The sequence below is a fragment of the Pectinophora gossypiella genome, chromosome 16 (genome assembly GCF_024362695.1).
Source record: "Pectinophora gossypiella chromosome 16, ilPecGoss1.1, whole genome shotgun sequence".
Classification (NCBI taxonomy): Eukaryota; Metazoa; Arthropoda; class Insecta; order Lepidoptera; family Gelechiidae; genus Pectinophora; species Pectinophora gossypiella.
Genome location: NC_065419.1, coordinates 5,916,823 through 5,988,911, shown reverse-complemented (window position 1 = coordinate 5,988,911; position 72,089 = coordinate 5,916,823). Strand labels below are relative to the sequence as shown.

At 38.3% G+C, this 72,089-nt stretch overlaps 4 protein-coding genes across 4 annotated transcripts; 2 read left to right on the top strand and 2 right to left on the bottom strand.

Moving 5' to 3' along the window:
- Positions 1-12,815: 12,815 nt before the first annotated feature.
- Positions 12,816-38,015, top strand: LOC126373576 (runt-related transcription factor 1). The gene is made up of 5 exons (XM_050019748.1): positions 12,816-13,001; positions 13,841-14,057; positions 26,138-26,335; positions 36,997-37,158; positions 37,525-38,015. The coding sequence occupies exons 1-5, from the start codon at positions 12,816-12,818 to the stop codon at positions 38,013-38,015; spliced, it is 1,254 nt and encodes a 417-aa protein (XP_049875705.1).
- A 655-nt stretch (positions 38,016-38,670) lies between these two features.
- LOC126373713 (carboxypeptidase A1-like) lies at positions 38,671-54,602 on the bottom strand. Its single transcript, XM_050019947.1, has 14 exons — positions 54,477-54,602; positions 53,873-54,033; positions 53,427-53,552; positions 52,588-52,684; positions 50,485-50,631; positions 45,482-45,630; positions 44,704-44,876; positions 43,296-43,455; positions 42,146-42,302; positions 41,027-41,187; positions 40,444-40,566; positions 39,811-39,916; positions 39,529-39,675; positions 38,671-38,940 (listed from the first exon to the last, which is right to left on the bottom strand). The coding sequence occupies exons 1-14, from the start codon at positions 54,600-54,602 to the stop codon at positions 38,671-38,673; spliced, it is 2,103 nt and encodes a 700-aa protein (XP_049875904.1).
- A 6,639-nt stretch (positions 54,603-61,241) lies between these two features.
- On the top strand, positions 61,242-62,938 carry LOC126373712 (carboxypeptidase B-like). Its single transcript, XM_050019946.1, has 7 exons — positions 61,242-61,422; positions 61,499-61,632; positions 61,708-61,868; positions 61,942-62,067; positions 62,147-62,255; positions 62,435-62,581; positions 62,660-62,938. Exons 1-7 carry the CDS (start codon positions 61,242-61,244, stop codon positions 62,936-62,938), a joined length of 1,137 nt encoding a protein of 378 aa, XP_049875903.1.
- A 455-nt stretch (positions 62,939-63,393) lies between these two features.
- On the bottom strand, positions 63,394-68,095 carry LOC126373711 (carboxypeptidase B-like). Its single transcript, XM_050019945.1, has 8 exons — positions 67,960-68,095; positions 67,185-67,268; positions 66,894-67,027; positions 66,160-66,320; positions 65,268-65,393; positions 64,356-64,461; positions 63,964-64,110; positions 63,394-63,639 (listed from the first exon to the last, which is right to left on the bottom strand). The coding sequence occupies exons 1-8, from the start codon at positions 68,093-68,095 to the stop codon at positions 63,394-63,396; spliced, it is 1,140 nt and encodes a 379-aa protein (XP_049875902.1).
- Between the last annotated feature and the right edge of the window lie 3,994 nt (positions 68,096-72,089).

Here is a 72,089-nt window from a genome sequence, read left to right as displayed (position 1 = left end):
TAGAATTTATCCTTTTTTAGACATTTGGTTATGAAAATTCTACATAATCCTACTAAACCTACCATATTATATAACAACCCCCCCCTCTCCCCAGAGAGAATAATATTATGTCTAACAAACCACGGAGGCTTGACAAGAGTAGGTAAAAATGGATTTCGTTTGATAAAATATTTTTTGTGTTTTAATTCTCAGGTAGAGTTAGCATGTTAGTAAAGTGTCAATTTTGTTTTCTAGTTTTTAGTGCAACGGTATATTGAATAATTAGTCAACAATCTATCAGAATAATTAGTAATCGTTTATAAAAACTTTTATTAATGATGCAAATGATGTTACTTGGGTAACAATAATCTACACACGCTATGTCAAGTTACAAATTTGTGTTTTACCTAATTATAATGTTTGTAATAAAAGCTCACGACGACGGAATAGACGTGAGTGCAACCCTTGCCTCGCCGCCATATGCCGCCGCGCAGCTCGCCCTTAAATTACACAACTTCGCGTGCTTCCCGCTCATAATAGAGAGATATGCCTTTAATATCTGCCGGAAACTGCGAGCCGCCTTGTTTGCTTTTTGCCCCCGTTCTTATATTAGAAATTGTGTTCTGACGCTACAAACAACGCTACGCGGCCGAGCCAATAACGTTACGAAACGACCCATAAAAAGTGACCCACGCAAAAATTGGATGCAATTTCAATCACAATCGGGCGCCGTGACGCACCTGGTGACTGTCGCGGGAGAACACGTGCCCGGCTAAGTATCTACTTAACGTAAGTGACCCCACTTTACGGGACCAAGTGCCGTCGCAGAGCCGGAGACACTCCAATAGCCAGCAATTTCCCGAGCGCGCCGCCATCTGCGACCGACGCGCCGAAATATAACCGTTCCCCGAAAAAACATTTGCCAAAGAAAGGGATATTAGTCTCCGCGGAGCAATAATCGAAGCCAATCGGCCCACCGAACGCCCCGACACGACACTATTTTTTATTTATACCATTACGCATAAGGTAATATCGTAAAATATATTTTTATGGACACGTGTAGACACCTTCTGATTTTACAAATTGCCATTTTGATTTGTGAACTTTGGGTTGGTGCTCGTAAAATTGATTTTTTTTTTAGTTTGAAATCACAACCATTTGACAAAATTGGCGTTTTTAAAATTGAATTTCGTTGTTCCATAAATAAAATAGGTACTTACTAAGTATTTTTAATACTTGAAAGTATACGTACTTACAGAGTCGATGAAACTATACTTAGAAGAAATCACCGGTGGTACCCAACTACAAAGCGAGCACACTAATTAGAAACCTCCACGCACAAAAGGCCCATTTCGTGCCGTAAAACATGTTAAACACCGTACAAATATGCCGACGAACGCAAACACCTCTGAAATTGGTTGTCAGAAAACATAATGTCGGGGGGAAAGGGCATGGCAACCCTTTCCCTATTCTTGACATTTTAAATTGTTTATTTGCGAACAAGTGTCAAGTTATTTATTCAGCGACGGTGTTCATGTTTGAATTGTTGTTTGCTGACAGGTCGATGGGTAATGTTTGGTATCGATTATGGAACATTAGGCATGTGTAATGGCGGGAGAAAAAGCCTAAGACTCGAAATATAATTTTTAAATAGTTTCTTTTTATTTTATTTTTTTTAGATTTCGTTTTCTTTTTAAAAGATTTAAACAACAACTATCCACTCGATCTTTGAAGGGGTTGGTGAAGTGAACGAATTGACAGGTATCGTGATTCCGAAGATCTAGTTAATCGGTAAGTACCTAAGTATCCAAGTATTTATCTATCAAAAGTTACAATGTGTCGATTCGAAAGACACAAACATAGCCCTTCCGTATTATTCTATAGAATTAACCTCGTATATCTACAAGGAAAAGAGGCGTTCAGTAGAACAATAGACCTTCTGAACCCGCAAAATGAGTGTCGACTCTAGTGCGTGGTTACCTAATATTATTAGTGTTACAGTTGCGAGTGAAGGCGGGCTCGGGTTGCCGCGGTTGGTGGGTAACCTTTGGGTAACCTGCAAATTGTCAGGCGTCGACCGCGGGGTCGCGCGACCGAGCGACCGCGCGATTAGCCCTCAGCCGGTTTTGTTTTGATACGCCCGCTGCGGCCGGCGTGGCCGCCGGTTTGAGGTCGACCCAGCTATCATGTGCGAGTTTATTGATGTTTCGGATAGTTAGTGTTTAGTTTAATTTTAAGGTGTATGTGTTCTTGATGGGCTCTATCAGGATAAGTAAATAACCAACGACTAGTCCATTGCTCACCAATCTATCATGTTACATAGATAGTGATTCTTTATGAGATTTAAATGATCCGGCATTAAATTCTGGGATACTTACTAATGATTCACGCTGCATTTACGCTGCCGTTTAGGCGTAGCTGGAATCGCAGCTGTTATGTAGCGCCGTAGACGGATACAAATTCTTAAAAAAATACTATTAAGTATTTCTTATTTATTTGTTATTCATAGTAATTAGTTATATCATATTAATCATAATGACCATACTAGATTATTGTGATTTATGATATTCATTATTTTTTTCTCTATTGTAATAGAAAAGCTTAAAATGTCGGATGAGGAAATGTCTAACCCTCTATGCGTCGTGCGCTCCTGGAAACTTCTCGACAAAACTGTCAAAGTTGGCGGGAAATATTTTTCCTACAGCGCACGCGCGTACGAGCGGCGTGGCTGTACTGGGTGTCTCTTTCTCGCCGAACGAGGTCTGCGGGTCGCGGCTAACCTTCGGCGCGAGGTTTGCGGCGGGAAAAATGTGTGTTTCGGTGTGCCGATAGCGGGGCGCCGCGACCCACAGCCACGCCCAGCCCGCGCCGCACCGCCGCCCGCTAACGCGTCTTGAGCCACTTAGTCGCTAAGACGACGCGCACACTGCTACTCAACGCGATAAGGGAAATGGGTCACGAGTTTCCCGGGCGCCGGGAGGTACAGCTCTTTTGTAATGCCGCTGATGTTCGGATGGTTGTATAGGGAGGTTTGCTTACATGATTGTGTTTTTATTTATTTTATAGAAGTTGATTATTAAGTAGATTTAAAAAAAGATTCAGAGAAATACAATATTTAATAGTATGATGTTGTCAATTTCTAAACGTATTTAGCTAAAAAGTCACTTTGTATGTAAGCGTTTTATTTATTACAAGTATTTATGGAAATCTTACTTATTAAATAGTTTTAAAATGGACAAAGGTAAGTTTTGTTTCATCAATAGGTCTGGTAATAGGCAATACATTTAAGTACTTAAACGTTTACTTGGAAAAAAATAATAAAGAATAATGTCTTCATTAGATCTTAAGATTGATAACGTCTGTGAACGCTGTCTTACCTTCCGGCCAGATATGGAGCCGCGAGCTGTCAAAATGGAGTGGGAAAAAAGGCGGGAATGCGGCGTCGCTTTATGTGAAGCTCGTCATTGCGGGAGAGGGAGAGGGAGCGATACGGCGGCTCGGGGGAGAGTGGGACGTCGAACACAACGTGGTTTATAAGAAAACCCAAGACGTTGGGCGTGTTTGGCGGGTGGGCGTGTGGGTTGCGGCGTGGTAGTGGTGTGCGCGCATGTGTGCGTGCATACGGATAGGTGTGTGGTTACGAGGCGCCGTTGTGTGCGTGCCTCAGCTCAAGCGTGCTCATCCTTTTGTCAACGATACGAGCATGTATCGGCTTCGGGCTTTAGTTATTAAAGTGCGCAGTTAAATTTTACGAGGATATAAAATTTCCATTGTCGGCTGGCTCGAGAGCGCAGTAAACTCCTTTATGTGGCGACGCTCTGGCACGCGCTTCTTGTTCTTATGATCGTGCATATGATTTGAGACCTTTGTACTGCGTTTTCAATTATCTTACTCAAATATATTTTTTAAATTATGCAATTAATTACTTCGTCGTAAAGATAAAAACAAAAGGGTTGACATGACTACTCATAATTATTCGCATGTAGCGGACGTAGCATGTGCTACGGCGTAGCAGACTTAGGGTAAACAAACATTCCGTATATTTTATACTTTTTTTAGAAAGTTTTGGCACAGATTTGGCACCATGAATGACATTGTGGCTAAGTTTACTAGAATTTAAAAATGTACATCTTATTCACGCTGTAGGATAATTAATATAACGTAAATATTATGTATCAGATACTTACTTATTTTAGAATAAGATTTTCATTTGCTAGATAAATAAATGCTAGACTTTTATACAGGAGTACCAACATCATTAAGTTGGTATCGAATAGTGATGTAACGTAATGATAATTGGTACTGGCTAATATTACTTTGTGACTTTAGTATTAATAACGAAATAACGTTCCCGAATTTACTCATCAAATAGTACCTACTTCAATGTGAGAGGCTCTAAGAATTAACAATCAGCAACAAAAGTACATTTTTTCTCCAAGTACATTGTCCAAAGACAGTTGGGAAGTCTTTCACGGCGCCTCGAGCCGCACATATGGCAACTAGGGTTACCTAACTATCTGTTTTAATACTTATCACACAGACAGGCGCGCGTGTCGCGTTGCGTCGCGCTGCTGTGTGAGTGCAACTTCTTTCGCCGCCCCTGTGTGCGGGCGGATTTCTTTCGAGACGTAATAAGGGGACCGTTTCTTTCCCGCTAAGGTTTTAATGTCGACCACGTTTCGGCGGCGGACGCGCGCGCCTCCCGCGGTTTCTTGACAAACTTTTTTCTTTTATATTTTTTTTAATCGGTGCGTGCAACGTGATCTTGTGTTCGTGGATTTTTTCTGAAGAAAAAGATCTCGGAAGTTTTGTATTCTTTTGAGGTAGGACATTTTTTTACTTTTAAACTTTTTTTGGTTATTATATTTTAATTTAGTCTAAGCATTATTTGTTTTTATAAAGGCTGATTATGATATATGATTAATAGAACGTCGGTGAAGCAAGCGGGTGAAATTAATTAGTTGGAAGTTGTTCTAGTCCGCAACGCGGGGATGTGGGCGGTCTGTTGTTTCCCGAAAACCGCAGCTCGTTAGGGCGCGTACACACCGCCCGACGAGAGATAGCCCGCGTCGCGATAACGTCGGCTAAACGACGCGTGAACACATAACTTTAATTGGATTAATTTAAGTTTTGTATGACTTGGCTTATTCCATCTAAATAGCATGTGATGATAGTTTTGCAACAAGACGACTTTATGTTTGACTAATGGTCGAAAAGCTGTTAAATTTTCGGGAACTTGCTACGAGAGAAGCTCGCTTTTTCCTTCTTCGCATTAGAATTGAAAATACCTTCAAGAATAATATTTTTTGAAATGAATTATCCCGATTAACTTTTACAAATACATTGTAAAATATAATTATGATCTTGTAAAATGTTATTTTTAAATTAATTTAAAAAATATAAACGGAAAACCACTTAGAAACTATATTATGAAGAAAAATCTTTCCGATAGGTATAAAACCGAAAAGCCGTAAAATAATGGCTTACCCACCTGTACGTGGAACTTGGAAGGGAACTTGTTAAAAAGTGTTCGCGAACTGCCATTAGTGGTGTGACGAGTTACCGGCTTTGTCTGTAATTGTTCGATTCGAGGATTCACGCGAATGGTGTTGGAGACCATTTATAATGATACATGTTGGGATACACATTCTAAATGGTGCGGCTTTTTTATATTTTTTAAATTTAAATTTGCCGCGAGAATTTACTATCTTTAAAGCGTGTTGCCTATATTTATAGGTATCTATGTAACAACGATATACGGTGTAAGCATCGAATATTGTTTCTAATTAATTTTATTAATTTTAATGTATAAGACTTATTATGTGTCCATGCTTCTTGTGCAGTGATTAATTTTATATGTTTCTTTGACTTTTTTCATATTTTTATTGAACCTTTTCTTACTACAACGCTTCGTACCATATTATTATTATAATAAATTTTATAAATTATTAGGAAGTGGACTAAAGATCCAACGTTAAGCAAAAAATTTTATTCAATTAATACTTAAGGATTTGTAAGAGGTTTGATTTTTGTTTGATATTTAGAAGACTGAAGACTGTAGTTTATAACCACATCTTTTTGTCCTATTTTGTTTTTAATAAGCGTTGTGATTGTAAGCCTGACTTTGACACTTCCTATTTTTAACATATATCCCAAAATGTTCGCTCTTCACCCCATTATAGAGCGTAAAGGTTTTAGACAGCGGCCTATTTGATTTTTAATTTGTGTACAGAAGTGACAAATCGAAGTCGCAGAAGGGGAACTGTGACGAGTACAGTCCCCAAATCTCTTCAACTTAGCGACGCAGGTCTATGGCGCATTGTTCCCGCTCATCTCGCGTCGCGTTCCAATTTAGAACAACGTTTTGAATTTCACACGAGCCCCTCGGATAATTGCGTCACTTACAGAAAATAAAAAAGAAACATAAGAATTGGCGCGCTTCAGCCTCACATTGCCGAAGTAAGGTGTGTTAAAAAAGTTGGGAAAGCAAATAATACAAGTCGAAAAATAGAAGGTCAAATTAGTATGACAGTTCAAAATATTTTAGTAAGTAAATAAGAATAGTTACGTGCAAACCTTTAAATACAATTTAGAAAACAATAAACGAATGGCATTTACTTATTTATTTATTAAGAAAAATTGCGATAAGTATTGGACATAATAATTGAATAATCAGAAGCTTTATCTTGATGTTGAATATAAACTAGGTAATATATAATGAAAAACTACTAAATACTAATTGAATGTGTTTCTTTATAAATCTTATAAGGACTGTGCATTACTAAAACATGGCTTAAAAACCTAATATCAAAATAAATAATTTAATCGATCTTAAAACATTTTCGGGTCGGATGTTCGAGGCATTTGAAAATTGGAACGCGCAAATTCCTGAAGGGGAGTGTTCACTTTAATGTTCTCTTATTAATTATTTAGACGGTGCCGTACGTGTTATTAGCTGATTTACGTACCATAATTAGTATGTATTATTCAACATCAAATCTTGAAACAAAGTCATGGAAAATTCACAAGGAAAACTATACGCGATACAGAAAGGTTTGGTGAATAAATACTTAATAGTTACACTGTGTATTCTATTCTATCGAATAAATACGTAAATGTGCTCTAATTGGCAACACGTACACCTACGTAGGTAATTTCGCCGATACATTATTCTCGGTTTTTTTTTAAATTTTTATTTACGAATACGGACTTGATAGATCATTCGATTCCATCAACGAAAATGCATTGAAAATAATGCAACTGAAATGGGGTAAAATGCAAATGCACATTCAAAAATAATAATAATAGTGTAAGTAAGTAGTGGCTACATGAACCATGTCTTTTTTGGTTTTTCACTACATACTTACATCAGTAAGTAGGTATTAACCGGGACCAACGGCTTAACGTGCCTTCCGAAACACGGATCATCTTATTTTCGGATAATCTGGTGATCAGCCAGTAATGTTCTAACCAAACTAGGGACCACAAAGTAATTTTTGTGATATTTCCCCACCGGGGATCGAACCCGGGACCTCCGGATCGTGAGCCCAACGTTCAGCCACTGGACCACAGAGGTCGGTAGAAGAAGATAATAGTGTTACACCACATTTATATAAAATTGTCTTAAGCGGCCTGTACGTGTTAACTTCGGCACCACGCACGCCTTCTAAAAGTCCGGAACTCCATAAGCCCGAGATATGGAAACGACGTACCTACAAATAATAATAATACTTTTTTTTTCTGAAAAGCCAAAATTATATAATATTACAAAAGATAGGTACTTCTTTAGATTTACAATAAATAATAGGTAAGTACTTAAGTATTTTATTGCAATTTCTCATTTTAAAATCGATCATAAGAAATAAATATCAGTTGTATGCTACCTAAACCTAACTTATCTATATTTTTTAAGGCGATGCCATGTGACCGACGATGTACTGGGGCCTCCCCAATAGTGTGAGAATTGTACAAAATCGTAGAAACTTTTTTGGCGAATATTGTCTGGAAATAACTAAAAATATCAAATAGGCCACTTAAACCAAAAACGTAAATATTTGTCAGTTCAAATTCCTCCCGACGGCGCCGGCGGCGGGTTTAATAAATGTCGCGGCGCATTCCTCTGGATTCTTATTTAACTGCTTGATTGCACCCATGGTTGTTTATTGTCACCAATATTGCGAGCTGGGACCCTCGCGCTTGGCTGCAGTCTTATATTTGCAGTTTTATCTTGATTTTCGAGCACACAGCTACCAACGAGGAAAGTAGAAGAAAATAGTGACGTTTCCATGTATTGTGATCACTTTGTGATCTCTAGTTTGGTTAGGACATTACAGGCTGATCACCTGATTGTCCGAAAGTAAGATGATCCGTGCTTCGGAGGGCACGTTAAGCCGATGGGTCCGGATACTACTTACTGATGTAAGTGAGTAATCGTTACACACACACAAACACACATACACACACTGTCTCTTCTTTTTTTCCCTTTGGCATCCTCTTTATTTTTTACTAGGTATGTAATTATGTGGATAGCTGTAATTGGTAAATGAAATCATACATCGTACAATTAGATATAAGACTGTTGTTGTCCCAAATAAAATAAGATAAATAAATAAATGAGCCATGTCAGGGGACTTTGACGGCTCAATAATAACCCTGACACCAGGGTTGCTGAGGTTGATAATCCACCTCACAACCCACACGATAGGAGAGAAGAATGAATTGTGTTTGTTTAGATCACAGTTTCTTTTAATAGACAACCTCGCTAATTATAATACACTGTGTCTATTTTGTTATGACGTAACTTTGGTTGATTTGCAACATATAACATAGAATTAACATACATATGTATAAAGTATAGAATTGAAAATAATTAAGAAAAACTTCTCAGTATTCGGTACAGTATCAGTAACACTCTGTATAACTATTAGTAGTAAGTACCTACCTTTTTTTCTCAAATAAACTCCTCTAAAAATCGTTGTAAGTATTTTGTTTTTCGTACATTATTGCTCGAAAATTTCATTTCTCAGCCAAAGCAAAATCAAGTCCATATTCGCTTCTGTAAATTCGAATTCATCATTAGCAGGTAACCAAATCTGTTCCATTCAAAGCATTTGCTGACGTTGGCTGACTTCGGAATCAGTGTCCGCCTTAGGCCCACTATTTGAATATCTGAGCCACGTCGGTGGACACTGCGGATATTACATTTGCTAAACCATTTGTACCCGTACCCAGGGCTGGTTTTAGGCGTAAACATAGCTGGATGGCACTGGTAACAATAATCACTTGAAAATTTTGGTTTACACACGTTCGTGCGGTGAAAATTATTTATCTTTATTTTTTTGAAACAATTGTTGCGCTTCTCTGATGTTCTTTTAGACAAGAATTCTATATATCACCTTATTTATTTCATAAAATATGTTTTTTTTTTATATTTTTAGTTGCGCAAACTCGAAGTTAGTTGCTATAAAGTCAAATAAAGTTAAGTAAGCAGCTGCGTAGATTTAAAAATTGAATTTCGACAAATTTATTTTTTTCGATCATGACTCATTACACACGGCAGTTTATATTTCATGTTCTTTATCTGATTAATAATTTATTAACATAAAATAAATAATGGTTAAGTTTTTTTTAGCACCTGTATCTTTTTAATTCCTTAGAGACAGCAGAGTTAATTTTATTCTACTAAGAGAAAGTGCTAAGTATGCTTTAAAAATAATTTGTAATTTTATTCTACACGCTTTGCTGCTAACCACCTCAGTTTGTCCCTGGTGGAAGGACGATCATTATCCTCTGACCGTCTCCAGAGGCGTCCTCAGGAATCCGTCCCTCCGTATTGATTCCATTCGCATTCGCTCCTCTTTAAAATTGGGCCGATAATACATGTTATTGGCGTCGCAAGGGTCGCCGTTTTGTTCGCAACATGTGTGATGGGAATATTTGATGGGTTGTAACAGTTTGTAGGTAAATAAAAGCTAGTGATACTTTTCCAGTAGGATTATAACTAAAATATAACCAAATTATAACTAAAATAAAACTAAATTAGAAATAATTACGATTTGCATCTCTCTGAGAACATAACATAACAGCATCACGCTCTTATCGCCGAAGGTCTTGGCAGATGTGTATGTGTAGTAATTTCTGCTACTTGCCAGCTGTTTAAGTCTCCTGTAATATGGGCTAATCTATTGCCATATTGCTATTAACAATTACACAAATCGTGAAAACCACGTGATATCAGTTATTTATCATCCAAAAATTAATTCAAACTCAAGTTTTTTTTAAATGAATCATTGAAATAAAATGCTTCACAATATTACAATCTAGCCTACAAGCTAATAAGCAATCTCTATACTATAAATAAAATATTATTTCCTAAGAGTTCTCAAAGTTGAATTCAGTGGTTTAGAGCCTGAGCGTACGCGTTCTCAGAACAGAGCTTCATGGATTTTATTACAGATTTATTCTCAGAGAACACTAAAGAATATTTCGTACCCATCGTTGATATGAGTTGCTAGTTGAAAAAAATCAGCTGAACAGGCCACCGCGCAACATAGAACAAAATAATTACCCTCCTATTCATTACGAAGAATTTAAAGATATAAAGCACCATTCACATTCGGCTGCCTCCGAAGCATTTAAAAGATAACAAACCAACAAAAGGGAGAAAACAAAATAATTAGAACGTTGAAAAAAACATTCAAAACAAAGAACATTTCCGTGTCCATGCGCGCGTGAAGTTTTTATTAAAAATATAGCTTGGTCCATTACGGGGCCATTGGGCGGCGTATATCTTTACCCCATTCGGTCTTTTGCGGAAGGGTGTTGTAACGAGCAGTACCCTGACCGTACCCACTTGCCCTACGACCCCGCATGGCTGTATGTTTTATTATTTACGACCTCCCTTTATGCATGTTTTTGCGCTAAGATTTTATTACTTTACTATTCATGAGGTGAATTCTGCAATCTCAGTCGCGCGTATGGTTTATGTTTAGGGGTCCTTGAGCTGTAGGTAACAGTACGATTGAAAGATGGTACTTATATAAATAAAATGAGCACTTTTTGGGCAATTTGCCTCGGTGTGATGCTTTGGAAGAGTTTTTCTATTTGTAGATAACTGTATGTTGTTTTGTGATTAATAAATAATTTATAAGTAGGTTTTAAAGCTATAAATGATAAAATAAATAAATAAATATTTATTTAATTAAAGTAGTAATATTACATTAGGGTTATGTATATGTTAAATCTTCTTAATAATATATCGTCGGTGTTGCAACTTATTTCAACTATTTATAATGAATTGTATTAAGTAGGTACTTACTTAGTAGTTGCTTAAAAGGAACAAACTATTATTTATAAATAGTAAATGCAGTTATTTTCCTAACACTACTACAACATAGGATCTTGATGGCAAGCATTATTGAACATTTATTTACAATACAACATTCCCCAACACATCGAACTCAGAATCACAAACAACTAAGTAATTCCTAATTCAAATAGGAGTGATTGTCAATTGTCAACAACGTGTGTAAGCCTTTACGAGGAGAATGAAAGCTTTGGCAGTAAAAGACATGTAACTCTCCCGGACTCACCCGGGCTCACTCGGCTCACCCCTTCCGGAAATCGGAATTAGGTTTACATCCCAATCCGTATCGAGTAACGGCCTATTTGTACGCCTGAGGGGACAGCCCTAACTTCTAAGTATTATTGCTAATACGTCTCATGAGTTAGAGGGAACTAAGACGTTTTAGGCTGGGTAGTTTACTCATATTGTCTGTTCCGAAAGAAAATTGAAAAAGATCTCATTTTCATGAAAACACAGTCACCCTACATGACAATTGTTATCTGTATTGAAATATTTGACGAAAAAATAGTGTCTTTTTGTTTGTGATGTAGTGTTTCGCTCGGATGACTCTTGTGCTTTCATTCAGAGTTCTTTGATGTGCACACGGGCTGTCAATAAGTGACGAGATCTTTTGAACGAACTTCAAAGTTACAAATCAATATAGTCAATAGTGTAACTACTTACGTAGGCTGTACATTGTCTAAGTGGCTGTTTTTGTATCTCTTTGTGTTAAAAGATATTTTAACATAGGGAGTAGCAAATAATCAGGATTTTTATTTATTATCTGCCTATCAGTTTATTTTTACTTTTATTCTAGTTTTTATTCCATTCACAATTTATTAAGTAGTATGTTGATACTTTTACTATAATTTCTTTCTTTCTAATGTTTACAAAAAATAACATTGGGATATGCCCTTGCTAATTGTCGATAGCAACAAGTTTAGGCAGTGCATGATTCACCGTTCGCACTGTTTTAAGTTGTTCTATTTCGTGTGATCTGTATAATTATTAGCGAACTGATTGTCATACTCAATTTCGATTTTGTACTTCAGTCATAACCAATGTACGCTAATTTCGACTAATTATACTTACTTAATGTGTCTGATCTCCAGGAGAGAGGCATCATAGACTGAAATACAAGTATTTCCATACTTAGTCAGCTAAGGTACCTACTCAATTATATTTATGTCAACTACTACCTCTATATCCTTAATTTATGGAAACATTATACCGACAGAAAATAAATTTTCTGTCGATAAATATTAATAATTATGTTTATTAATTAGCGTTTTCTTTGCAGATACCACCAAGGAAGATGTCTGCGCCACCAAAAGCGAGATACCGCCAACGAAGCCCACAGCATCACACGAAACGAACTGTGAAAGTTATGTGACGGATATGATATTGTTCGAACAGTGTTACAAGTGAATAGATATCATGTTTAGACTAGGACAGTAACAGTATAGTAAAGTAGTAGAAGTAGGTTTGAACGATGCATCTATCGAGCGAGGTGACTTCAACAACTAGTGGGTTGGGGCATGAGGCGCCGTCGTCGAGTTACGGAGCTGGTGGTCTACCGAGCCAGCCCTTGACCGCCGAACTGCTGGCTGAACGCACGCTTGAAGGTTTATTGGCTGACCACCCTGGAGAGCTTGTCAAGACTGGCAGTCCTCATGTTGTAAGTACCAACCATCAGATCTGATGACCGTTACCACGACAAAACAAAAGCGATTCAATTCTCTTCTTCTAATCATTAAGTCTGACCAATATATACCTCAAGTTGTAATAATGTATTTGTGCGTCTGATTGTTAAAATTGCGTTCTGTGCAGTAAAGTGTATTTGATTTGATGTTTATAATTATCTAGAATGAGCTAGAATCATTGAGCTAAGTACATTGAGGGTATAGATCTTTAATTTATGCAACAGATATCGTGTAAAGTAATATTACAGTTTTATTAAATGTTTTTCAAGTAGTTAAAGGAGAACACAGTGTTTTCATATAAATTGTGGTTGTTACTCAAAATAATGTGATATTGGAAAATAAGCTTTCACATTTTCGTTAATTAAATTACGTCAATTTAATGTGTGTTAAGTGCGTCTAACAGGATACGCTGATATTCGTAACAAAATGAATGATAGGGAAATTCGGAAAATTCAGATCAGCTAGGTATACAAGTACTAGTAGGTATTTTATTAGTCACTAATTATTTCTTTTCCGTTTTAGCTCTGTATGAGATACTATAGAGATACTTAGTGATTTCTAAAAAATCCTTTTACAACGATAAGAATATCAAAAGATAAAAACCAGAGCAGAATTTTTCAATCATTTTCGCTCTCACGAAATTATTTATTCCTAAGCAGAATACGATCTAATCTCGCACTAATTAGTACAAATTAAAAAAACTAATTTATTTAGACTAGTTTTTTGTTTCTACGTCATTTCGCAAGGTTCGATTGGTTGAGGAGAAGGAATAACTAGAAACTAGCAATGCATGACCACCATCCCAATATTACAGGTATGCACAGTCCTGCCCCCACACTGGCGATCAAACAAGACTCTCCCGGTGGCGTTCAAGGTGGTGGCGCTGGGTGACGTGGGTGACGGCACGCTGGTGACCGTCCGCGCTGGTAACGACGAGAACTGTTCCGCGGAGCTCAGGAACTGTACGGCGGTTATGAAGAACCAGGTCGCCAAGTTTAATGACCTGAGATTTGTTGGGCGAAGTGGCCGAGGTAAGTTTTACTTACTGCGGTGATACCGCTCATCATGTATCATGTTAGTCTAATAGAGACTGAGTGAGATGTGGGTACTTACTTCATCTTGCGATATAGTCGAGAGCTTATATTGTCTGTTATGTTTATCTATTGGGGAGATCTTAAGCTTGTTCAGACATAAAGCGATAGCGATGTGCATTCGCGTTTTACGGTCACTGTGTAGACCCCACACAGCAGGGCATGTAACAAAAGTAACACAACACAGAAAGCTTTTTTTTGACGTTACTTATTGTAGATTTGTCGTAAGAACGCGTAACCGCTATCTACCTGAGAGGACCCTTAGAAGTCTAGAAGTCTAATCAACATCGTAATTTAATAACGTTGTTTTTTTAATAAACAAGCATTTGAAGTCTGCGCATTTGCGCATATAAAAGTTAGTGCGCAATGCACACACATGTCAAATAGCAATTGCTTTGTTAGATGAATTGCTTCGATGTGGCCTATTTTAACCCCCCAGGTGTCAACTTACGTGTGTGAAGTTCAACCGTTAAAACAGACTTCAAATGCTTGTCTTTGAAAAAACAATTATTCAATTACGACATTGAATAGACTTCTAGTAATTAAACGATATAAGATTATTGATGCCCCGTCTATGTAAAAGCTGCGATTTGGTAATTTTGTATCAATAGGTAATACAAAATCGAAGTTCACATGGAGCAATCAATCCAAGTTATCCTTTATCCGGATGAAGTTAGTAATCTGATCGTCGATATCATAAGCCTCTTACAGGCTTACGTTGTAGATCTTGCAAAGCATAGAACCAGATCGATTACCCCCATTGACTTAATATTAATATGCAGCAAAGAAGACCTCCTGAAATATTCAGTGGGGGTTGTTGAGTGCTGTAGGGAGAATATTTTTACAACCCCACGTATACAGTCATGAGCAATATAATGTACCCACTTTAGGACTCTGTCGCACTAACATATTTGACATTTAGTGAGACTTACAGTTCAATTTGTCAAAAAAGTTAATGTGACATGGTACCAAAGTGTATATATACATGCATACATATTAATGCTCGTGACCGTACATTATCGTAAACATTCATATTTTCTTTGTATACAGGGTGTTAGTGACATCGCAACGAAAACTTCGAGGCATGATTGGGACCATGATTCTGAGTTGATATCAAGTGGAATTTTCCGTCACAAAAGTATGGAACGGAAATTTATTTAAAAAAACACAAAAATTTTCATTAATTTTCCGACTGAAAATTCCACTTGATATTAACTCAGAATCATGGTCTGAATCATCCCCCTCAGTATTCGTTACGATGTCACTAACACACTGTAAGTATATTTATGTTTACAAAAAGAATGGAATTTTAGGAGATGATGATTTGTCTGGAATTTCTATACTTTAGATTACTTATGAAGTTTCGGTATAAACTAATCCATTGTTTTAAGTTTACGCGGTTAAGAACCCGTTATTATGTGCTTTAATTATGTTAAACTAATCCATATTCTTAGTACCTGTCTCTAGCTTGAAATAAATAATAATAAACTGTATAGTTTCAATTTTACAGTCCATAAAATCTAAATCTAAAAAATATAAATCTTGAAATACAGTCAGTGCATCAATATAATATTTACTTGAGTATCCAGATGTATTAATACTCTATACTGACCACGTCGGCGTGGTCGACGTTTTCCCTCATTCAGCGCTTAACGCCATCGACCCACTAGAGTCGATTAATTCTTTCAAATATAATGCTCTCAGACGCCGCCCTGAGCTGAGATTCTCGCCCGTTGGGCACCCTCGGGCCTGTTGTCTTAAATTTTATACCGAGTGAGAGCCCTCAGCGCTCCCCATTTGTCCGGCCAAGTAGTTTATGCCATCTGCGGCAAATCTATGATAAGTCACGTCAAAAAAAAAAAGATCCCGATGCGTCGTTCTTATAGATTGCCTTTAGAGCCAGTGGTGACTTATGTTAGGGCATTGACCGTAGGTGCGGAGTTTGCAAATAATGTCGCTTACTTGCCACCTCAAGACGATTATGCACTTGTGGTGATGCGATCACCGACCCATTGATCTAGTCATCGATATAATGCCACACGTTCATCATGTTAAGTGTATATGCTTCATTAATCTAGTTCTCTAAATAAAAATCTTTGAAAAAAACAGAAATAAAAAGTAAAAAGATGAAGTACCTATCTACCTACCCACTTATATATGGCTTCCCAAGGCCGAGTTTTTAAACGATGGGGTTTGGATTTTAAAAGAATATTTTATCTACGACTATAATCCTACTTAATAATTAACATAATCTTAGGTCTTTTTGGTTTCGAGAGGTCTCTTGTAGAGAACAAAGAGATGACTTTTGTTAGGATGTAATAAAATATAGATAGATACATAGATAAAATACTTTATTGAGCACAAGGGACACAAAATATAGAGATAAGGACAACATAAACAGAAAAGCACAACAGGCGGCTTAATAAAATATATATAAGTATATAAAAAAATATTCAAAAATATTCTTTTTGACAATAAAAAACTAAATTACTAAATTCCGTGCGCTGTGGTGGCTTCAAGACCATGAAATAAGTGGTATAAAACTTGCCAATACAAGTGTCAATTACATTATTGATCCTACGCAAAAACCGTGCGGTCAAACAGCGGTCAAATGTCGGCACTTGTAGCTCTTCGCAATTACGGCTCGTAACCGATCCTACCAACCCTTACACGGGGTATACCTCGTACTATATATAAAATTGCTTATATCTCGGGATTATTTCGCAAAACTACACCGATCGATCCAAATGAGCAACGAAACGAACAAAGTTAAAGTTTGGGGTCGCAAACACGAAGGAACAGCGAACTGTAAACTTGCCTCGCATCTCATATTCAAATAGTGCAGGGGAGCTAACGAAGGGGGGAGGGGGGATGCTGGGGCAGGCGCGGACCTAGAAGTGAATTTTGGGGGTTCCCTGATCAGAGGATTGGCTCTCTAACATGGCGGACTTACTAGATGGGCGATAGGTTCTTAAATTATCACGATGTGGTTGAACATAATCTGTTTATTTATAAAATTTTTATTATTATAAAATTTCAATATCAAATCTGGTTGCAAATTTGCGTCCTGATGACGTATATATGCGTTCTGGTGACGAACATGGTCAACCAACCCCGAAAACGTGAAAGAAATTTCGGTTGGTGTCTTCTTGAGTTCTTCTGGTCCGTCATTTTCTGTCAGTTAGCGGATAAAATTGTGTGACGAGATTTTTTTCATTTTGCGATCTTATGGGTCTTTTTGGATTTTCCATACTTACTTGAGTTCTAAGTACCTATAAAAAAGCAGGAAAGTGTGCCCTTTGTTATGTTAGCAGTGATTGGTGGGTTGGTGGTTCCTGGATCCGTTCCCATAGTGGAGGAGGGGTAGAGGGGATCGGGTAAACTTGTAAGAAATATCAAGAACTAGACCCGCTCTGTGACGAGGGCGGCATGTCAACGTGACAACTTGTAAGATAACTGAGAACAAGGGAGCGCAACTGGGTCATATTTGAGCTGAATATTTATAGCGAGCGGATCAAATGTCACATTATAATGTAAAGTGCTGTAATCTGATGTTAGCTTTGTTTTCATATTAAAGGCTTGGTTAGTGATAATTCTGTTACTTATTCTATTCTTTATTTAAATATTTTATGATGGAAAATCAAGTATCTACAAGGATTTCCTTGTGATTCAATATTAGGTGTAGTGGTTGAAATTTGCGTCTAAATGTATGTTTTATTTTTGTAAAGTGAAAATAAGAATCAGATTGTTTAACAGATTACGGTTGAAATACAAACTCCAGGGTCCGTCAGTCTTCTGACTTTAATTGACACGCGCAGTACGTATAAAGACCCACTTTTGCGCCGTAAACGGACTGCAAAAAAGAAACCTCATTAACTTTTCCTTAAACAAACAAAAGCTTTTGGCCATCGCGTACCTACACGGAAAAACCAATATAGCCGGCAGCGGCGGAAGTGGGAAAGAAGTTAAGAGGTGTCTATTTGTCACGTTCCATCCTGAATAACGCTCTGCTTTCCAATTAAGGGTAAGCGCTCTCTTTGTTTATCTTAAATTGCGAGAAAATCTCACTCAAATTATCGAGTAAAAAGACAAAGGGGAGATCGGTGCCCCGCGGAACACAACTTTTGTTTCGTTCAGAAAAAGTTGCGTAGCTGATGCGGAGGGAGCGGGCGCGGAGAATTTTTAATAAGCGAAAAATTTAATGAGGGCGAACACTTTTTGCGTCGGTCCGTCGTGTCAGACACGTCAGGGAATGGATAGCCTTCATTTAATTTTCCCAGACTGGGTTTAATAATTATGGTATTCATTGATTACCAGTCTTCTTAAATTTCGATAAAGCTGATTTATTATGAAGCAACGATTGTTTAGTTTACTACTAATCAGTTTTACCAAAGAAATTTTTACCAAAAAGAAAAGCCAAATATCTCGAAGGTTTCTTTTCAAAATAATCCCTAATTTAAAGGTAAGCTGTCTCGTTAGGCGGCCTTATTACCCGGGGTGCAGTAAGAGGCCAATTTGCCGCGCCAATAGTCAAGGCGCGACATCTGCTAATCGATTGATTGACCCCACCTTGGCGGGATAAAAATACGGGGTCGATTGTCCCCGGCCCCCCCATGCGTAGGCAGTTTAAGCGTCTCTTGCTCTCTAAAGTGTTTGAAAAAATTAAACGTTTTATGTAAGAAAAGTTGTGATAAACGAATTTTGAAGAACGTATAAAAGTATATTTTCAGCTGGAGTATAACTAACTGGTAGTAACTGGTAGTGTAATGGTGACCTGAGGCTCATCCTGATAAATATAACAGGCGTGTGTTGTGTCTGTCTTTACAAAAAAAAGTACAGATAATGAAGAAGATTTTTGTCGAACACCTTGCGAATATTTTTGATTTCTCCCATCTATTCTGTAAGACTAGCTTTTAACATAAAACAGCCGTAGGTCAGATTTTTCATTTCAAGAAATGGACAAAGCGTTTGTGTCTAATAATAGCCATAGATAGCTACCGTCCTAGATAGAAGACAAAACACTCAAAAGCTAGAAGAAACAATGCCACACTTAACATCTGTAGTAGGTAGCCAAACACTGTCGGTAAGGCGAGACAATAGCTCCCTCCCTTTGGGGGATATTATTTTTGTATAACCCGTGGCAAGACCTCGGCCTCACCTTTCGTTATTAACTCGAGAGCCCCTTTGATGCACTCCCGTCGGCTTCCAACTAATGATTTTAAATTCGCCCTTCTATTCGAAAACCTCGCAAATATGTTAGACAGCGAATATACACATTTGAATTTAGGATGAGGAATTATGGTAATGTTTTATGTTATAGAAGGATGGAAAGATTAACTTTTGTGTCTACACGTGTAATGGTTTTAATATGGTCTTTATTACCATTTCGTTTCAGACATTTAGAATAATGGCCTTTGTGTACTTAATGGTTTTTACTAATTAGTCTAATATACATTTCTTAAGTAAAAAACAGCCTAGCAGGTGCCAAAAGTTGAAAGTTAACATTAATTTTCTTAACTGCAAAGTTTCCGAAGTCCCATAAACAAAAGGCTAACTAGCGCCGTCGCCGCAGCTCAACGGAGGCATCCATTTGAATTTTTATTAATTTAGCCGAGATGCAAGCGGGCGCAAAGAATTCATAAGCGAAATTGAGATGAGTGAGCGAGACGTTGTCATGGTTATCACTTTAATGAAAGAGGGGGATGGATGATTTTCTTTACAGGTTTGCTCGTCTTTTTCAAGTTGTTCTCTTTTCCGTTTTTAATTATTGAACCACTCATTCCTAATTATTGTTATTAGCGCGGGGGAGAGTGGTGAAAATTGAGGGTCTCGCCGGCGATATTGACCGCTCGGCTGAGGTGCGTCTCCGGGGAGGATTTTAATTGTGCCGCATTTGACTTCTCTTGTTCTTTGAGATGCTTCAATAAACTCGGATTTTACGGTGTCGCATTCAGTCGGTTTTATTAGAGAAGGTTCAATGGTAGAAATTGTGTAGGTAAACAGTTTATTTATATCCGCTCCCCACATGTGTATGCACGAGTGTAAGTATGCTGGGAGTCAATCCGCTAATGTCCCTAATGCGTATCGGTCCGCATTAGGCATTTTATATCCAAATTGCCGCTCTCTAAGCTGAAAAGCCTCAGTAAGCTATGAAACCGAGATCAAAGGAGCTGGCAGCCATTACGATTGTGGCTCATTTTTTATTTAGCCGGGGTCGGGCGGGGAACTCTTATCTTAACGCTCCCGCCTACTTTATGACGTTATAAAGCTGATTTTTAATCTGACGTCCCGGAAAATTGCCCCCAACAATTTCTTTTCGTTCGGTTCTCATTATAAGGAATCTTATTCCTATTTTCACAATTTATCTTTTAAGTTTGATACTTTTTCGGTGGGTATTAAAACAATGGTTCTTGAATAGATTGTACAGCTATAATGAATATCCTTTAAGTTTAATCTATACATATATATAGATGAATTGTTGGTCGTTAGTCTCGCTAAAACTCGAGAACGGTTGAACCGATTTGGGTAATTTTAGTCTTGAAAAAGTAAGGTTTTAAATTGCAAGTAAGGATACGAAGTTCACCAGGTCATCTATAACTAGTGTTGGGTTCTTACCCGGAAAATTCCCGCGTTTTGGGAATTTTCCCAATTCTAAGGGAAAAAACCCGAAAAAAATTTCATTTCAAGGGAAAATATTTTTTATGGTATACATTTTTATCAAAAGTATGGATTTCCAACAAAGACGATTAATAATATAATGTATGCCTACTTATGCCCATTTTTTTTAAGTTATAGACTAACTAATAAGAATAACTCTTCATTCCGATGTTGCGTGTATCAATGAACAGATGGCGCTAGGTGTCTTAAACATTTCATGCAAGAAGTTATGTAGGTACAAACTCATGCCATCCTTTGTTTACAATACATAATACATAAGATAAAGTTTTACCATAGAATACTGAGCGGGATGATTCAGACCATCTACTACATCTAGACTAGCATCCTGTATAATAGAATAGAATAGAATAGAATAGATTTGTTTACAATACATAATACATAAGATAAAGTTTTACCATAGAATACTGAGCGGGATGATTCAGACCATCTACTACATCTAGACTAGCATCCTGTATAATAATATGTACTTATTTATTTAGCCTGGAGTTCCGTTTTTACTTGCGTAACGTAAACGTAACTTACAGTAGTTAACATGCCTACTTCATTCAACCTACATTCAGTTAGCTTACTGTATTGAGTAACTATATTGAAACCTATATGAAGGAGATTTGTAATTAATTAGCATTCAGTCACCGCTGTATTTACTATTCAGTTGTAAATCGTCCAAATAATAAATTCTTCTTCTTCTGTCGTGTGGGTTGTGAGGTGGAATACCAACCTCATGAACCCTGGTGTCAGGGTTACTATTGAGCCGCCAAAGGCCCAGAAATGGCTCATGTAACGACTACTTACTTACATCAGTAAGGAGTAACCGGAACCAACGGCGTAACGTGCCTTCCGAAGCACGGATCATCTTACTTTCGGACAATCAGGTGATCAGCCTGTAATGTCCTAACCAAACTAGGGACCACAAAGTAATTTTTGTAATATGTCCCCACCGGGAATCGAACCCAGGAGCTCCGGATCGTGAGCTCAACGCTCTATCACTAGACCATGGAGGTCGACCAAATAATAAATAAGTAAGTACTTTACTTTTTACAAAACTATCTCTAAATTTAATACCTACCTCTTGAATTTTTTTTTATGAACAATCAGTGGCCCCCTACAGGGTATCAGCAGTTTATGAAGAGTGTAGCACATGGTGCAATATGTTTCCCCCAACAGGGACTGAGGGGAACAGAACCAGCCGAAAGCCTTTTTATGAATAACTAAATGATTTATGAACTTACGCTCTGAATGCCTTCATTTTTGCGATATAAGTATTGTTTGTTCCTTGATACGTTCGTGTATGTCTCCTATAGACAGGTACTGTGATGGTGTGTGAGATCTCTTCTTTTTTATTTTTGCGCGTTGTTTTAAAAGTTAACCTTTGAATGACGTCTGGAGAAAGAGTAGTAAAGTCGATAACTGCTTGTGCCTCATTTTCATTTTTAGATTTTATTTTCTTGTGGGTTGTGAGGTGGAATACCAGCCTCATCAACCCTGGTGTCAGGGTTATGATTCAGCCGCCAAAGGTTACTCAATTGCCATGTAACGATTACTCAATTACATCAGTAAATAGTAACCGGGACCAACGGCTTAACGTGCCTTCCGAAGCACGGATATTTTCTCTATTTTTACTATCTCTACTCTATTTTTAGATAATGATCCGTGACAGTACTTAAGTATATACGTAGAACTCTTGTAATTAGGGAAGAAAAATAGAAATCTTTTATCTTTTTTACGATTTCTAAACGCGTTTGTCCACTCTACTTACTATAGGTACGAAATCACATCAAAATAATTACCATTATGTTAAAAAGTAACAGAATTTCAATTTCAATTTCTTTTTTTGATTTATTTCGCATAGGATTTATACGTACCTGGCGAGGAGTGGGCGTGTTACTATATACTATACACTTCTGCCTACCCCTTCAGGTATACAAGCGTGATGCTATGTAATTTATCAGAACTATGAAAATAGATTATCAAATATCTCGCAGTTCTAGTGACATACAAGTACCAAAAGAAAGAAACCGTTTCGCCCCGACATGACGATAACTTACCGCCCATCCGTAGTTCCCCGACGCATTTGTACGTAAAGGAGTAGTGTGTCGGGCCGCGGCAGTCAAAGTGCTTATTTTTTCGCGAACATTGGCTCCGGAAAACAATTTCTTGGTCTCTCTCTTAAGTTCGCGCCGGGTTTATGCGGGTTTTATGAAAATAAGCGGGAGGCCGCTCATTTCGGGTCGGGGGTGTGGGGGGGTGTTTATGTCGTTTTCATGGTCCTCCGGCCACCGCCGGCTTTTGGCCTCACGCCAGACGTTGGCAATGTTAGCCTCTTTTGTTTTGCTCCGACGGTACGCAATTCTTATTCAGAAATGAATGGAAATAGAACTCATCAGGCCAAATGAGATACGCGGATTTCATTCGGCCGCGATGAATTCGTGTCGCACGTATTGGCAGTCGTTGACCTAATTCGGATTCACCGTTCAACTGTAATCATTGGTTTGCGGAATATAATTTTGTTACAGAAATATCCTACGCGTCCAATTACTAGTTGGGAATTTCATGTAAATTGACAAAATTAAAACACATAATATAGGGTTGTTACCGCGTTAAAATTAGGTATCTATGACTCTCCGATCTTTCAATACTGTTGCAAGTATGTTTTCCTAACCTCGAGCAATGTATAAATTGACAAGTCTAAGTATTTACTACAACAGTCACCATGGTATATAAGCAAATCATTTCACCACATAGAGCAACACGGCTCTCCGTTTCACCACGATTGTAGATAAGTCAAAGTATAAAGAAGAAGGAGCAAAGAAAAATAGGTACCTATCTACTTAGTAATTTAAATCTTGTATGCTTTGTATGCTTTGTTTGATGTCAACTTAATTCTGTCGGGTAAGTTGCCAATATAAAAAAGACGCTTGATTAAATTTCTGAATAAAATTTTAAGCCTGTCGATTACCCGTCCCTTTCCTTTTTGGCCGATAAGAAAATGACAGGTAAAACTTAAAAGTAAAATTATACGGTGTGTATTGGAATCGGCACCATTATTGCACTCTCCCAAAAAAAAAATCAAACCCTACGAGTCTAAAACCTCCTTCTTTTCTGAAGTCGGTAAAAGACGATCAACAAAACTGACGTGTGTTCAAGGTGAAACCGATCGCGATGTCGATTGACAAGAACGGCCACAATTCGACCGCGGAATTAGCATCGGTGTGTCGATATAGCGTGATTGTTCAAACGGTACACACGTCGACTGTTTGTGGGCTGCGGTGTGGTACGTTACGATGCCATTTCGACTCGCTGACTCTAGCGCTAACATACGCGTAATCCTGTAATTGTTTGCTGTATATTTTTACAGCAATTTTAGAGTTTAGAATTATTTTTCGTGCCGTGGTAGCCCAGTTGATAGAACGCGCCTCTCACTTTGTGGTCGCAGGTTTAAATCCAGCACAGACCTAAACCAATGATTGTTGAACTTGTTTTCGAATTCATGTTTGGATCATAAATGATTATCATGTGTCCAGCGGTGAAGGAAAACATCGTGAGGAAACCTACATTCCCGAGAAATGTATTTTCGAAGGTATGTGACCTAATCTGTATTGGGCTGGTTTTCTCTTCGCGAGTTGGAAGGTCAGACACGCAGTTGCTTCTGTAAAAACTGGATCTGTCGAATCTTGAAGTTAGATAAGCGGAGATGATCTTCCCGTAAATTCTAAGCAAACCTCGCATAATTCATGACGCCAATAAAACCATGTACTTAACTAAACTACTCGTAAATGTCATTGCGGTTTAAATGGCCTAGTAAGTGTGACTAGCCAGTCTAACTAGGTAATTGTGTTCAACTTGACCTCACCTCGCCTAGCCAAAATGACAGTTGCTACCGAAACGCGACCGCGCCGCCACGCAATACAGTTCGTATTAGTAATCTACCTTTATGAACTAGAGCTTTCATAAACATAAGCTCACGAGTATATCCCAATAAGGTTAGTAACGATCCCAAGGAAAGGGTAACGACCTCCGTGGTCTAGTGGTTGAGCCTTGTGCTCACGATCCGGAGGTCTCGAGTTCTAATCCCGGTGGGTAAATGTCACAAAAATCACTTTCTGATCCCTAGTTTGGTTGGGAGATTACTGGCTGATCACCAGATTGTCCGAAAGTAAGATGATCCGTGCTTCGGAAGACACGTTAAGCCGTTGGTCATGAATTCAACACATGAATTCTTTCTAACTTACTCATGTTTAACTATAAGTACTTAAATATATATAGGTAATTACTTATTCAGTATATAATTTAACAGCTTAATGTAAGATGATTTTATAGAAGTGGGTTTCTTCACGTGTTTTCCTTCGCCGCTAACTCACAACAATAAACCGACACAAAAAACATAGGATCACCTCTACAGCCCACCAGTTTGGTGATTGATGTGAAGCCAACAGGTCAAAAATCTCTAAGTGAAGTAAGCATCACATGTTGTACGTGAAATGAACCCTTCTTTTTAAATAAAGCTGCATTCCCACCGGTCGTGGTGGCACGCGGCCGCGTCACAAATCAGCCCCGACCTCGAGGCATTCCCGCATTCCTCGGTAGATGACGTTACGTGCTCAGGATGGCGGCGGAGACAGTTCGATATCTGAGTATTGCAGCTCTTCTGTGCGATATGAAAAGATTCGTGTTTAGTCGAATGTCTTAAAATTATCACCGTCTTTCTTTACCGCCTACTCTTATTAAAATAAAAATCATTTTACTATTATTTTAGTTGCCCAGTGATCGCTCTTCTTCTTATCGTGTGGGTTGTTAGGTGGAATACCAGCCTCATCAACCCTGGTATCAGGGTTATGATTCAGCCGCCAAAGGCCCCTGACATGGCTCATGTAACGATTACTCACTTACAACTGTAAATAGTAACAGGGACCAACGGCTTAACGTGCCTTCCGAAGCACGGATCATCTTACTTTCGGACAATCAGTTGATCAGGCTGTAATGTCCTAACCAAACTACGGATCAAAAAAGTGATTTTTTGTGATATGCCCTCACCGGGATTCGAACCCGGGGCCTCCGGATCACCCAACGCTCAACCACTGGACCACAGAGGCCGTGATCGCTTCCACTCAACAACGCCAATATACATAAACTCACGCCCGAAATTCCCTATGGGGTGGCTAGAGCCACAAGTAATCAAGATGACTTGCAGCCACTTTTGAAATAGTCTTGAAAATATCAGACATTCATTTAGTATTTACGATATCACTAAAAAAAATGTTATCTTCTCTCGTGTGGGTTGTGAATTCAATGTTCTGGTGTTTGTATTTTGTTATTAATAAACATCTCCTATTCTCATTGCGCAGGTAAATCGTTCACGCTGACAATAATGCTGGCGACGTCGCCGCCGCAGGTGGCTACTTACCAGAAGGCCATAAAAGTGACGGTGGACGGACCACGAGAGCCAAGGTCCAAGACGCGTCACCACGGCTTCCACCCCTTCCACTTCGGACCGCGGTTCGCGCCGGACCCGCTGATGGGGTCGCTACCTTTTAAATTGTCAGGTGAGTGGCTTGTACAGTCATGAGTAATATCATGTACCCACTTAAGAACCCTGTCGCACTATCATATTTGACATTTAATGAGACTTACGGTTTAATTTGTCAAAAAAGTTAATGTGACATGGTTGCAAAGTGTGTACATATTAGTACCTAGGTGTAGATTCTACTGCATACTTATTACCTACTTAATTGATCTAAAAGAATACTAAGGAGAAACTAACTGAACCGGATTATAGGTAGTTAATTGACAACTAAATACTTACCCATCACGTTGTAAGTACCTACCACTGGCGAATAAATTATTGTGAATTATGAATAATAATTATGTTATTGTTGTTTAAATTCGCCGTATTATAATCAGGCAAAGATCTATAGACCATGCAGCCTTGACTTTAGTAATTTGATATTCGAAATACATTATGACAAGAAAAAGAAACTGACTAGGTACATCAGTTTCCTACAAAGAACTCCGGAGGTTTCTAAGTACTAATAATGTAAAAAAGTCATGAATCAGTGAAAGAAATTCCAGCGGAGATCATAATTATACAATACACAAAATTTTACCAGTGATGTCCATTATTGGAGATAACATCGTACCTCCTTTTAATCTCGTTGTGTCTATGTTTAAGTTCTACGAAGTCGAAATATATTTTGTTGGTTACGACAATTCTAACAATAAATTACTACCCTACCTACACTGGTGATGTATGCAACATCACTAGCATGCACTTACAGCTTATTCATTTAGTATTCATGCCTATAAGAACGAAGTGGACGATTCCACGCAGAACTCTAAAATTATGTCTTAATAATAATAAGAAGGAATAATGAAGCGTTCCGTAGCTAAGTTAGTCAAAGGCTGGTTGTAGTCGGACGTTTCTATCCGGGATATTAAATTGTCAAGGCGCCCGGACGCGCCCGGCCTCGCCCGAACCGTCGTCACTCCGACTCGCCTCAAAAGGGGATTTAATTTGGCCAACAACTTTTGCGAAACAATTAATTATCAATTTGGGGCCCTCTTTAGACACCTGTAAAGAAACTGTTGATGGTCGCAACTTTGGATAGATATTTATGTTTGTATTTAGTTCTATTTTTATCATTAATTGGACGCAGGAATTCAGAGTTATTTAGATCAACAAACAACCAAAAACACTCGCGTAGAAACGATTGGCGCTGATAGACTTTCTACTTCTTTTTTTTTTGTTATGCGCAGCTACACTGAACATTTTCACAACATCTCTAACATTCACAAAGTTATAATATAACTTTTAAGTATGTAGCAGGTACATCATAAGGTGTATACGTACTTAGAAGGTGTTGAATTCTATTACGAAGCGGAGATAGCTCCCCTCGACGGCGTCGCGCCCGCGCCGCGCGTTGCTAAGCGCCGCGCTGTGCCACCGAGCGACAGACGTTTGCACCTAATAAACACGATCCACTGCTTTCAATCGTTTACTTACTGTGCCTTTTGGAAATGGTAATAATCTATGAAGATACGTTAAGTCATTGAAATGAACTGAGACACCAAAGAGGCAGTGGTCACTTATTACCACAGACTTATACCTAATCTAGCACAATAAAGTGTTACAAATAGTATCTTTGTACTGAATTCAATTTCAAGTAAAGTAAAATACTCGTAGCAGAAAACGTTACAACCCTAACAGCCAACTAAAAGAATCGGATTGCTTTTTTAAAATAATTAAGTACTTAGTTACTTTTTTGTTTCTATAGTAAGTATTTGTTGTTTCTATTCCTCCATATACAATCAATGTTTATTTAAGAATTTTGAATTTCGAACGTTATCCACCAGCAAAACGCCGATCAAAAGGTTGCTCATAATGTGTTGTGTTGAACAAGGTTTCCGTTGTCATCTCGGGCGTTAGTGCCAAGTGCCAGCAAACCTTGTTAGGGCGCGTCAAAGGGCTCTAACACAATTACACACCTCGACTCCTGTGCCATACAGCTCCCTGCAGGGGCCAAACTTCCGATAATTCAGTTAAACTTGCCACTTCGACAAGGTTTTCTGGTGGGTTTTAGTTTTTTTGTTAGTATTATGTCGTGTGGTTGTAGGTTGATAGATTTCAACGGTCACGAGCCGAACGGTTGAGTCTGTAAGAACTTGTAAGAAAAAACTTCCTAAAACCCTTTTTTCTTGCAATTATTAGGGTCGAACTTACCTCCTGAATTTTAGAGAATTTCAGACAATCAAACATTATAATTTTCTGCAAGAGGAAGCATAGATTTGAGATCTTCATGTGTTGAAAAACGATTTCTAAAAAAATTGTGGCTTAGTGTGCGCTCTCTTCTCGCTCAGTTTTTATAAGACATGATCCAAATGTAATCTAGCCTACAAAATTCCACTTCTGGGCAGAGTCTCTTTCCTTTTTTTTGCGGTCCTGTGCTTACTCCGGACAGTCACTCCGGCAAACGTATGTCACGCTATCAATTTCAAGGTTATTGTCTGCATTTTTCCTTCTACATTTGGCTAATTACTGCTACCAGTTTACCCCGATACCGACCCCGCCGGCGTGGTCGACGATTTCCCTCATTCAGCGCTTATCGCTATCGACCCACTAGGGTCGATTAATTCTTTCAATTCCTCTCAGACGACGCCCTGAGCCGCGGTTCGCGCCCAACTGGGCACCCTTAGGCCTGTTGTCTTAAACGTTGTACCGGGTGAGAGCCTTCAGCGCTCCCCATTTGTCCGGCCAAGTAGTTAATGCCATCTGCGGCAAATCTACAATAAGTCACGTCAAAAAAAAAAAAACTGCTTCCAGTAAAGCAATTCCCTCCACTACGTTTACTGTACGTATCTATACGGTGCCGAAGCCTCCAGTCACACAGGAGGTGCCAAGACGTGAATTAATGCATGCTAATTCAGTTTGGCTTTTAAGCCGGACTTGTTATTGAGTTTCTCTGTAACTTGAGCCCTTAATTGTGATCCGAGATGAGACACTTTTCAAACAACCTAAGCCGTATTGTTACGTTCTAGAAAATAATACTTCTTTGTAGAAAATTGTGTCATTAGGTGATAGTTACGTGGACATGTACTGATAGGATTTTGATGAGAGTGAAAGAATCTAAAGTGGTGGGTTAGTATCGTTAGCATTTGGAATTTAGTGCGTTATGCCTTCACACGTCGCAAAAGTATACAATTGAAAATAATTTAAAAATAACACAAAATAATCTTGAATTTTGCGACGGAAAATTCCACTTGATATCAACTGAGAATCATGGTCTGAATCATCCCAACTTTTCGTTACGATGTCACTAACACCCTGTATAGGAATACAATATATAGTCTCATTCTTTGGTATAATTACTTTGTTATGTTATAGGAATTACATAAAATCAGTAACTTTATTTTGCTTTGTACTGTACAGCTTTAATTACTTGTTCATTTGCTTGATCACTTTAAGGAATAATCCAAATTATTTCTTCTTAACTGGCCTTCAGCACAACACCGCTATTATTAATTCCCAAATAGGAATATCTTCTTTCCCGGCGCCTTGTACCGCGATAGAGCTTAGTGAAACAATTTAACTCGTTCAATATGTAAATTCCACAAGTCGCGAGTGCTCTCAGAGGAGCGAGGAGTGACGACTGCCCTCTTAGCTGTGAGGCAATAACCCTTGTGAAATCATGATAAATTATCCACACTCACGAACCAGCGCAGCGCTCATACACAACTTTCTGGAAGGAAAATTTAACATATGGATACGGTATCTTATGTAAGACAAATTAGGCAATCTTGTAGAAGTGTTCGATAATATGTACCTTAAATTCATTATATAACTTGACCTGTATGTACCTACATAAAAAAAGATAGTCGCGGACTGTAAATCGTTGATTACCATACGATTTTCCATCTACACACTGAAGATTTTCAGGTAGAACAAACGTTTTTCTTTTAACTAACAGCTCTATATTTCTCCTGCTTTTTAATGACTGGCCATTTTGTAGTTAGTAAGTAAGATTATACCTATTAAGTAATTGAACGGTTTATGTGTTTGCCCCTAATAGTAGAAAAAAGGTACCTTCAGTTAATTTATTACTCTAAGTATATTAAAATGAACTGTCTAGCTTAAAAAGTACAAATGAAGTAATCTGACTCCCTGCAAGATTAAAATTATTAGAGGCGAGCGCATAGTCGGGAGTGGAACCCGCGGCGAGACTGTCTACTTTTTGCACATCCTTGCGCCTCGCGTCGCCGTGTGAGCGCCACTTAAAGTCGCAGCCTTCGCATTATTAATGAGGGAGCCTTAGAGAAAATTAAATATAGCATTAGGCCCGGAAGCCCGGGATTGTGGGGGCGAGGGAGGGGAACATAACCCTTCCACCCGCGCGACAATGCGGGTGCATAATTACGCATTTGTAAATTTTAAATGTCCCACCCACCTCATACAGCCTTTTGTATGGCGTGATTCGCGCTTTCACTCTGCTGTTAAACGGTTCCAAATGAAATCGTATGATGATGACGCTGGCGATTAACTGCAAAATGCGACGAGCAATTTCCATAACCCCGTGCCATAGAAAATTTCGACAATGTGTTTTAATTAGGCGGTAGCTGTAGCTATTTATGATAATTTAGCCCAATCTGTTTACTGATCGACATCTACTTGTCGATACATTTCGCAGTCATTAGCAACCCTTTGTCCTATAATAAATAGAAAACATCTCAAGTAACCTTCGGCCGTCAACTCCCTCGTCGCAGCTACTTTCCTACACCGAAAGGTTAATTAAGCAAAACAAAAAGGGGTTAAACAAAATCAATAGACGCAAATTCATTAAGCGCTAAGCAGATTGAAATCCAACATGGCGCGGCAAGATGGCGCGGGCGGCGGCGGCGGCGGGTTAAGGCGCGTTGACAAAGCGGCGTCGTTAGTTCGCGAGCCCTCTTATTAACCTTATGATGTACGGAGGGCATCAGTCTTGCTCCCGCCTGTGACGTCACACCCCGCACTATCTACCGTGCCTAACCCACCGATGATAAGTTACACTAGTCAACTTTCGATGGAACTCGTATAATTTGCTAAGTTTCTTATCGCACCCATCCAATTAATATTATGCCTGCGCAAGAAGTTTCTTCGTTTCGTAGCGGTAAACACTGAAATGAATACTCTGATACGTAACGCGAGATTACGGATATTAATTTCAGTTGTTTGTTGTCTACAAATAATTATTAAACGTTTAATTACAATTTCACACTTTCAAGGTAAACAATACACTATAGCCAAAGTTTATGATTGTATCTTGAACGAGTTTTAGCTGCTCGTGTAACTGATTGCTTTTATAAGTTATATTTATGAAACCTTTAATATATTATGTTGATAAACTCCTGCTTCGAATCTCTAACACTAAAAATCTTAAAAAAACTTGCTTAATTTTCGTTTTACAAATATAATTACGCTACCAACTTGTCTCTTACTTTGAAATACAGTACAGGTACACATGATTTACATAATGCACGTGCGACTGAAAATGTATTCTCATATACCGCCATAAATCATAAACATAACAAAGCATTACGCCACACTCCCCGAAGGGGTAGGCAGAGGTATATTTAAGTGCCATTTGTAGTAAAGGGCAAGCCTATTGCCATCGTAAAATCAATATTTAATCTTAAGAAGAGCGATGGGCCATTGAGAATATATATTAGTACATCAACCAACTTACCCAGACAATGCCTATTTCTATCAGACCGCTTTCAAAAAAGATACCTAAAACAAAAGAAAAAAGGGAAACCGTTCAAGCGTTCTCGGAGTGATGTTCGAAGAAATGTAAAATAATTACAGCAAAGTGCTTTCGCAACCCTTTCTCTAATCACCACGAGGGTCTCGGGGAGTCGTTAAAAAATTCCGCCCTAATCCCGGGACATCGGAATCACACTAAAATCGCGAATACTTTTATCCGGGTAATCCCGGTCGTCTTCACGGATTAGCGCTGTAGCGGCTGGAAAAATGCAAGAGGCAATCTAGCAAATGGCATTAAAATGTTTGGGTTCAACGGTTCAACCCTCTCCCGGCGCGATTTCTCAAAGTCCGGGAAAAAACCCTTCTCCGGCGCAATGTAGCGCACGGCACGTCTTCGGATGCGGCCGCTCCGCACTACTCTACTGCTACACAACCGTTTTGATACTTTTTAATTTTAAAGATATCACTAGAAATGTTGTTATGTAGTAAGACACTGCGCTTTGGAAGGCACGTTTAAGCCGTTGGTCCTGAGTGCTACTTACTCGATGTAAGTACGTAGGTAGTCGTTACATGAGCCATGTAAGGGCCTTTGGCGGCTGAATAATAACCTTGACACCAGGATTGTTGAGGTTGGTCATACTCCTTACAACCCATACGATAGAAGAACACTATAAATGTTAAATGTGAAATACGGGCATGGAGCTCCACTCCACCACGCTGCTGCACTGCGGGTTGGTGGAGATGTTTTTGTGGCTAATAGCCGGGAACGGTCTAGCGTGCCTTCTGAAGCACGGGATTAATTTACTTTTTCGGACAGTCAGGTAATTCAAGGCTGCAATGTTAGTGCCAAACAAAATATAGGCTCACAAAATGATTTCAACAATGTCCCTATCGGGAATTGAGGCGAATGCTCTAACCGCTAGACTACGGAGACTGTGTGAAAACATTTAAAAACCTACGTATCAACGCATCAAAACTGCTCAAGCATACTATAGAGCGATTACACACAGTGCACACAACACAAAGAATTCCAACATTTTTAACGAATGCAAATCGTCCGACTTGCCCTTCCTTTACAACGGGGAAAGAATGAAACAATGCCTAACCATTATTCATGTCATAGATAAACATTTTCTGTTCACGCCATTTAATATCCAAGTAACTCTGATTCCGAATTGACCTAGGGAGTTATTATGAGGCGTTTGTGTTGGTGTATTTACTAAAAAATATGACTCGTTGAAATGTGTCTTTTCTTATATTGTTTCTTACATTTTTCTTAGAAATAAGAAGGTCTTATGAAATAAGTATAAGTAAATACTATATCCAGAGAATTGAAATTATGATAGTAAATAGTTTACCTAGTAATATTTCACATATATCGTTCCATCTCTATCAATTATATTATATTAATTTTAATTTCTTACAATTTTAACATAGAAATATTCCACATGATATCAACTTAGAATCGTGGTCTGAATCATCCTTCAAAGTTTTAATTACGATGTCACTAACACCCGGTATAGTTCGCGCCAAGAAATAAGTCTACAGATTTTAATGGAACTAATTGACAAGTCATAATAATTCTATGCAAAATATGCGACACTAGCGCCGCGGCTTGGGGACTTCTTTGGTGACGCGAATCATATTTTAAACCTGGTATTAACTTTAGTCATCGTTTCGGAATAAGACGGTAAATGCTTTAGATCAGTTTAAAGGCCTCCATGGTCCATTGGTTGACTGTTGGGCTCACGATCGGGAGGTACCAGGTTCGAATCCCGCTGGGGACATGTCACAAAAATCACTTTCAGTGTCTATCAATCACTGCAGGCTGATCACCCGATTCTCCAAAAGTAAGGTGATGAGTTGAGCTGTTGGTTCCGATTACTATTTACTTAGTAAGTATGTAATCGTTACATGAGCCATGTTAGGGGCCTATGACGATAGTAACCCGGATACCAAGTTGATGAGGTCGGTTATAGACCTCTAAACACACGAGAGAAGAGTTTTAGACGGCGTTCAGAATTTATCGCAAAAAACGCAATTTATCGACCAACATTCAGCTAGATATCGAATACCCTATACCGCTTCCATCCAGTTTCTTTGCCAATCCACCGCCTTCCCCTACCCGGCACAAAACAAAAGCCAAGCGGCGATCTTACGTTCCTCTCTTGTTTTTTTTCTCTTCCATGGAATATTATGTAGTCCTTCTTTGAATCCCGCCTCTGGCCACTCTGCACTTATTAAAATGCTATAAAAAATTCTGCATGGATAGCACTTTATTAAAAAGTTTTTTTTTATGAACTACTTGCACTGCAATGGAGTAGAGTTTGTTCCTAAGACGCTATTTTATATCGTGATTTTAGATTGAGAGGTTATCTCATATACCTAAATATGGTAAACGTCTCGTAACTGATCTAGTGCCTTTTTACTTCTTACTTTACTTACTTTTTACTTTAGCACGCTGCACCTATCGGCCAGGGGTAGTAGGCTCATGAAATGTTAGTAAAGGTAGAGATGCAATGTAAAATTAGCCTATATTTTCTGGAAGACCTGATAGCCCCCAGTACCTGCTTACCCTGGTGGGAAATAGGCGTGAATTTATGTATACGAATCTCCAGATATTCTTTTCTAATCAGAATTGGATTTTCTTCACGACAGAATTTCATCACTTTACTTGCCCTTTTTATTCGTTCTTTGTTATTTTGTTTTTCATTTAAGCACCAAAAAAAATTACGACAAAAACCGTGAACGTAAAAATCACGTGGCGATTGGCCGTAAAGTTTACGGCGAAACTTTCGGAGACAATAAAGTTCGTTAACTCGCGCAGATTCAATATCTCAAATCGTTATCGTAAAAGCTCGCTCAGATAAAGCCCGGCTTATCCTAAAAAGCTGCTTGTCTAATTGTACTGACTCATAAAGCACTACACCTATAAAGGCTAAGCGGTCGGATTCAAAATAATGTGTTTTACATTTTCGTAGCGACGGTATCTGCGACATAAAACGGCCTGTAATTTATTCTATTGCTGAAAGGGTTGGGTTGGCTCGGGGTGGGAATTACCCAAGGTGGGTGCTAAAGGGTTAAGCCGAATATACGGGGTCGCGCCGGCAAACTTCGTTAATTTATGCGCTTAAAAATGTCAAGTGGAAATTATGACGCCGAAACACATTTCCTATTTTATAAATGCCTTTATGATGATAACGCCGCGTTATTGGAAACGCTGTTTATATTCAATTCGAGCTTTTGTAAATAATAATTAAAATTCCAGTTACATACATAACGGATATTAATTAACGCATGTACAAGCAAATAAACGTGAATATCCTGTCAACCAAACAACCGCACAATATTTGTGTTCATTTTGAACTGAATCAAAAAGATTAAACCTCTTATTACTTAACAATCTATGACTAAATCACTTAATGCTCCGAGCCTCTGACGTTCAAACAAATCGTCTTGAGGATTTGCGAAAGCGGTTTTGATTCCGAGATTCGCGTTTCCAAAGTGGATGTCAAATCGCGCACCTCACCCGCGTGTCGTGGTGGAGATAACGCCGGGAATGAGGGGCTCATTATTTAAATATCTTGATGAATGCGCTAAGCTTCGCTTTAGTGTAGTGGAGCGTTCACAATGACTCAGAAAGCATTCGTTTTTATTAAAGCGGAAGCGATAACGGACGCGGTGTCAGATTATGATAAATATATACGTGCATTAGCCACTGACATACTATAAACAAATAGACTCACAATCGCCCCCGCGGACCTTTGACACTACCCGATGGCACCACCGGTAGTGTTAAGGGTATTATTCCGTGCCCATGGCACCACCGGTAGTGTCAAGGGTATTATTCCGCGTGCCCATGGCACCACCACCGGTAGTGTCAAGGGTATTACCGGTGGTACCATCGGGTAGTGTCAAGGGTCCGCGGGGACAATCGCTAAGGTTTTTTTAAATACGTATATATTAAGTTATGTAGATAGTATAAGTCCCTCAAATGAAGATGTTATGCTTGTTAAAATAAAGAGTAATATCGATTGTACGGTCTCGTCATTACGTCCATTGCGACTAAATTAGATCTTAACACACCGTCGTTTAGTGACAAGATGCGCCGCGAACACTTTTTACAGATATTCGTTTTTATTATTTGTTAGGTTAGGACCAATAGACAAGTGTACTTTTTAAATAGATATTTACCTACAATAAAATACTAGGCGTATTGAAATACGACCTTGAAACAAAAAAGAATATAAAAAAGTCGAAAAAAGGTCGAACAAATTATAGATTTAAATAAATAAATATAACGGTGGAATTTTTAAACAGCTGTTTTCACATGAAATTACAATGTGCCATACATTCATGTTCATGACATAGGGTAGGTTATAGCCTGTTTATGTAAATTTCTATGTAAATAATATTAAGTTACGAAAAACATACGTGGAATAAGTAGAGGTGAATAAGCTTATGGTTTACAATTAGCTGAGAAAAGTACCCTCAGCGCTCCCCATTTGTGCTCTTAATGCTCCCCAGTTGTTGCCCTCAGCGCTCCCCATTTGTCCGGCCAAGTAGTTAATGCCATCTGCGGCAAATCTACAATAAGTCACGTCAAATATAAAGCTGAGAAAAGGTAAAAATTGTACGCTATCGCGTTCGCTTCTATCTTGAAGCGTGCACATCGTCTTAGTAAAGCATTTACGATAACTCTTACTGCCATTGTTTTGTTGATTGAATTGTTATAATTATAGAGCTGTATACATTTGTTTGGGTCTTTGTTTATATTCGTGTATGTGAAATTGACTAAAGTTTTTTATATTGGGTTTAATATCTGTTGTGAGGGGTTGAATCGGCATTACAATGAAATTGTCATTCAAATTCGTGGTTGTGCAATGAGGATGTGCATTGCTGAGCATACGCCTCCGCCTACGTCAAGGGTTACAAAAAGACCATAATATTAATCCTTCCTATTTGTTCCAGGTATAGCTCACCAGCTAGCAGGCCTCCCGGGCGGGGAGTGGGGCGCGCTTGGCCGGCACTATCCCCCACCCCTGTTGCCCACTCCCGCGCACTTTACCCCCCACGTCCTGCCGCCGCATGCGCAGGCGCCGCACGTGGCGCCTGTTGTTAGTCATGATAGTGGTAAGTATTTGGATGTGTACCTATGTAGATATAAAACATACTTTCGTTATTTTACCTACATAGTAGATCAAGTATGTAGAAATAGAAACTTAGGCCAAGGAATGTGCAGCCATCGAGTTGTACGATAACCAACTACGCATTGGCTACGCGTGTTGAGTGATAGCGTTGGAACATTTATCTGTATTTGACAGTATATTTCTGCAGGGTAAGGTGATATAGATACGCAGTAGGTAGACAACGGACTAACAGACGTTAGCTGAGATCAGTTCTTTTCAAACTTCTGTTCCAGGCAAAGACTGGTAGATGCTTAATCTTTTAAAGAATATTAAGAGGACAACTTACAACTAAGAAACCTCTTTTTTCTAGACGTAACATCAGACAACCCGACGACAATGCATGCTCACAGCACGACAAGCCCGGCAAACTCGCGTCCAGGCTCGCCACAGGACGACGACATCTCAGTGACAGCGTCCAGCAGCCCGCCGCCCGACGACCGCCCAGGAGCCTTCACCTCCGTCACCAGGACGCGCAAGCCCTTACAACCCCTGCCACCACCAACGACGCTCTTCCACAGCGCTCTAGCCGCTCAACTCTTCCTCAATTCTCCACTCCTGCCAACACCACCCGCCTGGTTATACTCCCAACTATACGGAGGATATGACTGGTGGTTAAGACCGCCACCCCCCCAGGAAGACTCCAATTCCAGTCCAGATAGAGAAGAAGAAGGCTCGACTGCCTCAGGGACTGGGAAGAAACGCCCAGCGTCGCCGGAGTGGAACGACCAGGGCATCAGGACTCGCAGTAAGTCTTTGATAACTTCTGAGAGACGGCCCGTAGATGTGTGGCGTCCATACTAAGTGGTCAATACAGGAATAATTCGTGTTCTGTTCGGCTAGTGAACCGTCCGGTGTGTGAATATGACGTTGATATGGACAACTTGGTAGTACTCGTCTTAAGTTGGATACGAATTCAATAGCATAGTGATTTATTGTCAATAGGTGTTTTTACGTTAGATAAATGAATGTGAATTTCAAATCGTAATGTTTAAAGAATTGTTGACTGTATTATAAGATAATGCAAAGTCTGTAAATAAAGTTATCGAATTTTTAAACGTGTGTTGTCTTTAATTTTGAAAATACCTTTACTCATAACAGCAAAAAACCAAATAGGAAAGACTAAATAAACAACGATATACGTATATGGGTTATTAAACGTATATTATATACGAATAAAGTGCGAATACACGTCAGGTTTTTCAATTATTATTATTAAATGTTCCTATGGCACGAATGCCTTTCCATAGTAGAAACGCGTGCTTAGATCCGGGACCCTAAAATAACCTGCCGTGTATTGCCGCACTAAAAGAAATATTTTCATGATTACATAAAAATCACAAATAAATATTATAAACTTGTAAATTACATTACAAATAAGTGATTTGTTTTTTTTTTTGTTTTATTTTACATGTAAGTTTAGTTATTTAATTGCTTATGTTTTACTTTGAATTTTGTTTCATCGTCGGGTTGGGGTACTGGTGCCTTTATCGCGTCTGTCGACGAAGTCCATAAGTCTCGTGACTCCGTTCCAGACTTCTCTTGCTGTGTAGATGATTTCCTCCTTAGGGAGGAGGAACCTGTGTTTCTTGCTCCTGAGTTCCACCATATAGGAAAATGGTATGTTGGCGGATCCATAGCTCCAATCGACGCTGGTGCCAGCTGCGTAGTACATCAGGTCCTTTGTGCTGCCCACCTTGTAAGTGTGTCCATGAGTTTCGTAAATACCCTGGAAAGAGAACCATGTTTTCAGAAATCGAGGTGTCATTACACTGTTTGTTACTTACATTCATCGCAATAACTTTACCTTCGTGGCTGAAAGTATGAATTAATAAAAAGGGGATCACTTGAGTATAGCCTTATAGATAAATTAAATGATTATAAGAATAAAATAGAAGAAAGTATCTCCTTCGTCTAGAAGAATCATCATATTATTATAATCTTGATAACCCTTGTTTTTTTATAAACTATTATAATAATAGAGAAATGGGAGAACAGCTATCACAATGAGCCTATCGCCTTTGCCCACCTTAGAATAAGTTTACCCTGTAAATGTTTTGTGAATTTGTGTGCAATAAAGTGTTTTTATTATTATTATTATTATTAATGAGTTATGTCAGGTTCTTTTGACGGCTCTATACCAACCCTGACACCAGAGTAGATTAGATCTGTCATTGACTTCACAACCCACACGAGAAAGGTTACTCGAGAGAAGAAGCTATCAACATTATCGCCCTAGCGTTATCCTCCAGAAAATTTTGACAGACCGATATGTCAAGTTTTAAAGATATATCGGGCGTAATTAGTAAAAAAATACCTTAGCCATGGCTGTGCCACCTTCGAGCAGCTCAACATAATCAGGACAGGGTTCGCTGGTGTAGCCCCATGGAAAGATGATGACTTCACCGTAGCTGTGAAACGACAGGAACACCTTGAATGTGGTGTCTGCGTTTATGATCGTATTCTGTAGAGTAAAGAAGAAAGGAAATTATTTAGTCACTTTTATTGATTCACGCACTTTATACACTACACTATTTTAAACGGGTCGATACGAGATTCAGTTTTAAATATGGCAAAAACAATTGCCTTAATTCCTTACCCTCACTGCAGTGGTCTCTGGCTCCGAGAATGGCTCCGGCCCTCTGTAGAAGATGTTTCCAGGGTCTTCCGAGGATCCCTCTTCGCCGTTCTCACCCCAACCATAGCTGCAAAATTAATTCTTTAATAAATATTCAAGAAATTAAATTTGTTCAAATACTTATACATATAGTTGTCGACCACCCTCACACCGCGCGCGACGCGATTCGTTCAATATCGAAAAATTGTGATAACAATCAAGATTCATGAAACATGTCTACTTATAGAATTTGTATGAATAATGAATCCTACACAACTTTTGGTTACATGTGGTCCAATAATGGCAATCTTGATGGATATGAGGATATCGCAGATCAATCCGACATCAAATCGCACTGTGGAGAAGGTCGCTTTATGAGTGCTGTTAGCGGCAGTTATATTTGGAATTTTTTTGACGTAACTTATTGTAGATTTTCTGCGGATGGCATTAACTACTTGGCCGGACAAATGGGGAGCGCTGAGGGCTCTCACCCGGTGCAAAATATAAGACAACAGGCCTGAGGGTGCCAGTTGGGCGTGAACCTCGGCTCAGGGCGTGGTTGCGCGACCGAAACGATATTGCAACTTGGCTAAACCTTCAATTAATTTACATTACCTAAAGTTCCTATTGAGATCGACTCCGACGCATTCGCCGTAATGCGCCCTGTTCTTGCGCCACATTCTATCGTGCGTATGAGTGTACTCGTAGCCGTCTGGGTTCAGCACTGGAAGGATGTACCTGAAACAAACAATGCATATACATTCATGCTCGTAATCCCTAATGGGTTGGACAGTGCTACAAAAATCAGTAGACAACACCAGTCCTTGTCAGCCAAGCTGCTCATGGAAGGTGCGGACCAACACACAACTCTTCTGCCACGAGTTATGTACTTGATTCGCACGGATTATACCTTCTTACGCACGAAGAAGCCAACTCAACAGTCTTTGTTAGTTGTGCAGTCAGACTGCTGAAAGGTGCGGTCCAGCCTATCAATAAGGAAAGTGACTTCCAGCAGCAGTACTGATCTACCCTCAAGAGTGATTGACACCGTCAATCTACATGCCAAAGTGGTCACACCCATTCAGCCTCTTTCTTATACCACATATACGAAGTATGTCACCTCGCTGTTATACATGTCTTCTGACGCAAGATGTAGTAGTTATTCGCACGGATCATGCCTTCTTCGGCACAAACTCACCAGTCCTTATTAGTGATGCAGTCAGGCTGCTCGTGGAACGTGCGGACCAGCCTGTCAATCAGGAAGGTAACCACGGCAGTGCTGACCCACTCGCGAGGGTGTATGGCGCCGTCAATCCACACGCCAGCGTTGCCGCAGTTACCGTTCGATATTTTCATCATCTGTGGATCAATGGTAAATTATGTTGCAGAAGTACTTACCCCACCAGTTGCGATAAATATTTTGTTAAGGCATCTTTTGAATATTGAGAGTTATGGAGGACAGAAGAGGTAAGATGATGGACACTTAATAAGACACGACGAATTTATTAAAAAACATCATACAAGGAAAGCTACAAGGAAAAAGAGGAAGGGGAAGACCAAGAAGAGCTTACATGGAACAGATCAAAGAGAAGGTGAACGACGTGTCATATAAGGAAGTGAAGGAATTGGCTTTTGATTGACAAGAATGGAGAATGCTACACTGACAAGAGCGTGGTTCTTAAATTAGTGATGAACTATTGAATATTTTATTTCATCTCGTATACAATAGTCGACCGACAAAAGACCTCTGTGGCCCAATGGTTGAGCATTGGGCTCATGATCCGAAGTTCCCCGGATTTTGAGCTATTAGTAGGACATTATCGGCTGATCACCCGGTTGTCCGAAAGTAAGCTGAACCATGCTACGGGCGTGCTTAGCTGTTGGTCCCGCTTATTTTTTACAGCTGGTGTGCCTTTGGCGGCTCGATAATAACCCATTGGTCATCCACCTCACAACCCAAATGGTTGAAGAAAATATACAATAGTTAGGAACTATCAAAGTAAGTGCGCAATGCAAACAAATGTCAAATAGCAATATTGCATTTTTAAAAGAATTGCTTCGATGTGGCCTTTTTAACTCACCTGGGGAGTTAGTGCGCAATGTCAACAAAATAAATGTGGAATAGCAAAATTGGTTTCATCACTTCGACACTCATAACATAAAAAATAAATGCTTTTTTAGATGAATTGCTTTTTAACTCCCCAAAAGGGAACGGCAGTAAAGAATTATGGATTTGAATCATTATTGACCGAGCATTTGGTTAATACAGATTGAGGTGAAACAGAATAATGTAGCAAAATAAAAATACATTACTTACAATTAATCTCCGGCCCTCGATTGACCTGCCGATGGTGTAGAGAGTGCACAGGTACGGGAACTCTTTGGCGATATTGTCCATAAACTTGTACACCGTGTCCAGCCTGTGGTAGTTGGACCAGTCCATAGTCGTGCAGTTTTCTGGAATCATGGTCACTCTACTTCACAAGCTCTCCGAGTAATTACACTTTCTTCAGTTAGTGAGGTCAGTCATCGACACTTAATTCACGACAGAAGAATTTCACTTTTTACACTCGGTTTTTTAATTCAATTTATTTGTGGTCAAACACTTTGAACCACGGACTAAGCAGTCACGCGCGAAATAAAGTTAGAAAAGTAAATTGCCAGTTAGTTTTTTTTTAAACTAGACCAGAGAGTGATCGATGAAAGTCGATTGACAAAAGACAGAAATTAATTGTGTTTGTGACTTTATATTCGTAGTCTGATAATTAAAACAGCGATTAGTATAAATGAATTGTAAAAATAAAATTAATTAACCAACATGTTATCAGAAAAGATTCTCGATAACTCATTAAGTCATACTAAGTAAGTACTTACATAATATTACTTAATAATTCAAAGGGGTAATCAATTAAGTAATGGTGTTTTCATATTTTGCATGAAATTAACTAAGTATTCGTTATAAAATATTTACAAGTTATGTTTTAGTGATTGCTAATGATAGTCACATATCACTGGCCTGAGAGCCACAGAGTAGAAAATATTTCGCTCGGGAAGCATGCCATCTATCATGTAACTATATTTTTTAAGAATGTCTATTTCGTCAGCCCTATGCCGAGGTATTTCTTGCAGTTACTTTTCTTAGTCTATACAGGTTGTGAGAAGCTGCAGTAGTTTTAGGCGGATGAGACGTTCTTTATGTAAAAAATTGACGACCCTAAGTTAACTATGTTATTTCCTGAATAGAGATATCTTTAATATATGAATAGTCAAAAAGACAGCTCCGAATCGCACTCGGTGGGAAAACGCTCATTACGCTGGCGGCGTTTCCGCGCTGGATTGCCAGCGAAATGTGCTGCACTAGGTACGAATCGGCGCGGTACGAACGTAACCGCCTTCCCAATTCCCTAACGAAGTTTATGGTTTATTTATGAATTTACTCACTACACGTGTGTTTCCGGTGTTTGGACACCCCGGCGCCGGCCTCGAGGTCCAGCATGGCTTCCACGTCGCTGACTGCCACAGAGTAGGGAATCTCTCGCTCGTGGAGCATGCCAGCTATCTGCGCGGCCCGGTTGCCCTCCACGAGCACTTCCATCGTGCTAGGGTCCTCGCGCCATATGTTCACAGCTGCAACACAACCGTAATCATAACATAAACAGCCTACATACGCCTTACTCCTGGCACATACCTCATGAATCTACCGGAAGGGAAATGCGGATTGGTGGACATCCAAGGATAAGTTTTTTTTAGTATGTTTGGAAGACTCGGGACAAGTAGTGAATGCCATAGGAACGTGGCAAGTCAACAATAAGTCACATAAAAAATGCCTGGGAGAAATCTTCTTTGGAAGAAAACTTTTCACCCGGTAAAAAATTGATAATAATGGAGCCCATACGAGACCATCGTTTCAAAGCACAATCTAAGAGGTATAAATGTGTTCTACAGAACCAAGGCGTTCATTGCATATAATAGGAGCCTGTTACCAATAATCAGGCACAAATACTGGAATTAACGTAATATCGGGTATCTATGATTCAAACATGACTTCAAACTCATAAATTAGAATTAAGCGGTTTAGAGCTCGATTCGGGATTTGAATCTGTGACTTTAAGTTACGCGTTCTCCCAACAGAACTATCATAATTTCTCATTGCGATATGCGTTAATATATTTTTAAAAAACATATATCAAGGGTTGTGGAAACTTAAATTTTGTTGGAACACTGCACTACATTAACTACTGCCCTCGCAGCACGGCCATCGTGTCGCGCGGCGCGTATTAAATAGAGGGCTTCGACTAATAGCCGTGCGATGTCTATCTACGTAGTTTTTCAAGATTACATGACTTTTGATCCCACTGAATTTACGAAAAAAAAAAAAGAATATAAAAACAACACGTACAGCTACATCGCTTTATCGCTCGCGCTAACTGTATCGCAAACAACAAGATTCCGCCAAAAACATCGTCAGGCGTTGTCAATCGCTGGTCTTCCTTGGGACCTGGGGTCCTAAATCTAACCATGTTGTAGTAGTAAAAGTGTATTAGTTTCCAGTGTCTCATTAAGTACCCCCTTTCTCCCCCTGAGGCCCTATTTACAAGTACACACCTCCCACTGTGTCCAGAGATTTTACGAAATATCTTTGACCTTCCCTAATAAGTCTTACTTCCCATACTTGTGTTTTTGGGTTAGGCGGTGCCACTTTGACGGATTTAATGTAAAATTTTACAAAATTAATAATAAATAATGTTTTTGGTAATATTTTGGTTTGTCACCAGAAATTTTGAGGTTCAGGTTTGGCAGTTTTTTGACAGATATTTTTTCTAAAAGCGTTTTGACTTAAAGCGTCACAAAAAATATTTTAATATGAAATCTGACTTTTAAAGTAAATAGTTCGTATATTGATGTCGTACCTTATTTTCGCCTTTCGTCGTTTGCAGTCTCCAGAGCTCTGTTCGAGGGGATATTTGTCCACAAAGTCCATCAAAGCAATGACACAGTTCAGTATTTCATTGCCAGTGTCCTCGATTTCATCTTGCGGTAACTTGAATCTATAATATTCACAAAATTTAATACACCTTGCTTAGAAATAGTAATGAAGTAGCTTTTTGTCGTGATTTATTGAATATTTGCATCGGGAAGCATTCGCTAATTTAGACAAAAATACCGAGCTAATTGTTCTTGCTAGTCTTTTCTTCTGTCGTGTGGCTTGTGAGGTGCATTCAACCTCTTCAACCCTGGTGTTAGGGTTATTAGTGAGACGCCTCTACACATCAGCATTTGTACAAAGTAACCAACGGCTTAACGTGTCTTCTGAGCGACTGATCATCTTACTTCCGGACAATCAGTCCTAACCAAACTAGGGTTCACAAAGTAATTCTTGTAATATGTCTCCGCCGGGATTCGAACCCGGGATCCGGATTATGAGCCCAACGCTCAATGACTGGACCACACAGGCCGCCACTTATAGCGAATGGGGTGTAACTTAAGCCGTGTGTACACATGAGCAGAATAAGAATGGCCGGCTATTTACGAATACGAAGCACTTTTTGATGTAACTTACCGTTTTACCGAGGTTTTACCTCAGCATTCAATACTCGACAGGAAATATTAATACAGGTAGTAAACTCTAGTTTAGTAAACTCTAGTTACCTACCTATGTTTCTTGCTCCTCAGTTCGATGAGGTAGCAGTAAGGGATGCCGACCTCTCCGTAGCACCAGTCGTTGCTGGTGCCTGACGCGCGGTACATCACGTCCTTAGATATGCCCACCTTATATGTGTTGCCGTTCGTCTGGTATATTGCCTGAGGACGGGGGTAAATAATAAGGTGAGGTTCCGCAGGTTATCATTTTTAACTGATTTATTACATATTATTGGGTCCGCAGATGTTATGCTGCCAGATCGCAGCTCTATTAACTGGGTCTAATCAATCGTAAATCGTGAATATACGGAAAATCGTGAAAATCGGTCAATCTGTCTGGCTTAAGATGTCACAGACAAAATTGTACTTTTGTGAAGTGTGGGTTTTCGTTATTTAGAAGACGTTTATTATGACGAAACAAATGTACTAAAAAACCATTGTAATATTTAAATTTATGATGATGATGAAGGGTGCTATTAATAAACTAATCTCAGTTTTGAGACTGCCCTCAAGATCATCTCAATGTGACAGTTTTCATATAAAAACAGAGACTTGAGCATGATCTTGAGGGCAGTCTCAGCTGAGATTCGTTTATTAATACCACCCTAAATGTTGCATAAATAGATTTTTTTTTTTTTAAATCTTTTTATTATTACAGAGGGTTTTATCAGGGACTGATAATGCCACCCCCGATGAAAGACTCAGTACAAATGAGTGTGTGTACATAAACAACAAGTTATCTTCTTCTTAAAGCACAGTTAACCATTTTATATAAAGCTTTTGCTTTTTCAGAAGTAGGATAGGCCAAAACGCTGTTAGCCCAACCCACCTCGTTAATTCCTATACCAAATTTGCTAATATAATTGTATCTCTCGGACTCGTTTCGCACACACTCCTTCATCACGTGTTCAACATCTTCTATGACGCCACACTCTGAGCACAGTGGTGAAGCCACTTTACCCATTAAATGTCCAAACTTATTCAAAGGAATGTGTCCTGAGCGAAGCCTGTGAGATGTTACAATGTCTCTTCTACTCATATTGGTCCCCCCAAACCACGGATATTTGGAGACGTTGGGCTGTATTGTTTTGAACCAGATGCCTTTTGATAACGACCTCAAGTCAAAATATTCATTCCATATTTTTGCGCATTGTGCTTTAGCAAGCGGTAGAAGATCCGAAAAATAAGGCATGACTTGGTATGAAACCCCGTGAGTACGTGCTTCATTCGCGAGTTTATCAACTTTTTCGTTTCCTAGTAGACCACAATGAGAAGGTATCCATTGCAAAACAATATTTATGCCTCTTTTCCTACATTCCCAGATGGATCCAAGGACAGCGTAGGCTATCGGTGTTCCTCGACCATTCGAGGTACACCGAGCCACATGTTGTAACGCGCTTCTCGAATCAGTTAAGATAACAAATTGGTTACCGTCGAGCGACATTATATATGATAGTGCCTCTGCGATAGCAATCAGTTCCGCATACATAATTGATACATCGGCGCTTACATTGAACTTCAAACCGCTACCCGCCTGTGGATCAAAAAAGGCTGCCCCAGTTCCGTCTCCGTCCTTAGATCCATCCGTAAAAATCTTATAGTAATTATTGTACCTTAACTGTAACATATTCTCACAAATGACTTTTAACTGTGTAGTGCTATAATTTTGTTTACGTTCTTTGATTCCCTCAATAACCGGTTTAATGTTGCTACTTACATCCATCTTGCTAACCCACACATCGAAAGTATACATCTCTAATTGTTTACATGAGTGCATCGGCTTATCCTTTAAGAATTTATGAATAATGACCAAACGTGGTAGTTTCTTATTTCTCCAGTATATATTGTTATTGTTACATATATTTTCCAATTTATCTACATGTAATGTAATTTCTTTATCCCTCCATGAATTTATTTTAAGCCAATACTTACAACCAAGGAAATATCTTCGTATGTGTAAAGGCTGAATGTGTAAATCACACTCCATGACGTGTATGGCTGTAGATCTTATGTAGCCACCTATAAGGCGCAAGCACTGGTTTTGAACCCGGTCCAATTTGGAAAGATGTGACTTACAGCAATTATCGAATAAAAAGCATGCATAATCTAACCTACTACGTATAATAGAAATATACAATCGTCGCAGATGCGAAGGATGAATGCCCCAATCCGGTCCCACCAATACTTTTAAAATGTTTAAGTATTTATTGGTTTTATCTTTTAACTCGTTAATATGTTTGGTCCACCTTAATGATCTATCTAACCACACGCCTAGGTATTTGAAGCAATCTACACTCTGTAAAGTATAACCATTGATATTTAAAGTTATGTTTATATTTTTAAAACCGGTTTTGAATACACATATCTTACTTTTCGATGGCGAGATCTCTAATCCTAACTTCAAAAGAATGGCACAAGTTGTATCCAGTGCTTTTTGTAGATTTACAGTGGTGTCCTTAAGATTTAGACATTTAGAGAATAATACAAAATCGTCCGCGTATTGCGACACAGAAACTTGACCCTGAATCCTGCATATTTGCGACGTCACTATGTTAAAAAGAAGCGGCGATAAGGGGTCACCTTGTGCCAAACCGCGACCTGTATTTCGACACGTTAACGTTTTGCCATCAACCTGTATCTTGAGATGTCTTTCTTTAAGATAGTTCCATAAGTATAAACACAACGTCCCACCCACACCCAGATCATCCATGATGCCCACCAAACTTGAAACGTCTACATTGTTGTATGCGTTATCTATATCTATGAAACACGCTATGGTTGGGAGTTTTTCAGCAAAACCAATCTGTATTTGAGTCACTAAACTAGAGAGATTATCTAAAGTGGAATGACATTTCCTGAACCCGGTTGTATGCTGTGATAATATGTTATTTTTTTCAATGAACCATTCTAGTCTAATTTTTATAATGTTGTGAAAAACTTTACAAAGACATGAGATCATAGAAATAGGCCTTAGGGATGACTGTGAACGTGGGTCTCGTCCTGGTTTAGGTATTGGCACGACAGCAATGTTCCTCCACTGTTTAGGTACAAACCCTGTACAGAGAAATCTATTATATAATAGCACAAGTACTCTTTTCGCACTACGCGGAAGATGATAGATCATGGAGTATGATATCTTATCTAAGCCAGGTGACGTATCCTTAGATTTTATACAGGTGTTTAACTCGTGTATAGTAATTAGTTTATCTAGCTTGTGATTGGAGCTGTGAAAATTTGGAACATTAGGTACGACAAAATCAGGAGTAATACTTTGTAATAATTCTTCAGCTCTGTTCGGCTCGATGTGAGTTTTGGTTCTCTTGTAGCCTTTATACCACTGCATTTTACGCCACATTTCGTTCTGCGAGCACATTTCATCTAATGAGGAGCAGAAATAACGCCATGATGCTCCTACCGCTTTACGTATTGCATTTTGAGCAGAACTAATCTTTTGTTTTAGGATATGCAGGTTATTAGGGATCGGGTTTCTTCTAAACTTTGCTAAAGCTAACCTACGTTCAGCTACACATTTGGATAACTCGGCATTCCAGTAAGATCTTGGCGTAAACTTGCTACTGGGATCCCCGCAAATCCTAATGTTTGGAATGTATAAATCGGCGGCTATATTAATAAAATCTTCAAACACGTCGTACGCTGACTGGAGATCACATGGCCAAATATAATATCTAAACAAGTTGTCTAATAAATTCTCATAAGCATTCCAGTCTGCTAGTTTATAGTTTCTGCTGTAAAACTTCTCCTGACTTTGTCGGGTATTGGACGATAATTTGACCATTAAGTGATCACTATTCAGGTTCTCATTTAAAACCGTCCAACTAAAAAGTAAAGCTATATCTGACGAAGCCAATGATATATCAGGGGCTGACTTTTGCACTATACCATTTACTAACTTAATTCGAGTGTATGTACCGTCGTTTAATGTTACATATGGACAATCCAATAAGGCATCAAACACCTGATTGCCTCTTGAATTTGCCAAATTAGACCAATTCGAGTGGTGCGCGTTAAAATCACCTAAGATTAAAGTTCCAGTTTTCGTGAGTGAAAAGATCTGTTCCCAGTCACTTTGCGTCGTCCGCACGTCAGGAGGGCAATAAAGAGAAGTTATGTATTCTAATTGGTCGCAGTTGTATAGTTGTATAGATGACAACGTACTTTGAATAATATTATTAAAATCAAACTGTTATTACATTTCGATTATTGACAAAGCCAAGTTAAAATTTTAAGTTATATCTTTAACCTGTTAACCTGTTAAAGATTCTACCTGTTTAAACGAAACCCTAAAAGTTCGTGATTTATCATTATCAGAAAGCGATAACAGAACGTTGAGAAAGAAGTCAATGGTTAAAATTCTTTGAATAATTAGCGATGATTCATATTATTGTAACGCTTTTAAAATATGATATGACGTAAAAGTTAAGGAAATTTTATGATTTCTCGAGTAAGTATAACATAGAAATGACGCATTTATATTTTAAACACCTATTTACTAAGGGTTTAACGTATAAAGACATGTATAAGTACATATTTATTTTTATAAATAATTTCTAATACGACTTCGATTCAACTGTATTATATAGCGAGGATTTCAACCAATAACCATACGAGTTTTCTCCGAGTAGATAACTTTCGCTGTGTCTATTATTTATGTATAACATATTTTTCTTTTATTAAGTATTACTTACATACATAAACTCACGCCCATTTCTCACCGGGGTAAGCAGAGACTACGGAATTAGGTCACGTCCAATAATTAAAGCAAGTATGTATGTATGGTGGTAAATATGGTTTTATCATTTTTTTCGCCGCAGATGGAATTAACTACTTGGCCGGACAACTGGGGAGCGCTGAGGGCTCTCACCCGGTACAAAATTTAAGGCAACAAGCTTGAGGGCGCGAACTTCGGCTCAGGGCGTCTGAGAGGAATAATATTTGAAAGAATTAATCGACCCTAGTGGGTCGATAGCGATAAGGGCTGATTGAGGGAAGACATACCCTGGACATAGCAGCAGCGCCATTGAGCAGTCGTATGTAATCTGGACACAGGTCCTCACTGCAGGCGAAGGGGAATATTATCACTTCCCCAAAGGCGTGCAGCGTTATGTACACCTTGAACGGTAGCCTGGCGTCTAACAGGACCGTCTGAGAAGAAAATAAGATTATTAACGGCCTCCGTGGTCCAGTGGTTGACCCGTTAGTTTCACAATCCGGAGACCCTGGGTTCGAATCCCGGTGGGGACATGTCACAAAAATCACTTTGTGATCCCTAGTTTGGTTAGGACATTACAGGCTGAGTAAGTAGTAACCGGGACCAACGGCTTAACGTGCCTTCCGAAGCACGGATCATCTTACTTTTGGACAATCAGTTGATCAGCCTGTAATGTCCTAACCAAACTAGGGATCACAAAGTGATGTTTGTCATATTTCCCCACCGGGATTCGAACCCGGGACCTCCGGATCGTGAGCCCGACGCTCAACAACCGGACCACGGAGGGCGCGATTTTTGTAGTAGTAACTACTGCTTCTCACAACTTGTACAACCGAGGCAAAATAGCGGAGAAAAATCGGCACAGGGCACAGGGCCCTAACGTTCTTAAATAACACAACAGCATGCAATCATGACGTCATCACATCAAACTACGCACGTACACTGCAAGCATTGCCGCCTTAATTAAAGCTGTAAATAGCAAATTAATTAATGTAACAGAATGATATAAAATCGTTGCAGCGAAGTTGATTTACGACTAAATCCTGTTTGCTGTGTAATCTCTGTGAGGACCTGCAATGACACGATCGCCGCATCAACGGCATATTACAGCCAAATGGAGCTCCATTTTATTGACATACAGTGAAAGCCTATGGGCGTAGGATAAGGAATAATACTACGTATAGAATGGCAACTCTCCGCTCCCCACCGGGCTAGGTTTACCTCAACCCCTCCGCCTCTCGGCCTTACTTTAGACTTCAATCGTATGAGCATCAGATGTCACACACAGAGATGCGCACGATAACGTCAATGTGTATTTGGTATAGTAATAAGCCTTTCCTCTCTACCTACGCGTCACTTACTGCTTACGCTTGTTTTGCGTTTAGTGGTGTAGGTACGTTTCTTTTTTGACGTAACATATTGTAGGTTTGCCGCAGATGGCATTAACTACTTGGTTGGACAGATGGGGAGCGTTGAGAGTCTGAGGGTTCCCAAAGGGATGCATGCGATATATTTTGTTTAGAAAAGTCATTGTCAGTTTTGTCTGTTGAACGTCAGCTCCTTCAATTTATTTATTTTTGACGTGACTTATTGTAGATTTTCCGGACAAATGGGGAGCGCTGAAGTCTCTCACCCGGGCTCCTTCAATCGTAAGTAAACCGAACTTAAGAGTAGACACATAAATAAATAGATACGTATCGTCGCCTGATAGATAAAACTAGGTAAGGACCTTTTTGAAAACTCACATGCGGAGGGTGATTTTTGTTAACGAAACCTCGCAATAGACAAGCTAGTTTCATACATAAGTACATACACTCACACCTATTTCCCACCGGCGTAAGCAGAGACTACGGTATTCTTCGATCTCCATTTGCTTCAATCCTGACACTCTTCTCTTGCTTCCTCCACATTCATTAATCGTTTCATATACGCACGCTGGTTCAGAGTAGATCTTCCTGAACCTTATCTAAGGACATCTCCAATTTGGTCAATGTACGTCTTTCTAAGTTTTCCTGTGCCAGCGCTACCACCAACCTTCGCTTTATATACTGCTTTCGTAATCTTATAATCCTTCATTAACTCTATGTGTCCAAACTAACTTAACATTCCCTTCTCAATCTTAAAGTCACTATATCGTCTTTTACACCACATCTCTCTTTATCACATTGTTTCTCACTCTATAACTCAATATAACACCGCATCTAGCTAGTTTCAATCCATGTAAAAATATATTGTCTCGATTACCAGGAATGGAATTAAGTACCTTATTAAAAGAAATCAAGGTTTTGTTGAAGAAAATTACCTACATCAGAATGTATTTTTCAAAACTGTGCTTACGGCGACTGTATAGAGGTCAAATATTCGTAGTTGCTTAGATGTGGTATTCTTACTTTAAGTGCAGCGGATTCTGGTTCAGAGAACGGTTCAGTTCCTCGATAGAAGCTGTGATGCGGATCATTGGATGACCCTCTGCCGCCCCAACCGAGACTGAAAAGAAAATCAATTATAAACCTACAAATAAGTCTATACATATATCTATCTACTCAGCCTGTATCCACCCATTGCTGGGTATAAGCCTCCTCTCTTTCACGCCATCATTTTCGGTCCTGTGCAAGTCTCTATTGCTACAAATAAGTATTTAATGAAAAATAATACCATTAGGGTGGACAGAGCTTTTGGGCACTTTTGAAACGTAGTCCTCGGATTGATAAACTGTATGAATAGAGGATCACCATGCAATGGTACATCATGTCGGAAGTAACAAAATATCTATTTCGGTTTTTACGACATGCCCGGAAAAGTAAGAAGCTAAATGCGTTCAATGTTTTATATGTATTAAGTAGCTCCTAGTCCAGTATAAAAGTTTTTTATCATGTGATTTATTGTAGATTTGCCGCATATGTCATTAAGTACTTGACTGAAATACAGAAGATTCATAAATGTACAATAAGTACATGTTGTTAAGTATTATCAGCAGTAAGTGCATCATACCCTAAAATCGAGCAGAAATTATCACCAAGAAATTATCTGATTAACACCTGATGGAACAATAAGATTTCAGCACTAACACGGCTTGACGGCTTGAAAAGACGGCGATATGGGTTACCACAATCACGTTGGTCTAACAGAAAGCTCGGTGAGGCGTGGGTACTTAGTTCATCTTGCAATAGATGTACCTCTGACTACCCTGAATTGGGATACAGTAGAAGTAAAATAAAAGATATAGAACCTGAAGTTCCTGTTGAGGTCGACTCCGCAACACTTGCCGTCAACCCAGGCGCGGTTCTTGCGCCACATCCGGTTGTTGGTATGCGAGTATTCGTATCCGTCTGGGTTCACCACTGGTACGAAATACCTGGACAGGTGGTGGTGAAGGAATAAATTTTATTAGTTTAGTAATATTGTTAGTATACATACGGACAGACGGATAACAGACTGATCCTTCTAATTTTCGGAACCCTTAAAGCAATATTTCAATTTTTTTTCAGTGTTTAATAATCAGTAAGTTTTTGACCATTGAAACCAATCAGGTTGCCAAAATATTACTCGCCACCGTTTTCATAAGGTTGATTATTACTAAACCCGCAAAAGGTCGAGACCCTCCTCTCTCGGAAGTATATCTGAATTCTGCATCCCAGGGATAAGGATTAAAAGAAAAATAAAGTAGCTACTTACCAGTCTTTATTAGTGCAGCTGGGCGGTAGTTTGTCAAAGTTCCTCGCGATGTAGTTGGCAACATAAGTGTTGACAGCGGGTCCGATCCACTCTCGCGCATGAATGCCCGCGTCCATCCACACCGCGGCGTTGTTCGCGTTGCCGTTGGAGATCTTCAGCAGCTGAAGCATATTTTATACAGGTTTTGAAGTGATTCTAAGACATACGAAAAATCTTCAGTGTAATTTCCAGAGAATGTTTAAGATTGGAAGTGTAGAAGACTAAATTTAAAAAGTGAAACCACGCCATAGGCCGGAATAAATGGCGCAATAAAACTATTGGAAGTGCAATATTTAAATGATAGGCATTAGAAAATGGCTTTCTGGGCTTATTTTTAACGTAACATAAACAGCCTATTTACAATAGGCCTCCCATCAATCAACTGTCGACTGTATAATGCTTACTCCACCACGCTGCTGCACTATGGACTTATTTTTATAGAAGTAAATTTTCAATATAGTATTTTTTTCCATAGTCTCTGTTTAGCTTTGTGAGAAATAGGCATGAGTTTATGTGTGTACGTAGTATTTTAAAACGGTTTACGTATAGCGAGTATTAATCAAACCTTTATCGGTCTGTTTTCAATAGATTGGCCGATGATCCCGACTGTGCACAGGGAAGGGAGGGTGTGCTCCAGATCATCCATGAAGTCATGGATCACACTGAGGCGGTGGTAACTCTGCCAGTCCATCCTCGGGCACCTTTTGTCTGAAACAAACGGGCACCTTTACGTAGACGTGTATCCTTTCTAATACCTGTGATAGCGCCAGTCTTTGACATTACAACCCCCATCATCATACCGAAGAATATGGAGCCAGATGCCACGACCATTGATCATTGATCTTGTTCAAGTCTCCGAGTACATAATCAACCTGAGGTCAACTTACCGAGCTCACTAGTCCTGTCTCCTAAACATGGTGATTTGAATGGGTACAATCTTGACCAAACATCCTTGGTCTTGTCATATTTCTCTGGAATCATTTGTGGTATTTTATTTTCTAATTCACTTTCTTTGGTTTTCATAAAGCTCCGATATGATTCTTGTTTGGTTGTGCTTGATGATTTCCTTGATTGAAGTCTGCTTGAAGTTTTCGAGGGCATAGACGATGATTGCCTATAAGGAGACGCCAATGTCCCTGATGAAATAAATCTTGGCGACGCTACTGGAGACACCGGCCTCATTGGAGTAACCATTGGTGATGTCGATTTTTCATTGACTGATGGTAATGGAGATGCAGCGCCAAGTAAAGGTCTAATGGGTCTCGATACTTTTATCGTCTGCTGTTGGCCAGATTCCCTTACGCGTTCTGAAGTAACGTAGTTCTGCGGTGAAGTAGGTGATCTATTTTGTACTAAAGGTCGCAAGGGTAACTCCACAGGAGAACGTTTTCTTGGTTCAAAATTGGATACTGATTGTTTTATAGGTTCGGAGATATTTCTTCTAGGCAGGTACTCCGGTGCTTGAACAGCGCCGATGTTCTCTGGCTCATACTCGTGGATGCAGCCTTGATCACATATGTACCCTTGTGGCTTTTCGTTGAGAATGTAGTATTTAATGTTGTGCGAGTGAGGTGACTTATCGTTATCCCGAGGGTGCGCGGGAACTATGTGCTGATGTGTTTTCATCGGACTTTCAATAACCATCGCATACACACTGTGTAATTTAATATCGCTATAAACTCACAAAATAATATAAATATTTAATAAATAGCTTTTAATCCAGCCTAATGGATCATTAACGAAATGGTTTGGTCATACTCGATTTTGTTGCTGTTTAAACTCCACTTTGTGAGCATTAAAATCGCTAATGTATTGATGAAATGTTAAAAGTAGCTTTTAATAATAACAGCGTTCTTAAACATAAAATATAATTTTCGATTTTTTTTTGTTATTTATTGTTGATTAGAATATATTTTTCATATTTTTTTTGATTTTATTATACAGAAATGTTATACAAAAACTTATGAGTGTCAACCACTTGTCAACACTTGGCATATTACTCTATTTAGTGTGGTATCAATTTAAATGAGTTTGCATTTGGTTCGTATAATGTATTATATGATCTGTGGTATAATCAAACTTTTTTCCAGATTTCTTTACAAAGGAGATCATCGGATTTCGGCCCAGAAGTCAAAGTGCCGGCCAAAAAATAATTTTGCTATATTCCGTTAGATCTTATCCGTCTGAGTATTTATTACTATGGCACCAAAGCTGTAGGGTCAATATCTTCGGTTTTATTCAAATTAAAAGAACTGTATTTTTCATACATTTCTGGTGAAAATGTGAAGTGCCGGCCAAGTAACAATAATGGTATATGTCCTAAGAACTTATCCGTCTGAGCATTTATTACTATGGCACCAAAGCTGTAGCATCAATATTTTCGGTTTAATTCGAATTAAAAAAAAACTTGTATTTTTCATACATTTTGGTGAAAATGTGAAGTGCCGACCAAGAAACAATATTGGTATATCCCGTTAAAACTTATCCATTTGACCATTTATTATTATGGCACCAAACGTCTATGACCATTATTTTGGCTTTTATTGGACTTTACGTTTTAGTTTCTATGTGAAAAGTGCCGGTCAGCAAAAAACACGTGTCAAAACTATCGAGAAGATACCTGTAAACATTATTCACTATGACAATAAACGTGTATGACCATTAGTTTGGCTGTTGTAGGATTTTTAAAATCACGATTTTTGATTTATTTTGTTATAAAATAAAATATGACAGGCGCGTTATTTAAAGGATCGTCAGAATGTTTATTACTATGACATTAAACGTCTATGACCACTATTTTGAACTCAATTAGATTTCTCAAAAATCTGGAGTTTTCATAGATACCTACATTTTGGCGAAAAAAGTTTTATCTGGAGACAATGCAGGTAAAGGCGTAATATTGTCGTCGTCTTTGGACACATTTTTATAAATCAAAGATAGGTTTTAGTTTGACCACTATCTCACCAGATGGTGATACACGCTTTAGAAGCGTATTTTTTTTAAGAAAAGTGAGGTACTATGCTATATCGGCCGAGTAGCACCAGGACATTGTGATCGGCATACATGCAAAGTAAAACTGCCCGACTCCTGTCTTCCCTAACAGCTACTTCAGACGTCATGCCAAAATACGAGTTTCGTCACTAGATGGCAAGCTTATCTTTGGATGAATTAATACCATAATTCAACCTAAACTTAGGCCGTAACGTTGAGTCGAATGCAAAAACTACAGCCAACGTCGTATCTAAATTCAGATAGTATTAATATAGAAGTTCACCTAACACACAAAACAAAAACACAAAGTATTTATCTGACTAATAACTAGTCATTGGGAAAGCTCTGCTTGTTGTCATTGTTAAAATGTATATAATTTGTTTTTTTTTAAAGTCCAATAAAGGCCTAAGCCGACATTTGGTAATATAGTAAAAAATACGTTTCAAGTCGTTTACCAAAAGATTTGACTTATTTTGTTTCACTGGCTGACATTTTCCAATTTGAACCAAAACGGAAAGAGAGACGAATAAAAGTAAAAATAATGGTCAAAAATGTTTCGCGCCAGATTATTAAATGTCCTAAAGGTCCTTTGTAATCCGCCGTATCACAATTTTTGCCCAAAGCACTTTATTTTTAAACAAAATAAATAAGAAATCAAGATTTTTAAAATACAATAAAAGGCAAACTAATGGTCATAGACGTTTGGCGCTATAGAAAAAAATGTTAACAGGCTTCTACTCGATACTCTCAACATAGTATTTTTGCTGGTCGGCACTTTTCACATTTGAACTAAAACGTAAATTCCAATAAAAGTCAAAATAATGGTCATAGATGTTTGGTGTCATATTAAAAAATATTGAAAAACAACTATTAGACAGATTTGACGTATTTTTTTCGATGGCCGGCATTTTAACATATTAACCAAAACGGAAAGTCCAATAAATGTCAAAATAATGGTCATAGAAGTTTGGCGCCATACTAATAAATGTTCTAACGGTCCTTTGTAATACACCCGTATACCTCTTTTTCTTAACGGACATAATATTTTTTTTTACAAAATGTATGAATAATCGTGATTTTTAAAATCCAATTAAAGCCAAACTAATGGTCATACACGTTTGGTGTCATAGTAAAAAATGTTCAGAGCAATCTACTCGAAAGGTTCGACACATTTTTTTTCTCTGGCCGGCACTTTCAAATTTGGGCCGGCGAAAGTATGGAAAGCCGATGATCTCCTTTATCAAGAACTGTCTTCAGTTTCTGCTTCATCGTAATATTCGCATATCATGAAGAAAATAATCTTATTTATCGAGAGGATGTGAAACGAGGTGCGACGTGGCAGACTAAGGAGCATCTAATGAAAAACAAAGTAGGGGTCGCCCCTTCCCCCGACTCCTGCTAATTGTCAACTCCCCAAATTCCCTACCTTCAGTCTGAAGTCTTCACACCCATAAATGCTACCATTTTGTAATACAGACAAAATTAAAAGAACAATACAAATATGTCAACTATAAATATGGCAAATATTGGCTTAAAGCACTATATGAAATCAGAAGATCTAAAGCGGTTTAGAGTGGACCGATAGTGAACAACACTAAAGTGGAGAAAATTCGGCATTGGGTATATCTATTAGAAGAACAGTACCTATGTTGATATTTATCCGATTAACATAGTCCACTAATACAGTTTGCTCGACTGTTATAGACGTCGATAGGGCTCACCACTTATCACGTTGGTCTAACAGAAAGCTCATTGAGGTGAGGGTACTTAGTTCGTCTTGCGTTGCATATACAATCAAAGAGGAAAAGTGCAATTAGTGAGCCCAGCGAGTGGTGAAATTATGAACTTATAGTTGTCATAATTATAAAAGTTTTTTAGCTGTTTTTGGTCTATTACAGAAACGTAAGTAACCAGGAGGCCTTAAGTGCAACCAGTTAATTTATTACTTTCCAAGAAACTGATTGGATTTTGCACCTTATCGTACCTCCGACTTCCCCATTCGGATATTGTCGTGAGCTTATCTTATGTTATCCGACCAAGCTCCATATCATTCCAGAGTTCCAAATCATCACCTGCTTTAAAAATTAGAAAAAGGTGGATCATCAAACAAAAGGTCCAAGAACTTTTCGCTCTTGTTTCTTCCCTACCAAAGTTTTAAACGTAAGAAGATTTGTGAACTAAGTAGTGATAATCATTACACTGAGGGGAGGTGCAATCAGAGGGACAAACCTTCGTAAGGCGCAGTTGGGTGGCAAGGATTTTCAGCCACTGTCTGGTTAGTGGTACACGAGACAGAATTGGACCTACTATTAGTTCTCGACACATTAGGTACTTACAAAAAAATACTTGACGAAGATGACTAATGGTAATATTTTAACAAGCTTACGATTGTGGGACGCATATTACGTGTATTATTACTTGGGTATCAAGACATTGAATTTTGAAGTTTGATACAAAAACAGTATTGGATACACATTGAATAGACTACATTATATTGATTAACATAACATAGGTCGTAACATAGTCAGAGGTGCATCCATCATAACATGAACTAATTACCCACATTTCACCGAGGCTGACTCTGGTGATCTGATGTCTTGATTACTAAAAATAAAATGTCTAAAAAATATTACGATAAAGCTCCAAGCTCTTCAAGCCAGCAACACGGTCCTCCAACGAACAAGTAAGTAGAGAATGTCATTCGAACCAAATCTACATAAAATACATCACGCCCACAAAAGGATTCCGCATGGAAGTATTAAATACATTAGTACCTACTCCATGGGAGTCTTTAGTAGGGGCTGTATCCATTAGAGGGGACTGTACAGGCACAGGTATACGATAGGGAAGCGTTTACTGAAATATCTGATTACATCTAATTATAGAGCGGTGCCTAGCGACTTGCCGACGCATATTCCATAATTACGTGCATTGTCTGCAGTATTTTAGAAAAGGGGTTTAAAGTCTAATAATTATCTACCGATTAGGTCAAAGTGCCACGGGACCTCTGCCACAGTGTGGGAGACCTTACCTAACCTAGCTTATATAGCCGTGAAAAAAATGCTTCCTAGGTACTAAATCATCTGGACAATATGTGTAAGGCCTGATGATTAGGTTCAAGCCTGAGTCTACAGTCAATATAGCGATTAGCGGTTTTTGACCCTCTTGAACGTAGGAAGCAGATATGGTAGAGAGACCTATATACCGTTGAGGCCCGTCTTGTGTTTTATACGTATAATATGTTACGTACTTAAGCTCGAATAAATAAAAATAAGACACAGGAGACCCAAAATTTGTTTTATATAAAGCATAGAGCAAAACGGATATCCGCGGACCATAACATTATAAAGCGTATTTATGCAATAATAAAAACTTTTCGTTTGTTTTGTTTTATCTTTGGACGTGTAACTAACTTCGCAGGGTAAAAGTCAATTTTGTGACAGTTTAAAAAAAAAAACTATTAAGTAAAAGTCAAAATTTGAAGGTGTTTATTTCAGAGAAATCATTTGCGTTTGCATAATTCTAAATTTTAGTAAAATAATTCAAAGTGGCACGACCGGAATACGGTAGATTCAAAGTATGGGAAATCAAAGATTTAAAAGACGGTCAAAAAAGTTTCCTAAAAGGGTTAGATACAAAAGGCGGTAAGAGAAACCAACTCGTTCTTAATTTCAGTGCAATATATTTTCGTAATGAAAATTGTAAAAGCAGGAAAGATAAATAACCAAAAACACTTATCAATGAAAGCAACTTTAATAAAACTTAACTCATAAATAAATCACTACAAAAAAACCTAACCAAAAAATATTAAAAAAGTAATTTATATCCTACCTGAGAATCAATAAATTAAATAGCGAAGATTCAAACTCAAAGATATCTTTATTCGGTTGGAAACATTAGTTTTTATTATATACTTACATATATTGTTTGTCAAACATCTTATCCGTCTAAAATTACTGCAACTCCTCAGTCTGTATAGACGAGAAAAAGTAACTACTTACAGGAAAAGTCTCGGCTCAGACCCGTAGATGTTCTTGACAAATGTTGTAATACAGTGTCAGTAATTTGGCTGCCTAATATTGGTTCCCAAACGGTTATTTCCAAGCATTCCTGTCTCCTAAGTCTCACTTACTAACCTTACAGTAACATTTTTATACAAAGTCTCTGTTTAATTACAGTTTTACTATCCAAGCGTAAATTTTGACTAGAACATACAAATACCTCATACTATTCCAGTACTGAAATATATTTACTGTATATTTTTTATCTTCTTATTAAATAGGATTAATAATATGATGATATTCCAGCAATACACATATGCAGTAGTCATGGTAGTACAATGGAGATTCTTGTGGAAGGCACCCGGTCGATGCAGGTGCAGAAATTACTCGGTGACAGAGACATCACATTCGCTGTGACAGGCAACGACAACGGACCCATGGTGGTGCCCCGGTCGCGAAGCCCAAGGTACAAATCGATAGAAAACAGTGCGGCTGGATATAAGTCTTGGCGGAACAAAGGTGCGTGTAGACGAATCACAAAAAGCGTTCTCTGTCATAGCTGCTAAATTACAAAATTTGACTTTCAATTTTGTAGATCGCGTAATGGATTGGAAAGATTACTATCCCTTAGGTATGATTTACAACTGGATGGATGAGATCGAGCGACAGTTTCCAGCAACATGCACGGTTTGTCCTATAGGAAAATCCGTAGAAGGAAGATATATAAAGGTAAATAACTTTGACCTTATTTTTAATAATCGTGTTTTGTATATTGGTTTGACTCTGATACTTGTCTCACTGTAGATGTTGAAAATATCCAATAGCGACGCCTCAAACACTGGGGTGTGGATGGATGGTTGTATTCATGCTCGAGAATGGATTAGCACCTCCGTCGTGACTTATATTGCCGACTATATCGCTAAGAACTTCAGCAAGCTCCCCAACTATATCACTAACAAAGATTGGTGAGAATCATCTTCATTTTCATTACTTTCATATTCGTAAAATATCGAAATATAATGCATTGATTGTTACAAGGTTTTTTGTTCCTGTTGTAAACCCCGATGGCTACCATCATACGCACGCCGTGGACCGAATGTGGCGTAAAAGTCGCGCACGTTTCGGAAATACAATTGTGGGAGTAGATCTCAACAGAAATTTTGGGTACGAAATTACATCTATCTTATACACTAAGATAATCTATCTATAGTCGTGATAAATTGATTTAGCGATTCAATTTCAGCTATAACTGGGGCCAATGCGGAGTTGACGCCATTCCTCTGGGTGATCCGAATCATCAAAATTATCGAGGCCTGGAACCCTTCTCTGAACCTGAAACCTCTGCTATTAAGGTCTAACAAATCCACGTACTTACTTCAATTTAATTTGCTATTTTGATATTCAATTCGTAAACTATCTTGTACATTATACATTGTTTTAAGTTTACGCGGTTGTTCGGGAGTCTCATATCCCCATTTAAACGCGGTAAGAACCCGTTATTATGTGCTTTAATTATCTTGTACATTTACAGAATCTGATATTATATTCCGGCACACCGTTCAAGATTTTTCTTACATTTCACGCCTATAGTGAAGTTATATCATTTCCTTGGTGCTTTACATCTGATCCTTGTCCAGACTATGTGAACTTGATCGAAGGAGGCGCTACCATGGCCAAAGTAAACGAATGGATTTTATGAATATTTTTTTGAATTTCACTTGAAGTTCAGTAAAAATAAGAATGATATTATTTTCAGGCTATGTACGACACAACCGGCCGCATGTATAAAGTGGGCAACTTCAAGGACATAATGTACTTTGCATCAGGGACCAGTATAGACTGGAGCTACGGAACTGCTAAGATTCCCTTCTCATACCTGGTGGAGTTGAGGAGTAAGGAGCATCGATTCCAGTTGCCTAGGGAAGAGATCCTCGACTGCTGCAAGGAAACCCTGGCAGGGGTCTTAGCGCTCGCTGAGTTTGTTGAAAAGAAGAAATGTTTAAATTGTACAATATTTGCTAGTAAATTACGGTGACTATGTATTTCGTTTATATCATGATGTTTTGTACTTAATAATTGAATAAATGTTTATCTTTATTAACACATTTAAGAGTTTAGAGGTTGTACCTAAAGTATATCAGAAGGATTTGCGATAGTCGTTTAATCTGCAACTCTTATTAGGATAAAATAAAGCTCAAAAATAGGTCTAGATATAACCGAAGGGTATCTAAAGAGTTACATAAGCCGGGGTTTTAAGCTGCGTAATGAAAATCTAAATAAAAATGAAAATAAATCAAAAAGTAATCTAATTTCATAGTCACTTAAACACTATTTACACTTTGTTTACAAAAGCATTACAAAACAAATTCGGTACGTTATTTTTATTTCTCAAAATCGGTTTACTTATTTGAATTTTTAGTTTACATTCCATCCGCAACGGTGATTGGTCCGAAACTCTGGAAAAATAATTTCAATTTCTATTCGCTTTCATCAATCTTTACTTTGGTCGATATAATCCATGAGACTTTTGACAGCACTCCAAATTTCTATGCAAGTTTCCATGATCTGTTCTCTTGGAAGTTTGAACTTGTGCTTCTTACTCCTGAGCTCGACCATGTAGGAGTAAGGGATCTTGGCAATACCATAGCTCCAGTCAATGCTGGTGCCGCATGCGAAATATGTCATGTCTTTCGTGTTCCCCACCTTGTAGATGAAGCCCGTCTTCTCGTAGATTGCCTAGAGGAGAACAGAATTATCATAGTTATAACTGAGTAACTTTTTCCAATACTAATTTTATCAGTGTATTTGTTCTGAGTTTATGTTTTGTGCAGTAAAGAATTATTGATTGAGTTTCTAAAATAATTTATTCAGTTTAGGTTATATTTTTATCAGTTTGCGGAATTATTTCTTCAGTAGCGACATTAATGATATCTATACAAATACCTTTCTATCTGTACATTTAAACATGATCAACTGTAAGACTTTGACAAATTACTCGTACATCAACTAAAAAGCCCAGTCGCTTCTAGTCTACGGGTTAATATGTTCTTACGTGGTTACCCTCGACATGACCATGGCTCCCTCCAGCAGTCGCAAGTAGTGTGGGCACGGGTCCGTCTTGTAGCCCCACGGGAAGATGATCAGCTCGAAGTAACTATGGAACGACAGGAACACCTTGAACGGCGTATTCGAGTTCAATATTGTGTCCTAGAAATTGAAAAAGAGTGTCTTAAATTAAGTTTTAGTTGAGGTTTGCATGATTAAGAATAATGACATATTATTATCACGTTCTGTATACTTAATTAGAAGATCCATTACTGGAAATGTACTGTTCTCAAACAGCTCATTGTTCCGCTAAACTCATCCCTTGTATAAACATCTATCGTAAGACCCCCAAAAATCCGAAGGCTAGGTGTTTAAAGATTACGCGATGCAAAGATGCAAATACTCACCCTGACAGCTATAGTTTCAGGCTCGGAGAATGGCGCGGGCCCCCGATAGAATACATTACTAGGCTCCTCCGACGACCCCTCTTCGCCATTGTTCCCCCATGCTAGGCTGTCAACACAACAACATTATCACTATCCTGGAAGTTCTATGGACAAAAAAAGGATCTTTTAAAATTTGCGTGTATTGAACTGTTGTTTCGCGATATCGATCTGCTTTAGCAAATAGCACCATGCTAAGTTTTAGGGGGAGGTCTATGCCCAGCAGTGGGCGTCGTACGGCTGATGAAGTTTTATAATGCATAGCTTGCTTTCCCAATTGACATATATGACTGTCTCGCAATAATTATTTGCGAATATATCTTGGCGAAATTCACCATGTGGTGGTAAATTATCTTCCAAAAGATTATCAATATGAAGTGTGATTCTTTTGGTTAGCAAGATACATGACTTCGTTGAAATTACAACGAATTACGTACTCATGATTATTATTAATTATTATGAAAAATCCGTTATATTAAATATTGTATTATGTTTCCTTGTTTACTGGTCGAGGTAAATATGTATTTTACAACCTTTTTGTGATACCCACGCATATCTCCTCACCAGTTTCGCGCATTAAGTTATTTTTAAAATTTGTTATCTCCTCTGAAACGTAAAGAAAAAAGTGTTCACTTGAATTTGACGGCTGAATAAATAATTACGAAAACAGATTTAAGGTTCGCGTCCACTTGAGCAAAAGCGGAGCGGACGGAGAATGATCGTTTCTTGATTTGTATTGGGTCCTATAGAACTGCGTTCACTAGGTTAGGTCAGGTTAGGTTTCAACGTTACAACAACTCATAACGTAGATGCCAACGTTGTATACGGTTCGTTCACTCCAAATCCGTTCAAATAGACCCGGAACTTCATACTTACCTGAAGTTTCTATTAAGGTCAACTCCCACACACTCCCCGTCGTGTCGCGCGCGGTTCTTTCTCCACATTCTGTTGCACGTGTGCGTGTACTCGTAGCCGTCAGGGTTCAGCACTGGGACAATGTGCCTGACAGGAATACGTTAGTGAGGAAAATAGGTAATCGGAAAGATCCCTAGGTCAAAGATAAATTTTGGAATTCTGATTACTAAATAAACACAGATCTAAAGGTGACAATCAACGTATTTTTTTATCTATTTAACTTAATTATGAATTTTAATTAAGAAAAATGTAATGATAAGTGCGATATTTTGTCACGTTTTTCTATGACGTCACAGGTTGATTTTTCATACAAAACCCATAGTAATTTTGTGTTATGACGTTTACTAAAAAGTAATTTATTTTGTTAGTTGAAAACTATCCTTTTATTAACAGCGCTCTATTACTTTTCTAAAGTTTTCTTGTATTAGCTCGTAACACTGTCGTATTTTGGTCCCATTTATATTAAGTTTTCTTCCAACCGATACTAGAAAATACGTATGTCCTGCAAGACTAACATGCGCAACGTGATAAAATTATCAATCGATTAAATAAATTTTGTCGAAATCGATAAGTTTTCCCTAACATGCGTGTTACGTGATTCTGTTCGTATTTTGACAGAACGACATGACTTATTTGGGTTCACATATTAGCACCAAACGACATAATTATATCGTCAGAATCGATAAAATGACCTTGAAAATTTTTTACCACGTTGCCCTACAGGTGTCAAGTTGTCAACGCAATGGTGAAGAAGAACGACTAATAATTATCTAATACAATGTCCTGCAACGTGGAATCTTTTCGACGAAAGTGACTGCCATAAAAAATCCATTGTAACAAGACTGTAACTAACCAGTCCTTATTGGTAAGCGAATTGGAGAGCTTCTTGAAGTTCTTGACGAGAACGTCGGCGATGTAGGTGACGACCGCGGTGCTGATCCACTCGCGCGGGTGGATGGATGCGTCTAGCCACACCGCCGCGTTGGTCGCGTCGCTGTTTGAGATCTTTAACATCTGCATGTAACAATCGATAATAATTATTACGATACGATACAATACAATAAAAAAACGCTTTATTGCACATATAAACACAACACTAAAAACAATTACAAATGTGACAAGAGAAGTACAATCGGCGGCCATATTTCTAAATAGCAATTTCTTCCAAACAACCTTAGGGTGAATGAACTTGCTACATATTGGAGTCGGGGACGGTGCAACACAGGTATAGGAAACAATTATTGTAAGATCGAAAGCAATAATCGATTATAATATTACTTTGAGGTCATTGAATATGAGTATACTGGTAAATTGATGATCGTGATCATGACACATCATCACATTATTATTATCTTATCGTCGAAGTCATCATCAACCATCATTTGATAGCTATTAAATCTTTAGACATACCTTAGTATATGAAGTATATGAAATGAGCATTATAATGAATAGTGACTATTAGAAATAAATTAATCTGACCCTACATAGAACTTCAGTCATACTTCAGTCTTCAATTACTTTGCAAAAATATTAGTAACAAAAACCAACAAATGATTATTATTGTAGAGGTAGTAAGTAGGTACCTACCTTTATATCTCTGCCTTCAACGGACTGACCAATAACACTGACAGTGCATATAGCAGGATAGTCTCTCTCTAGTTCATCTATGAAGTCATAGATATCTTTGAGTCTGTGAAACCTCTTCCAGTCCATTAATTTAACTAAAGAAAAATCATTAATTATATTGCATTTTTTGTGAATTCAAAATTAAAACAAAATTATTTGCTTCGATATATCGTAAAAAAATAATATTACTATTATATCAATTATTTATCAATATCAAGAAAAATAATGTCATTTTTAATCAGTTCGAATTACCTTTCCGTTTCTTCGGTTTTTGTGTACTGGTTATAGTTTTGATGCCAACACTGCTTTCGCGTTTCTGTTCTGCTAGAGATTTCACTAAAAATACAAAAAATACTACATACTTATTAGAATTAAAATTAACAATAATCTGTAATTGTCAATTTAGTTCATTTTGATTTTAAAATTAATCCTATATATTTTGTATAGCAGCAGGTCTGGAGTTTTTTGTGATCCTTGCTATTCGTTTCTGTCACTTCTTCTTTCCCATTCTTTTAAGGCATTTTAGTACTATAAATTAATGCATTTTCGTGTATTTAGTTTCTATATTGATATATAGAACTCATATCCTGTAATTGGTTTAAACTGTAAATTACATAGGATAGAATATATACAACAACCATAGGATAGAATTTTATGTGTCAAGATAGAAACTGGGTTATTCGTAATAATATATGTGTACTTACATCTAACTAGTCTTATTGATCTCACTCATTCCATGAGGCGTCAATTCTCATGTTATTTTTTTACAGGCCGCGTGCACCTTCTTTCGTGTGTGATGAAGGTTGGATATAGATCTCATCACCCTGGCAAGCGACCCGTACGGTCACGAGCATTAATATGTATACACTTTGGTACCATGTCACATTAACTTTTTTGACAAATTGAACAGTAAGTCTCACTAAATGTCAAATATGTTAGTGCGACAGAGTCCTAAAGTGGGTACATTATATTGCTCATGACTGTACATGTCCTAATGTTAAAAATACAGTCTATAGGTAACTGTTACCTCTGTGCTTGCCACTGAGTATTGTCTGCGTGCCATTTTCGTTGGTGTCAACGGTTACTGAACTCTGGTCGTCCAGTTTATCGAAGCCAGCAAATACGTTGTGCCGAGGTTCACCATGGTCCAATGTGTGCTCCATATCAATGAAATCTGAAATACACTGTGTAAAAAACTTGTTGTATTATTTTGTGTCCGATAGAGAAACATGTCGAAAACGGTTTTTTGCTTTAGTAATCTTTGACTACGAGTCTACCTTGTACTACGATAGGTGTGCTTGATAAAATAAAAAGTAGCTAAATTGTCTTGTAATGCAAAGTCCAGGAACCCTTTTAAAATATAATGACTGACACTACACTATGAATATTAATAGTTATAATTACTTATATATTTTTTAGGATGATATTACTTACGCAAACATTTGCTTTTACAGGGAAGTTAAATTTAAAAAAATCATTGTGCAACGTAATAGGCACCAACTTATTAAATCGGTAAATATGTGTAAATAAGTTAAAAATATTCATATATAATCGAATGATTTTTTTATAAATATCCGGTGACAAAAAATTTTAACTTCCAATTATACGTATAATTTTGCAGTTTTTACAAAAAATACGTTTGACAGGACATCATAGATAAAATTTTCGGGGTATATTTTTTCTGGACAACCAACCTACTTGCGTCAACTTAAGGAGTTTTTTATGACTGATAAGGGACGTATATTATTAACTTATTATTTCTCAAATATATTTTTTTAATGTTGATTTGAAGAAATGGATACATTGAGACAAGGTCTAGTGGTTGATACTCGGTATTTGCTAGTAGAAGGAAACATAGATCCCTACTCACCATATCAGTTCCCCTAAAATATCGCGAACACATCAGCATTTAACAGCCAAAAGTTGTGTCCGCGAACAAAGCGTCCGAAATTCTCGTTTGCCGATGACAAGACTAACTTGTCTAATGCGAGTGTCGAAAACGGAACGAGATGTGCCCGGATTAGAAAACCACAGCCAGAAAACTACGCGAACATAGCTCGCAACTATGGCTCCCAGCTCGCTGTCGCACAGCCAATCAAACGACGGCACAATGTCAAGTTAACGGGCTGATTCTAGTGAGAGTGCCAGTTTGTTTTGCCTAACTGAATAAAGGAAATATAAATCTCGTCAGGTCTTGGCTTGGGTCAGGTTTTGAAATGTCCCATTGCTGAGCCGCTGGACCCTGATACCGACCCCGCCGGCGTGGTCGACCATTTCCCTCAATCAGCGCTTATCGCTATGACTAGGTGGATTAATTCTTTCAAATATTTTTCCTCTCTGACGACGCCCTGAGTCGAGGTTCGCGCCCAACTGGGCACCCTCAGGCCTATTGTCGTAAATGTTGTACCGGGTGAGAGCCTTCAGCGCTCCCCATTTGTCCGGCCAAGTAGTTAATGCCATCTGCGGCAAGTCTACAATAAGTCAAAGTAAAAAAAAACTCTCTTTCCAGTGATTCCTCCTGCGTCCGTCTTTATTCAGAGACTACTCTGTAGTGATCTTTGCTCACTATAGAATAGTCCCTGTTGCTTTTTGATTCATAAGAACAAATGTGACTTAGGAGCCCAGTTTTTGTTTAATTGTTTTTGATGATAATTCGGCTGCAGCTGAAAATCAGCGCCATAATCAAGCTACAGCTAAGCTATGGCAGTTGCTGAGCTGCAGCTGTTTCGGCATTATTTAGAATTCTATTGTTAATTTATAACTACTACTCAACAATGTGTAATTATGTATTTTTAGACTTAGGAGCCCAGTTTTTGTTTAATTGTTTTTGATGATAAATCGGCTGCAGCTGAAAATCAGCGCCATAATCAAGCTACAGCTAAGCTATGGCAGTTGCTGAGCTGCAGCTGTTTCGGCATTATTTAGAATTCTATTGTTAATTTCTAACTACTACTCAACAATGTGTGATTATGTATTTTTTGCCGAATAAATATTTTCTTTCTTTCTCACAGATCGGTAGGAAAATGGTAGACGTGACCTGCTCAATCTTACTTCAATTTGACTCTTGCACGGAACACGTTAACAATTAGAATTTTGGATCGCAGTATGGTGTTTCTGACACGATCAATGCGTTTGAAGTTGAAGGGAAATATAATTATGAATAAACAGATAAGAAAGAAGAAGAAGAAAGAAAAGAAGATAAGAAGTTATTAACAGATGAGTCTTCTTCTGCTGTATCGGAACTACACTGTCGTATTCACGACAAAATTTCAATCTTGCTATCCAGAATAGAGGTTCAAACTTTTACGGTTCAACTTTTGTCGTCGACCAGCGGACAGCAGTCACAGCTAATTGCACACAAATGAGATTGATTGAAACTGACGCAGCCACTGTCTGGCGTTTTATACTCTTCCTAATTCTAATCTTGTATCCACTTTAGAACGGACAGTGAAAAATTAGCGGCGCTGATTCGTTGGACCTGACTACTTTTTACTTGTTTGTAGATGCACGTGCCTACTTACGTGCTTTTACTGTGTTGGAATGGACAATAGGTAAGAAATTTCCCCAACCAATTAATTTAATGCTAACTGAGGCAACTCTATAATAAGTCATGTCTTGTCAAAAGAAAGAATTTGATTACAAATATAGAAAGACATATTTTCAGAAATATATACTTAAGTAAGAAATATTTTAAGTTTATTCAAAATGCTCAGTCCACTGTATAATCAAGAAAAAGATAACAAAGGATTAAAGAAAAAGAAAAAAAGACTAAAGAAAGGGAAGAAGAAAGAAAAAAAACAAGTAATGAAGGATAAAGGAAGGAGGGGTTGTTTTATCATCACGATAAGCTAAGTTGTACCTATGTTCTGTATTTTCAATTTGTTTTCTATACTGACACTGAACTATACTGTAAAAACACTGCACTGACTATCACACAGTAGCTATACTATTAGTACGTGTGCACTGTCCAATGAACAGTGCCGCAATCACAAACGTGTAACTCCGGAAGTAAACTAGTCACGCAGATATTACCAATAACAAGTTAATTTCCTCCACACTCTGTACACAACCAGTCGGTCTGATGCTATCGTTTAACCGAACATAAACGTATATAACGTATATATACGACCCACTACTGGGCACAGGCCCCTCCTCAATAATAAATGCATAATATATTTTCTTTCTTTCAACCAACCACCAATGAAAATACATTATTTTAATAGAGCATGAATAGGAAGAAGATTTCGCATCGAAAAAATCTTTACTTATTTATTAACAATCTAGTAAATGTGCATAGGAAAAAAGATTTAAATGTTGTTGAAATAGTAGCTTGATTCCAAAAGCAATCTAGTTTTTATGAGTTCACTGCATACAACTTTACACAGCAATATTTATAAGTTAACCCGATTAGGTACCGAGTTCCGGCAAGCCAGATAAAACGTTTTAGAGGTATGTACCACAACTTTACTAGTCCACAATTAAAAAAAAAAGATACACTTATCAATCAAAAATCAAGTCTGTATGGCTAATCATGTATTGGCGACGATTTAAATATAGTCATATTTTAAAATTGCACACAATTTTAGATTCTGCGCTTGTTAATTTAGTGAGTGGGAATTGTTTACGTAGTAGGTGTTATGCTGTTAGCAATAGTAACCCAAATGCACGTTCATTAGGGTGCCTCTACACATTACGCTGTATTAGCATTAGGCTGTAGTTACCATTTTGATCAACTGCTAATTGGTAGAAAATCATTTCTAAGAAACCAATTTTGACTGACAGCACCCGGGTTTGCATCCCTCAGCTATACATTTCAATTAGACGAGGCGTCGACCTGTCCTGTCTTCTCCGGTAATCAAGTTACTCTACTCCTGAACTTTGCCCATGACGTCATCACCCTGCATCTCTGCACCTTTTACTCAGGATTAAATGCGTACAGGTAAACAGATCAATTCAGAACAGTTGTTAGAGAATTTTTATTTGTGCGATAGTTGGATAGTGTTCTTAACTCAATTTGGATTTGAATTTACTTATTTTCGTTCTTCTGTTTCCTGCTTTTAGTTTTATATTACGGTCGTGAATTTAAAGCGCACTAGGTATTTTAGAATTATAATAATATGTTTTTATCTAGCTCTAGTAAAATTTTATTTTTTAATT

Excerpts from the sequence above, each read along its gene's own strand:
- LOC126373713 (XM_050019947.1), bottom strand. The coding sequence starts at position 54,602 with ATGGACTGGCAGAGTTACCACCGCCTCAGTGTGATCCATGACTTCATG. Across the intron at positions 50,632-52,587 it reads CAGAATCCGCTGCACTTAAA|ACGGTCCTGTTAGACGCCAG; the intron begins GTAAGAATACCA and ends TTTTCTTCTCAG. Across the intron at positions 43,456-44,703 it reads ACGAACTATTTACTTTAAAA|CTGTGAACATATGGCGCGAG; the intron begins GTCAGATTTCAT and ends GTTGTGTTGCAG.
- LOC126373576 (XM_050019748.1), top strand. The coding sequence starts at position 12,816 with ATGCATCTATCGAGCGAGGTGACTTCAACAACTAGTGGGTTGGGGCAT. Across the intron at positions 13,002-13,840 it reads AGACTGGCAGTCCTCATGTT|GTATGCACAGTCCTGCCCCC; the intron begins GTAAGTACCAAC and ends CCAATATTACAG. Across the intron at positions 37,159-37,524 it reads TGTTGTTAGTCATGATAGTG|ACGTAACATCAGACAACCCG; the intron begins GTAAGTATTTGG and ends TCTTTTTTCTAG.
- LOC126373712 (XM_050019946.1), top strand. The coding sequence starts at position 61,242 with ATGGAGATTCTTGTGGAAGGCACCCGGTCGATGCAGGTGCAGAAATTA. Across the intron at positions 61,423-61,498 it reads TAAGTCTTGGCGGAACAAAG|ATCGCGTAATGGATTGGAAA; the intron begins GTGCGTGTAGAC and ends TCAATTTTGTAG. Across the intron at positions 61,869-61,941 it reads TATATCACTAACAAAGATTG|GTTTTTTGTTCCTGTTGTAA; the intron begins GTGAGAATCATC and ends GATTGTTACAAG.
- LOC126373711 (XM_050019945.1), bottom strand. The coding sequence starts at position 68,095 with ATGGAGCACACATTGGACCATGGTGAACCTCGGCACAACGTATTTGCT. Across the intron at positions 64,462-65,267 it reads GACCTTAATAGAAACTTCAG|CCTAGCATGGGGGAACAATG; the intron begins GTAAGTATGAAG and ends TTGTGTTGACAG. Across the intron at positions 64,111-64,355 it reads CTGAAACTATAGCTGTCAGG|GACACAATATTGAACTCGAA; the intron begins GTGAGTATTTGC and ends TTCAATTTCTAG.